The 72,089-nt window shown below is 42.9% G+C and overlaps 1 protein-coding gene across 1 annotated transcript; it reads left to right on the forward strand.

The window, feature by feature from the left end:
* The first annotated feature begins 9,620 nt into the window (after window positions 1-9,620).
* KL (klotho) lies at window positions 9,621-57,243 on the forward strand. The gene is made up of 5 exons (XM_047075598.1): window positions 9,621-10,445; window positions 46,817-47,327; window positions 48,071-48,339; window positions 53,819-54,920; window positions 55,473-57,243. The coding sequence occupies exons 1-5, from the start codon at window positions 9,621-9,623 to the stop codon at window positions 55,808-55,810; spliced, it is 3,045 nt and encodes a 1,014-aa protein (XP_046931554.1). The 3' UTR covers window positions 55,811-57,243.
* Window positions 57,244-72,089: the final 14,846 nt, after the last annotated feature.

Genomic DNA, 72,089 nt, shown 5'->3' on the forward strand with positions numbered 1-72,089 from the left:
ATGGTCATTTTCACCAGTTTAAAAAAATCATCCCCTCCATTTTAGCTTATGTTAAACTATTGTAAAATTATTATATCCATGGATCTATCTATCCATCCAGAGCTGTTTTATATATTCCAGTATGTTTTACTATTTTTTTAAGTGCTTATTTATTTTTTGAGAGAGAGACACAGAGCACAAGCAAGGGAGGGGCAGAGAGAAAGAGAAAGAGAGAGAGAGAGACAGAATCTGAAGCAGGCTCCGGGCTCTGAGCTGTCAGCACAGAGCCCAACGTGGGGCTCAAGCCCACAAACCATGGGATCATGACCTGAGCCAAAGACAGATGTTTAACTGACTGAGACACCTAGGTGCCCCTGTTTTACTATTTTTTTCACTATCCCAGTAATACATTGCTTCCCTTATAGTAGTGAAAATTCTTTCTTATTCCTCCTTTCACAATTTTTTACTGCTTTTGCACAATTTACATTTCTTCTCTGACACTAAATATTTTTTATGTTTATTATATATCTGATTTTTTTCTCCTGTCTGTTCTTTGTGTGCTTTGCCGATTTAAGCATGTTGAGTTTGAGATGGGAGCTTGAAATTTCCTGGTTGAAATGCAGGGCAGGCACTGTAGGTATAGAGTGGGAGCAGAGGCAGATCACGGCAGAGATTCCAATTTGTGAATCACCCTCACAACTGCAACCAAGGAATAGATGAGCTCTCAGAAGAAGGATGTTGGGAGAGAGATGGATGGAGGGCCAAGGACTAAGAGATGGGGATGGTAAATAAGAGGAGAGGTGACAAGTGAGGATCACAAAAGTCACACCATAGAAAAGAAATTATAAAGATCAAAATGCCCAGGCTACATAGAGGTTCTTGTTGAAAAAAAAGAAGACTTTCAGGTTCTCTGTTTAGAGGGAGATGGCCCAAATAGTGTGGGTTCAACATCAGCACTGTTGGCTGAGGATTGGTAGGCAACTCAGCTGTCACTCGGTCAAGGGCTCAGACCCTACATCCGAATCGTATTAGTTACACTAAAGAGTGATATATTTTCTGCCATTTTTCCATGCTGGTGATATATTCCAACTAATTAATTCACTTTCTGCTTCAACCAATTCCCCTGGTGACTCAGGACATCAATTCAAGCCTGTGGCCAGGGGCAGAGGGACAATCATTGAGTAGACCAAAGGATGCTAATTGGGCCCATCCAAGTCTGAACCATTGCCCTTGGTCCTAGCCAACAACAGAGACTGGCCATATGCAAAGAAACAGCAAATTCCATTTCGTAATGTATGAGAAGTACAGCTATACATCTCAGTGAGAAACAGGTCATAATATTGTGAATTTAAACACAGGCATTTAGACAACCTGAAGTACTATATCAAATATTTGAGATAAATGTGGTTTAGATAGTTACTTTAGAAATGCATGCTGTGGAGCCTTAATCTTGCTGGTCAGTGATATTTTAATCATCTTTTGTTGACTCTTCAGGAAGTTCACTATGGTGGCTTTGACTTTTTTTCATAGTCCTCCAGCTTGCTCCCTCTTGGCAGCTGCCCTAGCCTTCTCTTGTACTAGAAGACAGAAACCATTAGTGTTAAGTTTCATGGCATTCCCCTGCCCACTGCCATCAGCCTGTCACCTCAAAATATATGTGTACGCCTTTGTTTCTGCCTCCAACTCTGTCTGTAGCTGTACCTACCTTTCTTCTTTTCTTCTCTCAAGAAGATATAGTCCTTCCTCACTTTGGACCAAAATGTGTTGACTTGATATTTCCTTTAATTTGCATACAAATTTAAATGTCAGATAATGTTGAAAGGTTTTATTGTGAAATCACCAAACCTCCTGATTTTGCCCCTTTCAACTCTTCCAGTTGTTTTTTCTTGCTATTTCACCACACAGTTAAAAATGATGTGTATGTACCCCCTTTCTCTTGAGGCATTGATACAATTGCCCAATACAGTTATAATCATAATTCTCTATTACATTCATATAAAGTATAAATAAGTAAAAGTCATTCACAGTGGAGCCAAGTAGTGTACTATAACTTTTCCTTTATCATACGACTTTTAATTTTTTTTTTTCCTAAGGAAGGGATTACCTCATTTTCTTTCTTTCTTTGAGTGCGGTTCTGATGCTTGTTTTGTCTCCTTAGATTGTGTTTGGTTGTTTTTGCCTTCTAGCATGTAATTTTGTAATGTTTTGTTGAACACCGGACATGATCTATATGGTCAAAGGAACCGAGAGGTTTGATTGTGAGGTTTTACGTTACTCTGGCTAGGAGTCAGGCTGTGTTTTCCGTTTGCTGTAGCTGTGGTATCAGAAGCTAAAGTTTCTTCCAGTGTCGTTGTTATTTGTCTCTCTTATCATCTTTCATTTTTTTCTAGAAACTTCCTTTGTTTTAAATTTTTTTAATGTTTATTTATTTTTGAGAGAAAGAGAGACAGAATGTGAGCTGGGGAGGGTCAGAGAGAGAGGGAGACACAGAATCCGAAGCAGACCCCAGGCTCTGAGCTGTCAGCACAGAGCCCGACATGGGGCTCAAAATCGTGAACCGGGAGATCATGACCTGAGCTGAAGTTGGACGCTCAACCGACTGAGCCATCCAGGCGCCCATAGAAACTTCTTAGAGTCTGAGGCTCACAGTACTGTTGTTTATAATCCCCTGTTATTATACAGGAGTCCTTTGATGTGGCGGTAAGGTGTGGGGGGAAGGGGAATCATTCTGTAGTCCCATGACTGGGTCTCCATCTGTTTACTGAACCTGATTTGGATATATCTCTTGCTCCATGTCAAAAGCTAGTGGGAGCTGAAGTTGGGTATTTCCTGCCTCCTAGGATGGTTAGGCATTGGTAACCCCCGAGTTGGTTAGCTCTGGTAAAGCAGTTTGAGAGCAGGTCTTGTTAAGGAGAACTGAGAGGTATGAGCTGTTTCAGAATTGTTACTTTTCCCTCCTCCTGTCAGAAGCAGGAGAGGCCTTTTCTCCTGTCTTCACAGTGAGAATCTTGCAGGGCAGGTGGAGGTAAATTTCACAGAAGTGTGGGGGGCCCCTTCAGAGTTTTAAACTCCCAAGCTTGTTCACACTGAATCTTCAGCTATCAATTACAGCTTAAAGGTTGCTGCCTCAAAGAAGAATTGTTGATTTTCAATTTGTTCAAGGTTTTTCTTGTTGTGAGGATGGGAGTCCTGACTTCTAAGCTTTTTACATGTCAGCCTAGAAACCTGAAATCCTTCACTTTGAATTTCTTGCTAAGCTTTCATATTTACTCCGTAAACCCTATGAAATCTCTCTCAACAAAGTTTATAAGATATCTACCTTTGGTGCATGTGTTTGTTTCCTGGAGACATCCCCCTTGAAGCCCTCTGTTCTCCCGCTTCCGTCTGGAATGCTTGAGCTCTAAATTGGCTAAGTCCTGAAGCTTCCTTTTGCTACAGTCTTACAAATTCCCTTCATGTTTTATCTGCCTTCTTACCTCTGTTTCATGCAACTCATGTTTTCTCCTTTTTTGGCTTACTTCCTTGTGTTAGTGGAGGACATATTTTCATAGCTTGGGAAAAAAGATACATTGAAAGCATCTTTTAAAAGATCTTTAGGGGCGCCTGGGTGGTGCAATCGGTTAAGCACCCAGCTCTTGATCTCGGCTCAGGTCATGATTTCACAGTTTGTGAGTTCAAGTCCTGCTTTGGGCTCTGTGCTGATGGTGCAGAGCTTGCCTGGGATTCTGTCTCTCCTTCTCTCTGCCCCTCCCCTGCTTATCCTCCCTCCCTCCCCCTCTCTCTCTCTCAAAATAAATAAACTTAATTTTTTTTAATTAAAAAAAGATCTTTCTCCTATTTTCTAACGCTTTATTTTTCTTGCTAGTTTTAAAGGTATTTTCTTATTTTCCAATACCTTTACCAAATTTAAAATCTTATTTTTATTTGGCATATTTTTAACTTCCAAGAGTTCTGTTTTGGATCTCTATTGTTCCTATTTATTCTTATCCTGTTCTTGTACCATAGATGCAAAATCTTATCTTACTTGAAAATATTAAAGACGCTTTTGACTCTTGCATGAGGAGTTTTCCTTCATATATCTGGTGTTTCTTGGCTGTTCTTTTATACTCAAGAATGAGTCACTATAAAGCTGTCTGGAAGCTTTAGGTGCAGAGGCACGGCTTGTGGCAGAGAGAGCTTTACTGCCAGCTGCTCTGATGGAGTCCTGGAGCCAGCGTGGCGAAAAGGGTTGCGGGTCCCACTCTTGCTCTGCAGAATTTGATCTACTTTCCTAGCTGCCCCACCCGTGCTCTTCTCCAAATGTGCTGTCCCCAAAGCTGCTGCCTCCTTGGATCCATTTCTTCAGAGAGAATAAGTTCCCTGTAGGGCTAGAGAATGGGTGGTGCCAGACTGTGTTACGAGTGGAAAATTGGAATAATTGATCCCGTTTTCAGGCCTCCAGCTGCCTGTGCCTTTCATAGTATCTCAGACCTTGAGCCTTTCTGGAGCGATGCCAGGCGAATCATCTTGTTTCTCATACACATCCTCCTCAGCTAATTTCACAGACCAGTCCTTCATTTTCCTTTCCTTTCCATATACCTCGCTCAATTTCAGTGAAAGCAGATATGCCTTTTATCCTCTTCATATTGAGGGTAGTTTTCAGAGAAAGGGAGCAAGGTATTTTTTTTTAAATGTTTATTTTGAGAGAGAGAGAGAGAGAGAGAGCATGAGTGCAGGAGGGGCAGAGAGAGGAAGAGAGAATCCCAAGCTGGCTCCCCACTATCAGCACAGAGCCCGACATGGGGCTCCATCCCACGAACCGTGAGACCATGACCTGGGCCGAAGACAAGAGTTTGGAGCTTTACCAGCTGAGCCACCCAGGGACCCCAGGGAATAAAGACATCTTGACTCCAGCAGCTCAGTGCCCTCAGCCCCTGGTGCCATGCTTCTTGCTTCTAGACATAAGCCTTGTGTCAGAACATGTTTAATTGGGGTGTAAATTGGTTCCAGACTATGGAGGCAGCAGTGTCACTTAGAAGGACACGGTGGGGAGGGGGAGGAGGTGCAGGATTCAAGCCCTCAGCCTCCCTGCTCTGCTCAGAAGAGATGGAACCGTCCAAAAGTGCTCAGGTTCCACAGGCTACAGAAGCAGCCAGAGCCCAATCTAGTGTCTCCACGAGGTACCTCAGCTCTAGAGAGTTTGGCCGGGCTTCAGCTTCCCAGGAACCCAGTCGCTGGCGTCTTGAAGCCTTCATAGAGTTCTCTTTGTCACCTTGGTAGTAGCTTTCGGTCCACTGCCCTGGGGCGCTTGCATAGGCTGCCTTCTCCATCTCTTGAGCTTTCCAGCTGCATGCTCTCGTTTCTGTGGTCTTTTTACGGTCTCCCTGTTTATTTTGCTGGGACCTTAAAAGTCTAGCATCATCTACTTTAGATCACAGCTGGTGCTGCACAGTATTTTGCTTCATCGAAAAGATGAACTCCCGGACTCCCAATTCTCCTTCTCCTTGACCTTTCCTCCTCTATGCACAAACAGGTGCAGAGCTCCTCACCTTGAAAAAGTTTCTCTGTACTCTGTGAACCCCCCAAGTGACCATCTTCTTGCACTCCTTCCACTGGCCAACTCCTCAGACGAGGAGGTACAGACGGCCTTTATCTCCTCACCTCCCACACTCTCTGATGCTTCACACCGCAGTCCGGCTTGAGCCCTCTTTAGTTGTCTTTTCTCAACAAGTTTGATCATCTCTCCTTTTGGAAGTGCTCCTCTCCTTAGCTTGAAACGCACATTATCCTGGGACCTCTGGCACTCCCCTGTGGGTTTCGTTTTCTTTTCTTCTCCTTTCTTACGCCACCAGCTCTCCTCATAGATGGATACCCTTACCAACAGTCAGCCCTTGGCTTTTGGTTGTTTCTTTCGGAACACCCTTATCTTATCTGCCATCCCAGCATCAGAATGTCTGGTCCAAATCTCCAGGCCGTATCTGCCTTTTTAGTCTATTTCCCTGCACAAATAGGTGTTTTTACTACAAATACACTGTGAGGCTTCTTTTCTTCATGTTTTGCCTTTCTACTATCCTTGCCTCCAGATCTCCTTGTAAATTTTATTCTATAAACCCCAAATGTTGTCACATTTCTTATGAAGTTAAACAAAATTTTTTTTAATGTTTATTTTTGAGAGAGAGAGACAGACTGTGAGTGGGGGAGGGGCAGAGAGAGAGAGAGGGAGACACAGAATCCGAAGAAGGCTCCAGGCTCTGAGCTGTCAACACAGAGCCCGACGTGGGGCTCAAACTCACAAACTGTGAGATCGTGACCTAAGCTGAAGTCTGGCACTTAACTGACTGAGCCACCCAGGTGCCCCTCTTATGAAACTTTTCCATCCAATTCAAAATAGGATAATTTCTCTTTCCTCTGAATTCCTGGAATGGGTATCATGTGTGTCATTTGTGAACACTCAACAACATATTATCAATATTCTTTATCCTGTTTCTCCAATGCAGTATTGTCTTTGAAGGCAGGGTGAGGGATCAGCTACGATTTGAAGTCTTCAGCTCCTCACGGTTGCTTTGCCCATGGTTGCTACTCAGAGAGGTTGTTGGTGACAATATCCATTCCTCCCCATAGAGGCTGAATGTTGTGGCTGAGGAGCTGAGAGCTTGTGAGGCTGGGGTTGTGTTTGGGCCCATGGAGGTCAGTGGACTTCCTTCTGCTCTCTTGCCTGGCATGGGCTCACAGAGCACACAGAGAAGGACTTACAAGAAGGGACTGAAGGGTGAAGGAATGTGGATGATGGGTGGCTTGAGAACCACCTTGTGGTTGTTGAAAATCATCACCGTGACAGATCTCAGTAAGTAGATTTTAAAATTTCCCTTCCTTGGATGCATCAATAACTTCACCTTCATATTCAAAGCACAGCAAGTAATTAATCTCTTGTTTGCCGGAGAACAAAGCACTAAATGAAACCCACATTTTAGAATTCGAAGGTGGCTGTGAAAGACGAGAACCAAAATAAAACTGAACAAGTGAGGGGCAACGCGAGCAGTTACTCACGCTTCAGGAACCCGCCGGTCAATAACCACAAACAGAAACTTGATAAACAGCAAGTTCTGGAAATAAACCTTAATTATCATGAATGTTCATCGTCGAGTTAAATTAACTATCACCTGGGAATATCTCTGCAAATGCGGGAGCCTTTGATGTCCAACTTAGGAGAGATGAACTTCAAATGTGAGCATTAATCAACTTGGTCATTCTTTTTAACCACGGCTCCAAAAACAAAACAAAACAAAACAAAACAAAACAAAACAACAACAACAAAACTCTTTTTGTTAAACTGTTTTTTTTTTAAACTGTTGGTTAAATAAAAGTAGCAATAAATACAATCTTCCCTGAACAGACCATACATCAATAAGTGAACACTTAGCCTAAGCTACTTTTCCATGAGACCCATGATGCATTTCTAATTGAAACTTAACAAGCTACGATCCAGCAAATGCTCCAGTCGTCAGCTCTAGAAGGGAAATGTGGTCCTGCACGCAGACATAAATGCTTTTTGATTTAGCGGGGAGCGAGTGTGCCTGCGCAGTTGTGTGGTATAATTTTTTTAATTGCTTAAGTGTCACTGTTTGTTATTTCACATTTATTGAAAAATGTAAATGCCACATGTAAAAGAATAGCAGTATGTCTTGTTCCAGTCCGATGGCTTAATCTTACTAATCACGATAATATATGCTAGCTGGAGTTGGGAATATTTAATAAAATACTGGAATAAATTTATTGTGCTAACATGTAAAGGAAATTAATAAAAGCACCTGCATTTGCAATGTTCAAAACTTTACCAATTTTAAATTATTTTTTTTTCAACATTTATTTATTTTTGGGACAGAGAGAGACAGAGCATGAACGGGGGAGGGGCAGAGAGAGAGAGGGAGACACAGAGGGAAACAGGCTCCAGGCTCTGAGCCATCAGCCCAGAGCCCGACGCGGGGCTCGAACTCGCAGACCGCGAGATCGTGACCTGGCTGAAGTCGGACGCTTAACCGACTGCGCCACCCAGGCGCCCCAAAACTTTACCAATTTTAAATGTGTAAGAAACAGCACAGGGATGATCATCCCACAAGGACAGACGTACTCATACCTCGGCGGAGATCTTAGTCATTCAGCACAGGCACAGGTGTGCTGGGAGTGAGTCCCACGGTACTGGAGGGGGAGGGAGATATTTGCAGGATCTTACATTTGTCTGCGTTTTCTGTGATGGAGTCATCTGTGTGCACATTTTTACGTTTGCATTTCACAGGCCTCAAAGGTGGCAGAGTAGACACAGACATCTGCATTTTACATATGAGAATCTTAAGCCTTGGAGAAGAGATTGTTCCAAGATCACAGAGGTGGAGCCCAGGTCGCTCCACTCGCCACCAGATGGACATCAGTTATTCGTAGGTCATGTATACACATCTTCAAATGGACACTGTGTCCCCACAACCTGTCAAAAGGGCTCTCTCTCAACTGGGTTGAAGTCACCAATCTCCTTTGTTGTAGTGGGTGGGAGTGGTTGCTTGGGCTAAATCCCTCCTCCCCTTTCCCTTCTCCGTTCAGGAGGCATTGGTGGGACCCTGGGACCCTGGGCTCCACCAGAGCTGCGTGCAAAACTTTACACAGATAAGTGACTTGCTAAGTCAGAGCTGAAAGCTAAACCGTGATTATTCATAAAAGGATTTTTTTTTAAATAGGTAAATAACAGTTACTCAAAGTTGAAAACTTGGTACTTCGTTTTTTCTTAAAAAACAAAAATGTGTAATAAGAACAATCAAAACTGTCGTTGACAGGAACTCGCCACCTTTCCCTTCCTTTGAGCCGTGGGCAAGTAATTCTGCAACGTCTAACTCAACAACCGGCGCTGGTCTGAAATGGTTACAAGATAACCGTATGAGGGAGAGTAAAGCAAAGTGTCAATGCAACCCACGCGTCTCCTTTGTCTTCCTTGAAGGCTTTCTACACGGGTCCCTGGGGACCGACCCTCCGTCCCTGCGCGTCCCTGCTCTCCCTAAAGACTCTAAGAAAGTCCGCCACCAGTCGCTGTCTCAAGGCATCCCGAGTTCCCACCTGGCTTTCCCCACCTTACCCTCCCAATCGGTTTCAGGCAAACGGCTCTAACAATGTCGGCCTAAAGCTGTTCTCGGCCTTCGAGTGGAGGCCACGAGAAAGCAGGTGCTCCCCCACCGCCGGGCTCCGGGAGGGCAGGCAAAGAGCCCGCGCTGAGCTCGGGGAAAGTTGGTGGGCCGCCTTCCCTCCTCGACGAACACCCGCTCCGTGGCTTCTCCCAGGGGAAAGAGAAGGTGGCCGGGAGGCCGTTTGCGTCGCCAAACATCCCCCCCGCGCTCCTGGGAGCAGCGAAGGACAGGTGCCTTTTCTCCGACGTCCCCGAGAGGCGGCCGCTGCACCTCGCTCGCTGCCGCGCCCCCTCCGCGGCACGCGCTCGCCCTCTGCGCCCCGCGCCCTCCCCATTCCCGGGAGCGGGGAGGCTCCGGCTCGCAGGTAATTATTGCCAGCGGGGCCCGGCGGGGAAGCGGGGGTGGGCGCGCCGGCAGGGGCGGGCGGCGCGGCGGGGCGCGGGCATAAAGGGGCGCGGCGCGGTGCGGCGCCCCAGCGCCCGGCTCCCGCGAAGCATGCCCGCCCGCGCCCCGCCGCGCCGCCCGCGGCCGCCGCCGCCTCTGCCGCTTTCGCTGCTGCTGCTGCTGCTGCTGGGCCTGGGCGCCCGCCGCCTGCGCGCCGAGCCCGGCGACGGGGCGCAGACCTGGGCCCGCTTCGCGCAGCCTCCGGCCCCCGAGGCCGCCGGCCTCCTCCACGACACCTTCCCCGACGGCTTCCTCTGGGCCGTGGGCAGCGCCGCCTACCAGACGGAGGGCGGCTGGCGGCAGCACGGCAAGGGCGCGTCCATCTGGGACACGTTCACCCACCACCCCCCGGCGCCCCCCGGCGCCCCCCCGGTAGCCCGCCCGCCGTCGGGCGCCCCGTCGCCGTCCCCGCCCGCTACCGGGGACGTGGCCAGCGACGGCTACAACAACGTCTTCCGCGACACGGAGGGGCTGCGCGAGCTCGGGGTCACCCACTACCGCTTCTCCATCTCGTGGGCGCGGGTGCTCCCCAATGGCAGCGCGGGCGCCCCCAACCGCGAGGGGCTGCGCTACTACCGGCGCCTGCTGGAGCGGCTGCGGGAGCTGGGCGTGCAGCCCGTGGTCACCCTGTACCACTGGGACCTGCCCCAGCGCCTGCAGGACGCCTACGGCGGCTGGGCCAACCGCGCCCTGGCCGACCACTTCAGGGATTACGCCGAGCTCTGCTTCCGCCACTTCGGCGGCCAGGTCAAGTACTGGATCACCATCGACAACCCCTACGTGGTGGCCTGGCACGGCTATGCCACCGGGCGCCTGGCCCCTGGCGTCCGGGGCAGCGCGCGGCTCGGGTACCTGGTGGCGCACAACCTCCTCCTGGTGAGTTCGAGGGGCCGGGCAGAGGGCCACGCGGGGAGAGGGCCTCTGGAGATGCCAGGGGCAAGTGGGGGGCCGAGCCTTCAGCCTAGAGGAAGTTCCATTTGAACACATTCCTGAAGTCACCTAGGGTTGGCATCTTGCGGGGGGAGGGGGGGGCTGAGCAGCTGGGGCTTTCCTGGGAAGCCAGGCATTTGGGAACGGGGAGAGAGAAAGGAAAGTTCCTTTCTCTGGGTGTATGGGAATCCCTAGAGGTAAGGAGGGGACGATTTCCCAATAGTAGCTAAGGGGAGAGTGAGGAGGGTGGATGAAAGAAACAGGTTTGTTAGGAAGACGAGCAGGTGGCATTAGCCTCTGCTAGAGTTTGTGGAGATGTCATGGGTTCAGTGTTACTCCAGTAAGATCTGTGGGGTGTGTGTGTGTGTGTGTGTGTGACACAGAGAGAGACAGAGAGAGAGAGAGAGAGAGAGAGAGAGACCCATGTTCACAGTGCAGCAGATGCAAAGGTCTCAAAATGGCACCTCCTGGAGAACTGAGCTTAAACTGTCTTTGGAAGTTCTTTCTATGGCAGGCAGAACTGCGTCCATCAACCATACTAATCGTCAGGGCAGTGAAGACCCCTTGGACAATCTTAAACAGGGCTGTAGCCGTAAAAATACAGAAGCAACTACAGGCTGATCTAGATTGTGCCCTACAACAACAGTATTCCCAAGATCCTTTCTCCAGTTCAGAGGACTCCTTGGTGATGAGATGATCCTTAGCCTGACGCAATTGATTTTGACACCCTTGTGCAGAAGGCTTAGTACATCCTGACGGCAGGAGTTCTTGATATGCCACGATCAGGTTGTCTCTCAGTTCTTCTTCCTAGTTCTTCACTCAGTGCTCAAGATTAGGTGCCACTGATTTGAGGGTTCCTTTATGATAATGTCAGTCGTTGGCACATTTTGTACAGAGTTTTATACCACGAGAGAAAGAGGTTTTTTTTCTGTATATGTGCAAACATTTTAATAAAAGTGTTTACATGTCTGACTTCTCGTACTCTATTTTGGTGACTAGTGGGCTTACGGAAGACCTATTTTAAATTGAGAATTAAGCCACAGATTTTGAACAAATTCAAGATGAAAACCACTTCTACACACTTTTCATGGAAGCCACTGAGGCAGAACAGGACTGGGTTGTTGAGGTGACTAAGCACTCTGAGCTCCTGGTAATGTTGGAATAATGGCTAAATAAGACTGTATGTCAGCTCCTGTGTGCTACCACGGGGCATAGAAGAATGTTGGATTTGTTTGACAACAAAATTGTGATTTCAGATTGATACACATTCTTCTCGTTAAGATACTTTAGGGCAATAGTAAGAAACTTTATCAGTCTGTCAATTCTTTAAGGAACCAAAATATCTTAAACACCACCTGTTCATTGTTGGTGATAGAAAAGGTATGGGAAGAAATGGTCCCTCTTTTGAAGAGAGCATAAGCAAATTTTAGTTCATACCAGAAACAAACAAGAAATTTGTAGACCAGCTGGAGGGTCCGATAGACCATTCCTGCAAAATCACTACTTTAGATTTAAATCATACAAGTTCTATTTTTAGAGTGCATGTATAGGGGCGCCTGGGTGGCGCAGTCGGTTAAGCGTCCGACTTCAGCCAGGTCACGATCTCGCGGTCCGTGAGTTCGAGCCCCGCGTCGGGCTCTGGGCTGATGGCTCAGAGCCTGGAGCCTGTTTCCGATTCTGTGTCTCCCTCTCTCTCTGCCCCTCCCCCGTTCATGCTCTGTCTCTCTCTGTCCCAAAAATAAATAAATGTTGAAAAAAAAAATTTAGAGTGCATGTATTAAACTCTGTATGTATACAAAAAGTCATCAGTTTTTATTGCAGTGACTTACATGATCCTTTCACGTATAAAATCAGGACTGGGGACTGAAGGAGCTTTCTAGTAGACTGGTATTTGAAATGGTAAACATGCTTTTTTTTGATCCTTGTTCCCACTCTTGGCCCTCTGATTAACTTTTCAGTTATAGTTTTGTGTCTTTACACACAAAAAAACCTGACAAACACTAACCATCCTTCCCAGAAACACAGTGGACTTTGTATTCATAAGAAATTAGTTAACAGGTGGACGTTTGGTTTTGCTGAGGCTGCAAACAAAATGCTAGTAGCTGTAAAATATTAATTTTGCTTTCAAATTTCTTTGGTTTGGAATGTAGCCATTCTTACATACTATGAAGAGGTAACTTGTCGTTATCAAAAACAATAGCTTGATTTTTTCATATGAGATATTTTCATTGTGTTTTCAATGTTCTTTCTTGGTGGCTGTGTTAGGGACAGGAAGGTAGGGAAGTTTGGAACTTATTTGAAAAGGTAAGACATATTGTGCATATATGGGTAATAGAACATTTCAGCCAGGGCTTAGATATTGCTGTTAAGGCCACTAAGCCCCTAGCATATTCTTTTGCATTTGGGGATCTGATGCTGGTGAAGGAGCAAAGTGGCCAGCACCCCTTCCCTGCCCCATTGTGTGCTTCCACTAATTTGCAGACTAAAGAGACCCCCCCTCCCGGGGAGACTGGGGATTTGAACCAACCTTCTCTCCTAGCCGCCCACCCTCACCCCTGCGCTAACCCCGAGTTCAAGAATCGTTGTCTGATGGCCTGGAGGACAGGAGGCAGGTCAGACAAACAGCAGGTTGAATAATGGAGGATTCTGCTCAAAATGGAAGTCTCCATATTCTTTTGGGTTCCTGGTACTGAGATAAACCTTGAAAAAATGTGTGTGTGTGTGTGTGTGTGTGTGTGTGTGTGTGTGTGTGTTTAAAAGAGAGCCAGAGTCAGAGACTGGGAGAAACAGAACTAAAAGGTTTTCCCCAGAGAGCTCTAGGACCCCCGGGTTGTTTTGCTCATCTGAGTATAACCCAGAAAGAGGACACACCTTTTCTCTGTGACTTGTAGAGAGACTGCTATACCTTCACAGCTCCTGATGTCCCCTGAGAAACTAGCATTGAGGCCTGTAGTTGGGCTTCTGGCCCCAGCAGTGCCTCTGAGTTTTTATTCTGCCCATGGGTTTCTGAGAAGGCCAGGACCGAGCTGAAGGTACGCGTGGGCTTCCCATGTGGGAGTCTTGCAAATGTTTGTACAGGGAACCTGTGGAAAAAGACACTTTCTTTCACTTAGGACGTGGGACTAGGCGAGAATACTTGGGATGCTAATGGGTGGTACAGACGTGATTGGCATCGAGCAGGCTATGCATTAACATCAAAGCTCACATCTTAGCCGATCTGTCTGCAGCATTTGTCTAGACACTGTTCTCTTTCTTGACACACTTCCTCAACTTGACTCTCTTGCTTCCCTTCTCAGCTCACTGGAGATTTCCGTGTCCTCCTCACCTTGCCTCTAGATATTGGAGGGCCCAGGGCTCCATCATGGCACCTTTTCTCTAGATTCACTCCAGGTGAACTCTTTGAATGCTCTAGATCCTGATGACTCCAAGTTTGGGGTCTCCAGCCAGAACTTGTGCTCTGAGCTCCAGACGGTCCTGTGCTTCCCATACCCATTATGGCAACTCTGAACTTTCAGTTGGTCGGGCCCCAAGCCTTAACTCTTCCCTTTCTCTCACATCTTACTTGCAATCTATCAACAAATCCTACTGCCCTACCTACCTTCAAAACGTACCCAGAATCCAACCACTTCTCCTTCTATCTGGAGCTACAGATCCAAGTCCCTGTCAGATTCTGCCTGGATAATTGGAATAGACTCGTAGCCGATGCCCTTGCTTATGCCCTTGTGCCCTGTGGTGTTTCATGATGGACATTCTCAAGGATATCGTCCTGTGTGAGCAAGACAAAGTCCCTCATTTATTAAAATCCCACCTTTCCTTGAAGAACCAGTTCACATTTGAACTGGTCTTCCCTTCGGTTCCACACCCGAATGCCGTATCTTCCTTCCCTGGACCCCACTGTGCCTCATTTCTGATGCCTTCTACCACACGCCTCCTTCATGTGACCATTTCCTCCTTTCACTGCCCCACTGGCTGGGCAATTCCTTAAGTAAGGAAGTCATATTCACTTGATCTCTCCTAAAGTGCCATCTTGTCCTTGGTAGGTGCTCAGTGAGTGCTCCTGGCCATTTAATAGCCTGACTTTGCCTTTATAATCTGATGCTCCTAGGGTTTTCTTTCTTTGTCAGTCTTTCTAGCCACTCTCCAATGGGACAAGGAGTGCCAAATCCTAACTGCGTTAAAGATCAGCAAGCATAATGGGGCAGAACATGACATTTTCAGTAAAAATTTAAGGTTCATCAGATTTATGATTCCATTGTAAAGATTACCAAACAATTAAAAACTATAGTCCCTATGCAATATTATGAAGAAGTTTCCAGAATTGGAGGTGGGGGAAATCTCCTGGCTGGCTTTAGTAGTGTGTTGAAGTAGCTTTGTTATCTAGTTGAGTTTTCATTTCCCAAGTAATAGTGGAGGCAATTTATCTAGCAGATACATGCTCAAATTATATATGCCACGTACTTTTGGGAGGCACTTTACCAATTTTCCTCTCACTGAAATATATTTGGTGCATAGATGGAATAATCAACTGGGTTGAACGTTAAAGTATTTTATAGAATACTGCTGAATTCCTTAGTGTGTTTAATCATAAATAGTTAAAAATATCTCCCAAAGAGCTTGACTCACTCTTCTTTGAATAGCTGACTGAACACGGTGTTTTTTTTAAAGGTTACAGTCAAGTCCAAGAAGAATTTTAAGAATAGAAAAAGGACTATAATAATTTCAAATAATTTCAAAATGGTAGCAATGTTTAACAGTGTTAATAAAAAAAGAGGAAAAGTACAAACTACTCAACCTTCAAATAATGTCCACGTGTACTTCTTAAGTACAAAGTGAACGAATGTTCAACTGTGTACCTGGCTGTGGAGTTAGTCATGACTTTGGCATATAGAAGTCTTATGAGTTCTATTAAGTGTTCAGACAATATGGTTGCTCTAAGCCAGAATTTTATTATAATTAACTTGTACAAAATGTGCCTTTCTTTCCATGAATGTCATCTTTTCAAGGCACCAGGGAAAGTTTAGGTGTAGGAGGAGAATAGAATACATGCTTAATGGGAGGACAAGAAACAAAGAGTGGATGAGTAACAATACACAGTGTTAGTGAGTCCTCCGGGGTCCACACCTCCTCGGAAACTACTAAATTACACTTGTCACTCGTACTTACACAGAGAAGCATCGTCTACCTTTTGTATGCTCCGTCTTGGTACAAAGTCAGTCTGAAGGATCACTCTACTTCTTTGCCGCTCCATCTTGGGATAAACTGTTATTTAGCCTTCAGACTCCACACTGATGTTTCCGTTACGTGCTAACAACAGGAAGAGTGGATTGTTTTACTCATTTGTGACTCCTTGAGGTCCCAGACTGTAAGATCATATTTATTTTTCAATTTTTAGTGCTTACCTCACAGAAGAATACGATCGATATAATTTTTAATGAAGGAATAAATGCAGATGTAAAATCATCTCTACTTATTTCAGTATGTATGTCCTTTTTTTCTCTCTTCTCAATTGAATACTTAAAGTCTGTTTTCTCACACAGTGTCTGGGGAGGAGTTTAAAACCGTGAGGAAGAACAGGGAAAAAATTCCTGCCCAGATAGGTGTATGACCTTTGTGCATTTCCAGGGCAAGTAATACCCGCATTTCATCCAGTGACAAAGAAAGAGGGGAAGGGGAAGAATGTGGCTGTGTAAGTGCCCCACCTGGAGGCTGTACCGTCCTTTCTACTCACATCGCGTTGGCAGAATTCAGTCAAGTGGTGTAAGGAGCCTGGGACTTATTGTCCCGCTGCATAGCCAGGCGCTCAGCAGATAATTCTAGTTGCGTTGAAACCAGGTGGAACCAGATCTTTCAGGCAACCAGGGATCTCTGCCACACCGCCTATCTCCCAGGCATATTGTGAGAAGGAAAACAAAATCATAAATGTCAACATGTTTTGAAAAATGGAAAGAACTCTACAGAGGTGAGGTATGAATTTATTGTCAATCATAATAATAAAAAAAGCAAAACCACGAGCTATTTAGGAGAGAGGAATTAGACAAATACTTTAGAAATTGTTGCCCTACTTAACTTCTTCACATGCAACTTATAGCACTCAATGGAACAAAATTTTCACAGTTATTGCAATAGCGTTTGACCAAAGATTATTCAAATCATTTTTGGAATGATCTATTTTACCCAAAACACATTACCAACTACCTTTGTTTGGACCCAGTTTGGTGTTTGAAAGAAATATACTCAAGTTTACAACTGCTATAATTTGATATGTTGACCAAACTAAAGATAACTATTTCGTGAACTTTTGTGGTCTCAGTCTGAGTAGATTTTTTATTGATAACATTATTGTTTAAAGTATAGACGTCAGAACATCATCCATGAACCATTATCTTTGTGGTTTGATGAAATACTCAAACGAAAAGTTGTGACGTACGTTAAGTGAAATACAGTGGTTAAGCAAATACTATTTCCATGCCTGTAGTGCATCTTTATTTGATGGTTAGAAGGTTAGAAATATAGGGGCGCCCGGGTGGCTTTGGCTCAGGTCATGATCTCGCCATTCTCAAGTTCGAGCCCCGCGTCGGGCTCTGGGTTGACAGCTGGGAGCCTCAATCCTGTTTCCAATTCTGTGTCTCCTCTCTCTCTGCCCCTCCCCTGCTTGTGCTCTCTCTCTCTCTCTCTCTCTCAAACATAAATAAACATTAAAAAAATTAGAAAAAAGGAAAGAAATACAAGGGGCTGGGGAAATCCCAGGTCACATTTCTTCTCAGGACAAACCACTCCCAGTGACTCTCCTGGGGTCCTCTAGCTTCTGCTCGACTATTTGCAGGAAGAGGAACTCAGTTCCTCCCAAGTAATCCACTCATTCTCATCTTTTATATTGAGTGGGAAGCCTGTCTCTTCATTTTAGGACTTCAGTACAGGACTTACCCCTGGTTGGCTCTTGGCCTTTCCAAATCTCAAAGAATAAAACGAACTGCTTTTTGATGAGACAGCCTTTCAAATATCTGAAAAGGCCACTTTGTTCTTCCTAAGTATTTTCTCTTCATGCTGAAGTCTGCCTCAAGGAGAATTAGAGGAAGCCGGACATTTAGCCAAGGCCCCCCTCTTGGGAGCCTGCCATGTGGCAGGCAGGCATGTTGTTGAATTCTGAGAATGCAAATATGACCCTAGAGAGGCCTCTGTATCTTCTCACACTTGAGGATAAGGTCGAGTGGGAGGTGGAAAAGTTGACCTTCCTGTTTCTCCAGGGGTGGGAAGAGGGGCATGGTCTTCAAGGAGCAGAGCCCTCCAGGGTTGGTTCTCAGACCTGCGTGTGTCCCACCATCCTTAACAAGGGGCTGGAGATGGGTGTAGATGTAAGGGGCCGGAGGTTTCCAGACTCCGGATCCTGCAGAGAATAGGGACCTCTGGCTGTATTTACACGTTCTTTTTGTGAGGGACCAAGGGATGGCTCCAAAGCCACAGGGGAGGTGAGGGGTGGTAGGGAATGTATGTCATCTCCAGGCACCTGCAAATCTTTGGGGGGGGGGTGCTCCTCCTCCTTCTTGTCTGACACCCCCTTCTCCCTGGATTCCTCCTCATTTGGTCTTTTCCCTCCAGCCCCTTCCCCTATCAGTGACATTACTTCTCTCCTGGTGTTGGCTTCTCTTTACTCAATGTCAGGCCTTTCTGCTGGGGCTTGGCAGAGGCAGGGGGAGGGAAGGGTGGCAGGGTCTTTCGTTCTGGGATCAGGTACAGCTTCCCTGAAGTGATCTGAAGCCAAACGGAAGTCATAGCACAGATATTTTCAAAGTACACTCTTTGGGCTGCCTGAGAGATTCAGCTTCCTCTTGTTTACCTAACGTGGGCTGTGTTTACCCTGAACCGATCGCTTGGCCCTTTCCACCCTTCCTGGTCAGGGTTACATGTCACAGCCTCCCTGGACCCACAAAGGACAAAAACTTCTCTCTGAGTCTGCAGGTCTGTTCCAGATATACAAGAGACTGTGGCTGGGGGGAGTGATGGCGGTTTAAGGGTTTAAGGGAAAGGCTCTCACATTTCCACAAAAAGAAGGATAAGGTAAGACCCCTGCCCTCATGTCCCTTAGAGATTAGTAGGGGAGATAGGGTTGTCAAATAATTACATTGAAATGTGTAAGTGCCTTCATAGAAGTGAGTACCAGGGACGGCGCGGGTGCCAAGAAAGGAGGGATGGGTAAGAGTTTTGGGGGTAGTCGGGGAAAACTATGCTGGTGAGATCAGGGGCTGACAAGCACTTCTGCAGAGGGCCAGGTCTTAGGCTTTGTGGGTCATGCAGTGTCTGTCGCAAGCACTCGCTTGTGTCTGTGCAGTTAGAGGGTGGCAACGTGTAAATGAACGGGCACGGTTCGTTGACAAAAATAGCTGTGGGCTCTTATCGCTGGGGCTGGTGTGCAGGCACCCAGCATAAGAAGGGCTTGTGATGGTCCGGGAGAGCGGCATGCGGTTGGGGTAGGTGGCAATTCGCCCCACAGGATCGGTCGTTGGAAGGGCTGAAGCATCGGGGGAAAGGAGGGAAAGAAGCTGGAGAAGCAAACCTAGAATTTTTCAAGTCCTCTCTTAGAATTTGAGGTACAGAACCAATTGTAGCTGCCCCAGATGTTTAGGGCGCATTTCTTTTCCTGGACGCTGACTGAAGATAATGTCGTCCAAGACTGCATTAACCGTTTTGGCTGTCACCTCCCCGTGGACTGGCTTAGTTTGTAGTCAGTTAAAGCCTCTCGGGCTTTTTAGTGTTTCCCTGTGTAAGTTGCCGTTAAGCCAGACCTCTCCTGAAATCTTTTGTCGCTTATTTTTGAACTTTTAATCTTAGTAAATCTCATCTTCACTGGGCAACAGAGGCAGTTACCACCGATGGATAATTCAGTTAAAGGAATAGCGGGACGTGCATACAGTGGAATAGTATTTGGGTATTAAAAAGTTGATATATGGTGATTAAAAAGTTGCACATGGTATGTTGTTAAGAGAAAAATGCCAGTTGTATTATGCTTCTTACATAGCTCTGCTGATAACGACATGTGACTAAGTAGCGAGCACTTTACAGTTCTTGGGCTGTGCGGGGCTCTCTCTAGCCCCTTCCTGACATAACCAAAACTAGATTTGGCATTCCTGCTTGGTGCTTCCATAAAATCCTGTATTACTTCTCTAACCACACTTGACCCATTTTACTGAAGTGATTTGTTTGCTTGTCTTCCCTCGACAGACCTCAGCTTTGAGATGCCAGGAACCATGTTTATATTCCTGTTTTATACCCGGAGCCTCACAAGGGAGGCATGCAAGGGAGCATGCAGATGTTTGTTGCAGGAATGAGAGAACACACCCCCTCCAAGAACGGGGAAAGGACAAAAGTTAACAGTGGGTTATTTCTGGATGGTGGGATTACAGAAGACTTTAGAAAATTTTTATTTTTGAGAGAGGTAGAGCATGAGCGGGGAGGGGCAGAGAGAGAGGGAGACACAGAACCTGAGGCAGGCTCCAGCTGTCAGCACAGAGCCCCACGTGGGGTTCGAACCCACGAACTGAGAGATCATGACCTGAGCCCAAGTCGGATGCTTAACCACCTGAGCCACCCAGGCACCCCCAGATGATTTTTTTTTTTTTTGCTTTCTGGTTATCTGGATTTTCTAATTTTTCTGTAAGCAAAATGTATTACTTTTGTGATAGAGAAATAGTAAGTAGTATTTCTGGAAAAAGATGGCAGATTGAATTTACCCACTACAATTTTTTTCTCTTCCTTGAAACCCCATGAAACTGTAGTAAAGAAACTGCTAAAGAATGAAGGTGGGGGAGGAGTGAGGGCAGGAGAGAAGGAGGGAAGGGGGTGGAGACAAAGATCCACACAGTGGAGACAGCAGAGTAGCGGCAAAGCTTTGGAAGCTGAAAAGCAGATGTACGAGTGTTATTGACTGAGCAGGCCTAAGAAGGTAGACTGTTGGCAGGAGGAGAGGCCAAGAACAAATCCTAGGATTGCAGAATCTCCAGGAGGCTCCGAGAGTGGCAAGACCAAATATTCTGGATCTGGAGGAGAAGGGAGTTAAGTGCTCACATGAGGAGAACCGGCTGAAAGTTATTTAAGAAAGAACCAGATTCCTAGATCACCCCCTTCTCCTCACTGCTGGGCATCTGCCCCTTCTCCTCTCAGGAGAAAACTAGAGGTTAACTTTCTAGAGAGTAAAAAATGGGAAGTGTCTGGGCTTAGGGACATCAGGCACATTTGAGGGCATGAGTCCTATACTGAAAATAAGGAGTAAGTGAACATATGCAGCTGACAGCTGAGACACCCCCAGCCTCCCCCCCCCCGCCCCCCATCTTCCCTACCAGGGTCTCAGAAGGCTGACAGTGTGGCTTACTCTCCAGGTAGAGATTGGAAGAATCTTCTCCAGGGAATCTGATGAGTTCATGTGGAAAGACCTCAGATACTGATCCTAATGTTTTCCATAACAATTAAATGAGACAGATCCCTCTACAGTGAAACTCAAAGTCAGCAAACCCCACCTACACTGTAGCTCAGACCCTCCAGTCAGGTTTTTTGTTTGTCCTTCTTAAATATGAATAGGCAGTCAAAGATCAACAGACATCTGAGGAAAGCCTCTAACATGAAAGATTGAGACCCACACAAATAAAGAAACAACAACAGAACGATCAACTAATTTTGAAGGAAACTTGGAGAAACCAAGAATATGCAGGGAGAAAATGCTCAAACCCCCCTACCAAACTCTCAGTCAAAACATACAAACTTCCAGTTATCAAATAAGTCATGGAATGTAATATACAGCACGGTGACTATAGCTCATAACATTGTATTGTATATTTGAAAATTGCTAAGAGAACAGATCTTAAAAGTTCTTAACAGAAGAAAACTGCAACTCTGTGTGGTGACGGATGTTAATGAGACTTATTGTGGTGATCACTTATAGTATATACACATATTAAGTCACAGTGTTGTATACCTGAAACTAACATAATGTTATATGTCGGTTATAGCTCAATAAAGAAAAACAAATGTTAAAACCCCCAATGGGAGTCTGAGATAAGAGAAGATACTGAATACAGGATATAAGAAAAGGATAACAAGATGGGGGGGATACTTGAAAATGAAATACATTATAACAGAAATGAAAAATTTAATAGAAAAGTTGGAACATAAAGGTGAGGCATGAAACCTAATAATGTAGCAAGAAGACAGAGAGATGAATGGAAAAAAAGTCAAAGAGGTGGGAGATAAAGGTGTAACATTCAAATAATGAGAGTTCCAGAAGGAGAAAGCAGGGGTGCAGTAGGGTGTTAGGCTGTGGCCCTCAATGAACCATGCCGGCCAGTAGCCATGATCTGTGCCTCCCCCTTCCCGGACTGTGGGCTTGACAGCAGATGTGTTTTGTTCCATGGAACATAGTGAATGTGAAGCAACCAAAAGTTTAATTAAAGTGCATTCACATTGGAAGTCTTTCTGGATTGCTCCGTCATGAGAACCAGTGTCAGCACGTGGGCTGGTTTACTGAAAGCTGAAGACTGACTTTGGAAGATCAAAGATCACCCTGGATGTTCTCGCCACCGGTGAGATCCCAGCTGAGTGCAGCTATATGCGTGACCTCTGCTACATCACATGGAGCAGAGGAACTGTCCAGGTAAGCCCCGTTAACCCGCAGAGACCAGAGAAATCATAAATCCTTGTTATTTCAATCCCCTGACTGGGGTGGTTTGTTTTATAGCAATAGATAACTGATAGAAAGAGAAGGCAAATGATGAAGTAATTCCAAGATATTTCCTAGAACTGGAAGGTGTGAATTCCCATACTGAACGTGAGGTACTTGGGGAGTCATTATAGAACAAAGCTGCTGTGGTACAGCAGGGCCAATGGGTCCATGAGCAAGGGATCATGGCTTTTTATTTTGCCATGTTCTATTAAACATCTTCACAGCTCCCTGTGAAGCGTGGCAGTCTGCCCAGCCATGCCAATACCATGTTATGCCAGTTGTGGCCTCCTGGCTTCTGGCTTTAAGCACCACCCACTGCCTGGTCTCTGTTACTTCAGGGTGTCATGGCCTCCATGGATGAGAACAAGCCCAGCTCTGTGATGGCCTCTCCAACCATCAGCCTTGACCTGCAGAGAACTGCCACCACACCAGTGATGCTTGTGCGCCCTCACTGGCATATTCCCAATGGACTTGGTGCATGGTGTCTCTCCCTCTGGTGCTCAAATGAAACGCCAAACTCTAGTGGGTTGTTTGGCCTTACATAATATCCTCATTCCAGTACGCCTACGTCTCTCGGCTTCTTGTATTCCTTCCTTTCTCAGCTGTCAGGGAAACTCAAGCATTTCTGCCCACTCAGCGTTGGCCATCACTTTTTCTAGACTTCTCAGAGCCATTCGAGCAGCAAGTTTGCCCTGTGTCCCGAGGTCCTGGCCAGAGCATTAACACACATTTCTGGAGAGAGTGCTCCGTAGTCAACAAATTCTGTGTTGTCTTGTCTTACATTCCAGTTCTGGAATCCAGGGCCCTCCAAATTCAATCCTGGTAGTACTCCTTGGGTTCTTGCCACTACATTCTAAATCTTTTTTTTTTTTTTTTTTAAGTTTATTTATTTGACAGAGAAAGCACAAGTGGAGGAGTGGGCAGAGAGGGGGGCGGAGAGAGAGAACCCCAAGCAGGCTCTGCTCTGTCAGCACGGAGCCCTGACGCGGGGCTTGAACTCCTGAACCATGAGATCATGACCTGAGCCGAAGTCGGACGCTTAACCGACTGAGCCAGCTAGGTGCCCCACTACATTCTAAATCTTGAAGCTACTTTGGCATATAATGTCTTGCCTCCTCTGTAGGCCCAGCTGCCTCCAGGTTTTAAACCTGGGATTTAACCCTACTTAGTGGCCTGTCAACTTCTGAGGGAGGTACCTGCTGTCTTTTAAGAGTGAGGCCTCTTCAGCATAGGGAAGTGCTATCTCTAATTAGGCAAGGGCCAGCCACCTCTGTAATCCCCAAGGGTTCTAAGGGTTCTGAAGATCCCAGCAACAATGGCCCATGTTCCAGAGTCTTAGGTTTTCCCAACCAGGGCTCTGACCTTGGCATGACAGACCCACCTTAACTGAGCATTTAAACATCTCTGCAGCTCTGTATCTCTACCAGGTCCTAGGACTGAGGCTAAGCTGTGTGTATACTTCCACTTCAGGAGATAAGCTACTAGTGAAACCCTCTGGCTCTCATACTGAGTCTTTGCTTCTTAAAGGCCCTTGGTTTCTCATGATCTCTCTGCGGAGACTCAGTACAGTATGATAGGAAGCAGTCAGTTCGCCCCTCCTTGTGGGCATTGGAATGCCTGGATCATTGCACCTACGATGCATTCCCCTTCACCATGACATTTCCCCAGGTTCCACTGGTGAAATATTTGGCAATTGGAACACTGTCTTGTCCCAAGAAACTATCTGCCCCCTTAATATTACCCAGAATGGCACTTTCTTTCCCTTCTAGGAAGTGAAACCTGACTTGTGTTTGTTTAGGTCTTCTGAGATGCAAATGTCAGAACAGGATTAGATATGTAAAACATTTATTGAAGGAAACAACTGTGAAGGATAAAGAGGAAGGAGAACAGAAGGCAGAGCCTTTAGACCATGACTTGTCTGACATCTGTGAAAGAGAGTGGGCAAGAAGTAGGTTTAGGTGGGAAGAGTCTCAGATGGCAATACAGATCTAAGAAAGATACAGCCAGGCCAGTCAACATTGCCTATTAGAGGGGTCCCCATCCTGCAGGAATGGGTCTACATTAGTACCCCTGCTATGTTCAGTCATAAGGGAGTAGCCTGTGAGAAGCATGACCTCAGGGCCAATGAAGGAGTGGGTCCAAAGGGGTAGCAACTGGTGCTATGGGTCAGTTATGCTTCTCAGAACAGGAAACTGAGCAGTGCATTTTCATGGCTACTACAAACACCCCAAACACCAGTGAGGAATGCCACTCCCAAGAGGGGAATTTCCAACCAGAATTTTTCTAATATATATTTCCAACCAGATTTTGTTATTTATTTAAACTATCAATCATTTATGAAGGTAAAAGAATGAGATTTCAAACTACTCAAAGTCTCAAAAACTAAATCTTCCATGCACCCTCCATCAGGAGCATGATGGAGACAAGAAGGAAGAAGGAAGAAGACAGAACAGTAAATCTAATCCAGGAACGTGACGGTGAATTGTAGACCCAGGAAGTCAACTGTGCAGCAGAACTAAGAGCAACCAGTCCAGAAGGGGAGAAGATTCTAGAAGTGGGTCTCCAAGAAAAATATTGGAGGCTGATGTGAACTTGTAGAAATTTATGCTGACGGGCTGTTGGAAAGTGTGGGAAGAATTAGACACAAGCACAAAGAAAACCAAGGAAATGAAAAAGCAATGCAATTAGTAACTTTAAGGAAAACAAAAATAAGAAAGAAAACAGTCTTAATTACCATGTTATAAAGCCCATCTGTGAGTAATAGTCACATTAGCAGAGTAATGTCAGTTATGGAACATTAGTTTTTTAAACCAAACTCTGCTGTATAGCTAAGTCCTCACCTACCATAACAGGAAGTCAGTGGATACTGCCTAAAGTGTGGAAGTATGGAAGTGTGTAAATTTCAAAAGGTATAAGAGTCAAAGGTATTAACTTCTGCCAAGGGGACCTGGGGAGATTGTAGGGGGGTGGAGGGTAGGCAGAACTGCAATTATTGTTACAAGTTGCATAAAAATTAAAAAAAAAATTTATCATCACTTAAAAACATTTTTTTAAATGTTTGTTTTTGAGAGGCAGTCAGATTGTGAGCAGGAGAGGGACAGAGAGAGGGAGACACAGAATCTGAAATAGGCTCCAAGCTCTGAGCTGTCAGCACAGAGCCTGACACAAGGCTCGAGCCCACAAACCGTGAAATCATGACCTGAGCCGAAGTCGGTCGCTTAACCAACTGAGCCACCCAGGCGCCCCAAAATTTTTATCATCACTTTAAAACTTAATTTTGTGGGGTGCCTGGGTGGCTCACTCAGTTTAGGGTCCAACTCTTGAGTTTGGCTGAGGTCATGGTCTCATGGTTGTGAGATTGAGCCCCACATTGAGCCCCAGGTCAAGCCTTGCACTGGGCTCTGTGCTCAGACTCTTAAGTAGAGCCTGTTTAAGATTCTCTCTCTCTCTCTCCCCCCACCTGTCTTCCCCACTCTCTCTAAAAAATAAATTTTTAAAAACCTTAATTTTGTTAGTTATAGTGCTTATTTGTAACATTTTGGTCTGTAGAACACTTTTTGAATTGAGCTTTGCAGAATTTCCAAATTTCCAGATTAATGCTTTGTGAATTTTCATCCTTTTGATGATAAAAATGTTGAAAAGAAATAGGACTGTGAGTAAACTCTGTTTACTTGTTGTTAGTGACCTTGCCTCAGTGGGACAGCTCCTATTAATTAGTGTTGCAAACACCTGTCAGTGTTAAACAGTAAGCAACCAGTAAATTTTTGCTTCATCAATGAATACTCTTAAAATATAGCTTTCAAGCATCAATTATTCAAGAAGCAACAATACTATCATATAAATTCATTTCTGACTAGTTTTTAAGTACTTTTCTCTCAAATATGAATGGACAGCCAAGCATCAAAAAGTATTTGAAGAAAGTGCTCAACATGAAACAGAATAAAATAAATAAACAGAAAAGCAAACCAAGAGAAGCAAATTGTGCAGGAAATTAAATACACACAAACTGAAAAAAGAACAGAGAATATTAAATAAAATTCTTGGACCTCCACAACGTGATTGTTTAGTAAAAAGTTTGGAGAGTAAAGTAAAAGAAATGCCCCCAAAGTAGTGCAAAATGACAACGAAATGGAAATGTTAGAGACAAGGGGAAAAGATTGAAAAGATCAAGTACAAAAGTCCAACATCAGACTAACAGGAGTTTCAAAAAAGAGAATATGGAATAGAGGGCAGGAAATTACTAGAGAAATAACATAAGAAAATGCCCCAAAACTGAATGTGAGCCTTCTGCTTTAAACTGAGATCCTAGAACAATGAATGCACAGTTGTAGAGGGATTTCGAAAGCTTATCTTCAATGTAATCTGTTCTAAGACTCTAATGGAAGGTATGCACCAGCAAAATTACAGAGCAAATAAGAAGAAGAAACTGGATCCGGAAGAGTATGGCTCCAATTCATGAGAAACAGAGAAAAATCCTAGGACAAGCACAGCTCTAGGCAGCATCTAGTCCAGATAAAACCAGGAAGATGGAAAGGTCTAGCAGAGCAGGTGGAAATGTACTCAGTGGAACAGGTGGTATGGCAGTGAATAGGATGGAGAATCACGAAAGCATTTAAGCGCACGGAATATTTTGCAGGTTTAATAATGAGGTGATTGTTTTTTCAGGGGAAAATAAAAAACTGTCCAAAAAAGGCAGTGGGGGGCAGGGGGATATTGTTAGTGTCCTATTTGGCTTTGCAATGACCAATATTTATATAGAAACCTTGAACTGATTAATGATTTAAATAACAACAGACATTTGGGAGAATAAAGGAAGAAAGTTGGGGAATGTAAAAGTGCCATCTCTTCCTTATCATGATGCTGTATTAAATTTTGGAATAATCAGGTCATTTAGGACCATGATGGTAATTACTGGAGGAAACCAGCTAAAAGTTAAATGTGGCTGCCTGCAGGGAGCAGGAGAGAGAGTTTGAGGGGGTGTGGAAAACACTGTTTTTCATGGTTGGCCTTTGGTACTATTTGATTTCAGGCTACATGAATGGATTTATGTAATTAGAATAATTTTTAAAAACCTGTACCACTGAATAATGCTTTATAGAACTTGAAGTGCTTTTGTGTGTATTGGGGGGGCAGGTAAATTAGTTGAGAGGCTCAGAGTCTAGCTGACTTTCCCGTGGCTGCCAACTGGGATCAGAACCCAGCTTTCCTGAACCGGTTCCCAGCACGCATTCCATTAATGCAGGCTGCCTGAGCACAGTTTCATTTGGGGGTGTGCTAGTGAATGTCTAGACTGCGAGAAAGTTCCCTTCTTGTCCACATATTAGCACTCTGAAATGGAGGAGAATGTGAGCCCTAACTTGTCACCAGTGTTTTTTACCTTCATTAAATATCTAGAGACCCACCATTACTAATATTTAAAAAAACTCTAAACCATATACATCAGTTCCACTAATTGTTGCTACGTCATTCCCCAGGACTTACTGGATTCCACATGGTGGGTTGGGATTAGGGAAGTTTTCTCTGCAGTCATGTCACTTCGACCGGGCTGGGCTCTCTCGCATGATGGGCAGTTAGTGCACAGTTTGTGAGCCTCAAGTCAGTCACATTTCTTATGTGGAAGCTAGCTTCAGCTTAGCAAGCACCCCAAGAGAACCAACTAGAAGGAAGTGGTGTCATGTAGCTTCACTTCTGTCAGATCAGTCACAACCCCCGGAGTCAGGGGGAGGGGGAACACAGACCCCTCAGGGGGAGGAGTGGCAAGGTCACGGTGTACTGGATCGTGGGGGATGTTCTGTCTTTGAAAAATATGAGTTGCCACACATCACAGGCTTTCCAGCTCCCAGCGATCTGTCTGAAATGTCTTTTTCCATCTCCCCAGGACCTACACATCTTTCAATATATGGTTTGGAAATTACCTCCTACGTGAAGACCTCTCCACAGGAAGGAGTCTTCCTTTTCTCTGAAGCTCCATTGTATTTTTTTTTTTAAATCCTTCTTATGGCCCTTTCATTTTCTTTTTTTTTTTTTGAAGACCTTATTTATTTGAGAGAGAGTGCGCGAGAGAGCAAGCGCAAGTGGGGGCAGTACAGAGGGAGAGGGAGAAAGAGAATCTTAAGCAGACTCCATACCCAGTGTGGAGCCCCACCTGGGGCTCGATCCCACGACTGTGAGATCAAGACCTGAGCCGAAATCAAGAGTCGGATGTTTAACCTAACTGACTGAGCCACCCAGGCACCCGGGCCCTTTAATTTTCCATCTTATGTCACATTTTGTGTACATGGGCTTTGATCCCACACTATCTGCCCTGCACAAATTGCCTGTTGCTTAAATGTTTGCTTGGTGAAATAATGATTACACGATAACACATATAATAGTTGTGAAAAAAGTGTGTTTCAATTCAGAGGTCTTGTTTGATTTTCCTTTGCAATTCTAATTTCAGAAACATTGGAAGGAAGCAATCTCTCAGGAGTTACAGCAGAAACTGCCTAAGGCTGCCTCCCTGTGTTTATTGCTAATCTGTGAGAAACAAGGGGTGGGGGGGGTGGGGGTAAATACCATGCTATTTACAATTTGATTAAAAAGCTTCTTTTCGTTTCATGTTTAATCCCCTTTAAATTTTCCCTTTCGTCACAGAGGGGGGCTAGATCAGGCATTTCCCCATTCTGGAAACACTCTTGCAGGCACTAACACATTTGGCCTCAACTCTAACTCCTGCCCCTCACTCACTGCCCTCCAGTCCTGCCGAAGGTCTTGCTATTATGCCTTGGGAATGTTTCTCCCATCCCACCTGACCCCCAAATCCACAGAATCAGCTTCCTCACCTGTTTTAAGCCTATGCTCAGAAGCCACTTTCTCGAGTGAGGCACAGCCTGACCACCCCGTCCAAAACTGCTTCTCCCAGAGAGACCTGGCCTGTGAAGGAAGTAGAGAGACGTACTTCCTGGCTCAAGAAGTACATCCCGGGAGGCTTGTGTAGAGGGCCGTTCGCCAAATGTGTAGGTACTGCACATGAAATGTGTGAAGAAGAATTTGGGGGGCTGGCTTTCAGCTTCAGAATAGAAGACCCTATAAGAGCTATTAAAAAACAAAGCAAGCAAACCAACAAAATCCCTCTGGCATAATAGCGGCTATTAAAAATGCAGTCTTCCATTTCTTATGCAATCCTCAGAAGCTCCAGGTCTAATAGTTGCTCAAGTGTCATATACATACTAATTAATACCCCTTGAAGATTATTGGAAGGTCTCTAGATCATAAATGAATCCTACCAAAGCCCAAGGAGAGCAGTTTGGGGAGGGGCAGTGGCGGATAAAGAATACTTTTTGAGGGGTGCGCCTGTGGCTCAGCCGGTTAAACATCTGACTTTGGCTCAGGTCATGATCTCATGGTTCACAAGTTCGAGCCTCACATCCAGCTCTGTGCTGACAGCTCGGAGCCTGGAGCCTGCTTTGGATTCTGTGTCTCCCTCTCTCTCTGCCCCTCCCCCCCCACTACCTCTCAAAAATAAATAAAACACATTAAAAATTTTTTTAAAGAATAATCTTTGAGGATTATTCAAGACCACAGAAAAATTTTCCTAGATATGGGAATGGGGCCGAATGACTGGGTATCTTCCTGAGCTGAGGCCTGGAGCTGGCCTACCCGGGTCAATCCCATTCTCTGATCCTTATTTCCTGGTGTGCCTTTGCTTGATTTGTTATTCACTATGGATTAGGGGTACTTTAAGTTCTGTGAGGGTAGATGTTAATGAAGATGATTCTTACCCAATAAGAACACATATGGATTTTGCCCTATAGAGATGTCAAAGGAGACTAACACCGCAACATATTTAATGGGGGAAAAAATGAAAGATTGTTGCACGCACCACCAAGAAAATGCATCTCCTCTCCTTGGCGCCCAAACCACCCTTATTTTGTTCCGAATTTTCTGTACCACTTACCACCTTCTAACATTCTTTATAGTCATGTTTATTATGTTTGCCCTTTTTATCTCTTCTGCTAAAATAGAAGCTCCATAAGGGCAGAAATTTTTGCCCAATTTGTTTGCTGTTGCCTCCCCAAATGCTAGAACTGAGCCAGGCAGGTAAATAAATGCTTATTATATAATACATATTATATAATAAATAAATATACAGGCAGCTCAAAATTACTTGCAGAATGAGAACATCCCTTAACTTAGACCAGTGATTTTCAAGTGCTTGGAACTTGACCCATGGTAAAAAATTGACATATTCACAACTGAAACGGAACTTTCACGAAGCAGCACTTACCTACCCTTACTATACACGGCACACTCTGATAATTTCTAATGAGTCCTAGTCTAGGTTTTCCAAATTGCTGTAGCTCCTCATAACTGGATGTCACAACTGGACTCTGCCGTGAAAAAATGACAAGGTACTGTGGTAGAAATTGCTACCACATGAGGTAAATGGGAAAGAGGGCGGAAATGGAGGGGTAGTTACCTTCTACTGGCTACTCCACAAAACATATTTTATATTTCCATAACCTTACCCCGTCTGACAACACAGAAACCCTCGCACGCTTACATGTCACTTTTTCTTTGGGTGGAAAGTGTTCTCTACCTGCGAGGGGAATTGAGTTATTTTGAAAGCAAAGAGCCGTAAATGAGTCTGTGAACTGATAAATGATCTTAAAGTCTCAGAGAGAGTCACTCAGTTGGCATCTGCTGTTGATAATTCAGAGCAGGAGAATTAGGAGAAGAGGCAGAGGTAAAACATTTAGAAAGTAAAGCTGACTATTACGAGGAAAATACTTTTCTCGGTTTTGCGGAAATTGGAGAGCAGCTGTGTCATGAGGGTATTATAGATTTACGTTGGTGATTTTAGTAATGGATGTTTACTGAAAAGATTCTAGCTGATGGATGAACCACAGGATGCTTTTGCTGACTGTGTGATAAACATCCCTTATATGAGTTCTTTATCTTCTTGTCCCTTTTTCTCATCTAGCCTTATGTCTCCCTACCTGTTCCTTCACCATTCTCATTTTGTTGCTATTAGAAAAACAGAGATACAAAATCCAGGGATTGGAACTCCTCTATGTCTCCGATAACATGGTGATTAGTGGACTAGGTGGGTTTTGGTCACAAGCCAGATATTTTGTTAACAACCTGGCATCAGTGATTTGGAAGGATTTTTAAAATTTTTTTTTTTTTTCAACGTTTATTTATTTTTGGGACAGAGAGAGACAGAGCATGAACGGGGGAGGGGCAGAGAGAGAGGCAGACACAGAATCGGAAACAGGCTCCAGGCTCCGAGCCATCAGCCCAGAGCCTGACGCGGGGCTCGAACTCACGGACCGCGAGATCGTGACCTGGCTGAAGTCGGACGCTTAACCGACTGCGCCACCCAGGCGCCCCTGGAAGGATTTTTATAGCAGCATGATTTAGTATTAAGTAGAATGAATTAACTGATGTTGATTAGTTCTGTACAGATAAATGAGGCAAGAAACTTGATCTCTGATTTATTGATGTATTTACTCAAAATGAGTTATGAAATGCCTTTTACTTCATTTGAAGGAAGTTTATGCTTAAAAACGAATGAATAAGGCCTTTTATGTAACCTGCTTTGGAAAAATCCAGACAAAATGCTTATAGGTAACAAAACTCCAAAATCATGCCATGATTTAAAAAATCTACCTTGGCTTTTGTCTTGACTAGTTTAAAAGCATACCCTTACCTGAGTGAGGTCTTATAGAATCTCAAATTTGGTTATATGTGTATTTAGGGATTCTATATTTGCAAATGACCAACCCCAACTAAAACTAGATTAAGGAAGATTTTAATAGAAAGACACTGGGATAATTCACAGAATTGGAGAAAAGCTCCAGGGACTTTAGGAATTGGACTTTCAGGTAATTATTACCATGTTGGGGGGGTGCTGAGGGTGGCAATCTCTCTCTCCCTCCCTCTCTCTCTCTGTCTTGCACTTGGGTTTGCTTGGCTTCTTTACATCTCACTGCAGAGGGTCTCTTCTGATACCAACAACCCCAGATTTACTCCAGAAGGAGGGGAGAGCCTTGCCTCCACTACAGCAGAAAAATCTCAGGGAGAATCTCTCATTGGTCTGCCTTGGGTCATTCACCTTGAAGTTGAAACTGAATCCTCTCTTATGTCTATTTATTTCATATAAGTACAGATGAGTCCATAAACTAGGTAATACTACACCTGCTTTATCTGTAGCTAACTATAATTTATGAAAATTATGATGATCATTTGTTTTTTGATGATCATTTGATTATTTGCTAACAAATAATTTGTTCCATTTAATCCCTCAGTCCTGGATTATTTCAACTAATCCTTATTGTTTTCCCTTTAGATTGTTTCACCTAATCTAAGAACTATGTCTGGCACATAGCAGTTACTCAATAAATATTTGACTAAAAGGATAAATAAATAATCTCATATTGTTAGATATTCAGGCTGTTTCAATTCAACTCTTGTTGATGAGGAGTGTAGAGCCTTGCTGAAGAGCCACTAATTTATGAAGAACTATGAAGAAGCATGGTTCTACTCCAGCTACATATGTTCAGGGTGTGGTGGGAAAGGAACGTCTAAATGCATCCAGGACGCCAAACAAGTCTTCACAGAGGAGAGGAGAATTGAGCTGAATTTGGAAGGAGTGGACTTTTACAGAGAGTAACTCGGGAAAATGTCACTAAGAGTAAGCAGGGTTAATTATGAACTCTTCTTAGAAGAAACAAATTCAAAACAGGAGGCAGGGAGGGCCACAGATAACAGAGGAAAAGTAGAATGCCATTTCAGGATTGATAGGCTGTCATCCAAGGTAGAGCCCTGGGTGAGGGGTATCGAGAAATTGACTTGTCTGTAGTAAAAGAGCTGGTCGGGAAGGGATGAGATATGAAACTTGTATGGATATGAAACTGTACTAGTCCTACTTCTTAACTTGTGAGAGGCCATGAGGCTTGGTGCTCAAGCTAGAAATTCTACTTCCCCCGAAGTCCAAAGTGAAGGCAAGAAAGGCCAGCGGCTGCTTATTACCATACATGTATCTCACTGGGTGTCAGGGAAGGTGGAGCTGAGGCCCTGGGCACAGGTTGGGACTCGGAAGGTAGAGTCAGGTCCTGGGCAACATTTGAGGAACCACACACAGAGACTACCGGTCCTGGTGTTTTTGTGGCTAAACATTCTAGCGGGTTATGTTTGGAAATTATTTTTGTGCTCTCTTAAATTGTTGTTTGGTGGAGGCTGCTTGAAACTCCATCTGTAGTAACAACAGTTTATAATCCACAGAACTGTGCTCATAGAAACAAAAGGGTTAATTTGGTCTACAAACACGAACACTGGATAGCTGGCATACTTGTGTAACAGCACAGGGTGGCAGTGACTTTTAGGAAAAGTCCTTAGACATGTGATCGTGATATTGTTCTTGTAGTAAAAGGATGCCAAAAGGAGAAAATAGCAAATCTCTGGGGCTCTCCAAAATTTGTCTAGTCCTTTGACCTTTCTTAAAAGAATGTACCTCTAATTTAGAACTACACAACACTTCGAGGTCTCTTCTTGGGTGGAAAGTAGACAGAAATTAGCTGCTTGAATTATTTTTTGCTTATGGGCTGCATTTCAGTTCTTTAGCCACTGGTCTCAGTCAATTTAATTATGATTATTTGTAGGATTAAGTTAATCTGTTAAGAATTATTCCATTTCATTTTTTAAAAAATATATCTGAGGAATGATAGCCAAAAGTGACCCTGTCAGTGTTACCTCTGAAATGTATTTGAACGATTGTTAATACCATCCATGTCTTCTCCAACTTTCGACGCATACACCCAGCCATCAACCAGGCATCTTCACCCAAATATCAGACCCACGGTCCAAACAGAACTTGATCACTTTCCTTCCCAAGTCCCTTACTTGTTGCTTTCTCTGTTGTCCTTGATTCTTTCCCTGCCTCACAAGTCACGTGTAATTCATCGGCTAGTTCTACTGATTGATTCCACCTTCAGTGATGGCTGAAATCTGGCCACTTCTATCTACCTCCTTTGGTCCAAACCAACATCATCTTTTACTGGGACCACAGCAATAGCTGCCTAACTGCTTTCCTTGTTTCTATGTTGCCCTCCTGGAGTCTGTTTGCCACATAGCAGTCCGTGATCTCTTAAAAATCATAAATTAAATTCCATTACTACCACACTGAATCATAAACTTACCCGATGGGTCACAATCATAAGTTTTTTCATATATTGTCTTATTTCATCCCCATAAGGATATGAACGTAAGGTGCTATACTTGTTCTTATTTTACAGATGAGGAAACAGAGGCACAGAGAGTTAGATTATATGTCTAAGGTCACACAGCTAATAAGGGTACAGATTTAGAACAGTCTGACCTAGCCCATGTTCTTAATCACTAAGCTTAACTATCTAGTGAATTTCACCTAATTTAGAATGAAATTTACTCTATGACACAGCAATTTCACTGTACTAATAGGTATTTACCCAAAGGATACAAAAATATAGATTCAAAGGGGCACATGCATCCTGATGTTTATGGCAGCATGTTATCAACAATAGCCAAACAATGGAAACAGCCCAAATGTCCATCAACCGATGGATGGATAAAGAAGATGTGGTGTGAGTGTGTGTGTGTGTGTGTGTGTGTAATGGAATACAACTCAGTCATCAAAAAAAAAAAAAAAAGGAAATCTTGCCATTTGCAATGACATGGATGGAGCTCAAGCGTATTATGCTAAGTAAAAGAAGCCTGTCAGAGAAAGACAAATACCATGTGATTTCACTCATATGTGGAATTTAAGAAAAAAACCAGATGAACATAGGGGAAGGAAAAAAAAGAGAGGGAAGTCAACTATAAGAGACTCTTAACTACAGAGAACAAACTGAGGGTTTCTGGAGGGGAGGTGGGTGGGAGATGGGCTACATGGGCGATGGACATTTGTGATGAGCACTGGGTGTTTTATGTAAAGGATGAATCACTAAATTCTACACCTGAAACCAATTTTACCATATATGTTACCTAGCTAGAATTTAAATAAAAACTTGAAAAGAAAAAAAGAATGGAATAAAATCAAACTCTTCACTGCGCCCTATGAGGCTGAGCCAACCGCGTCCCAGCCTGACGCAGGTCTGGCTCCCCAAGAAGCAGATCTTGAGTCAAGAAGTGCTTGCAAGAGAAGTCAGTGAGGGCATGAGAGCAGAACAGGGAGAGGGAAAAGACAAGCTATGTTGCCATCTCAGCTTGATCCCTTGCGGGACCTCTGGACTGTAAGTTGTATCCCACAGTTGCCTTTCAGGTGGATTTTGAACTCCCACACCTGTCTGTCATTGCCAACAGCCCACTCGGCTTGGAGGTGGGAGGAGTGGGGGCTCAGTGTCTTGTCTGATCTTCTCTTTGAGGAGATTCTCCCTTTGCCTTCTGTACGGTTTACCTCCAACCTGCCACATGCCCACAGGACCCACAGACCTCTACACTGGTCCCATCCTCTACCCAGAATGCTTTTCCCCTCCAGGGCTCCTTTAGCAGCCTTCATTTGTCATGTTATTGATAGACCTCTCCTCAAACATTCCTGATCAAAGAAGGCTTTCATACTGTACTCCCCCATCCTGACCCCTGCCACCTCCGATTCTCTTACTCAGCTTTATTTCAAGGACCTCTCTTCCTCCCTAGAATGTAAGCTGCATGAGATCAGAACCTTATTTTGAATCCTATTGATTTCTAGAAACAAGTGCCTAGGACATTTGTTGAATGAATAAATGAGTGAGTGAATAAATGAGTATTGATCCCCTTAATTAAAAGCTAAGTAACTACAAATTAAAAAAACTTTTTTTTTTAATGTTTATTTTTGAGAGACAGAGCATGAGCAGGGGAGGGACAGAGAGAGAGAGGGACACACAGAATCTGAAACAGGCTCCAGGCTCGCTCTGAACTCTCAGCACAGAGCCTGACACAGGACTCGAACTCACAAGCCATGAGATCATGACCTGAGCTGAAATCGGACGCTTAACCAACTGAGCCACCCAGACACCCCAACTGCAAAATTTTTTTAAGCAACAAATTACTACTGTAGTTTCAGAAATAAATTAGTGTTTCAGAGAAAATCAGTTTTCTCTTGCCATGTAAATCTTAGATAATTCTATTTCTGTCCCCGAAATAGCTTCGCCTGTGACTGAGGTTTTCTTTCTTTCTCTATAGATCTTTAAAATTGACACACATATTTTAATGTATACTTTGATAAATTCTGGCAACTGCATACACTTGTGTAACCAACATTCCAATGAAGATCAGAACATTCCCATCACCCCAGAGTTTCCTTGTGACTTTTTTCTTCTTTCTTTTGTTAATGTTTATTTATTTTTGAGAGAGAGAGAGAGAGACAGATGGAGTGTGAGCAAGGGAGGGGCAGAGAGAGAGGGAGACACAAAGTCCAAAGCAGGCTCCAGGCTCTGAGCTGTTAGCACAGAGCCCGACGCAGGGCTTGAACCCACGAACTGTGAGATCATGACCTGAGCTGAAGTCAGACGCTTACCCTACTGAGCCACCCAGGAGCCCCCTTTGTGACTCTTTCTAATCAATTTTCACCCACCATAGGCAACCACTGTTCTGATTTCTATCACAGCAGGCTGATTTATGAATTCTATGTGAATGGAATCACGCAACCATAGGCTTGTATTCTTTGTGTCTTGGTTCTTTTGCTAAATATAATATTTTTGAGGCCAATCCCTATTGTTGCATTTAACAGCAGTTCATTCTTTTTATTGCTGAGTAGCATTGCATTGTAAAAACAGACAGGATTTATACATACTCCTGTTGATGGACATCTGTGTTATTTTCAGTTTTTTGCTATTGTGAATAATGCTATTGTAAGCATCCTTGAACCGTTCACTCTTGTTTTTATCTTGACATTGTGTCTTTTTGTGGACCTATTTTGTCATTTCTTTTGGGTAAATACCTAGATGTGGAATTTCTGGGTTATAGAGAAAGCCCATGTTTAACTTTATAAGAAACTGCCAAATTATTTTCCAGAGTGGTGGTACTAATTACACTCCAAGCAGCAATGTATGAAAGTTCCAGCTGCTTTTCATCCTTGTCAGAATTTGCTGTCAGTCTTCAGCTGTGGCATTCCTGTGCATATGATAGCTCACTGTGGTTTTAATATGCATTTCCCTGATAATGTTGGTGTTGAGTACCTTTCCATGTGCTGATTGATCATTGGTGTAGATGCTGTTGTGAAAATGTCTGCTCAGATCTGTTGTTCATGGTGGCGATATGGTTGATTTCTTTTTTTGTTATGAATTGATAGGATTCTTGTATTTATTTTGAATACAACTCTTTTGTCAGATGTGTATATATATATATATATATTTTTATACATATACATATTTCTCCTCAGTGCTTTGTCTTTTTTGTTAACTTTTTTGATGAGAAGATTTTAATTTTGATGTAGTCCACTTTATCTGTTTTTTCTTTTATGATTAGTGCTTTCTGAATTCTAAAAAATCCTTACTGTGAGATCCAGAGGCTATGTTTTATTCTGTGAGTTTATAGTTTTATATTTTACATTTGGGCCTGTGGTCTATCTCAGATGAATTTTTATGCAAGGTGTAAGGTTGGGTTTATTTTTCCCCATAATGGTTTCCCAATTGTTTCAAGAGAGTTTGTTGAAAAGACTTTTTTTTTTTTGCCATCTAAGGATTTGTTCAAAATCAATTTGCATTAGGTCTATTTTTGAATTCTTTATTCTTCTCCTTTGATCTATTTGTCTATTCTTATGCCAATATCACACCATATTAAATATTATAGCTTTATAGTAAGTCTTGAAATCAGGTCCTGTGAATGCTTCAACTTTGTTCTTCCTCTTGCAATTTATTTTAATTTATCTATGTCCTTTGAATAATCACATACATTTTAGAAACAACTCATTAATGTCTACAAAAAAATGTATTGGAATTTTGTATGGGATTGTGCAGAATCTAGAGATCAGTTTGGGGAGGATGGATAAGTTTCAGTGTTGAATCTTCCAGTGAGTAAACATGGTATCTGCCCCATCCAACCTTGTACCAGAGATCTGAGCCTAAACAATAAGGAAATCATACACTGAAAGGCAGAACTAAAAAAATACAATAAAATAAAAAAAAAGTGGTATCCTTCTCCTTTTTCTATATCTTCTTGAGCCGTTTTTAGTACTTTGTGTATTTCTAGGAATTTGTTCATTTCATCTAGGTTATCTCATTTGTTGGCATACAATTTTTACCATCTTCCCTTATAATCCTTTTATTATGGAAATAAATATACAGAAATGATCAGTAATAGTGTCCCCACTTTTGTTTCTGATTTTAGTAATTTGAGTCTTCTCTCTGTTTTTCTTAGTCAGTCTAGATAATTTATCAGATAATTGTCTAGACACTCTTCTCTGTCTTGTTTCTATCTCCTCTAATCTTCATTATTCCTTTTATTCTGCCAGCTGTGGGTTTAGTTTGCTCTTCTTTTTCTTTTTCCTTAAGGTGGAAGGTTAAGTTCTTGCTTTGAGGTCTTTCTTTTTTAGTATAATGATTTACAGGTATAAAGTTATCTCTGAGTACTGCTTTTGCTGTGTCTTCTAAGTCTTGGTGCATTGTGGTTTTGTTTTTATTCAGCTTTTGTTTTTATTCATAAGTGTTTCCTAATGTTCCTTGTGATTTCTTCTTTGACTGTTGATTTTTAGGAGTGTGTTCTTTAATTTCCACATATTTATGAATGTTATTGATTTCTTGTTTCACTTCACTGTGGTCAGAGAAGATACTTTGTATGATCTCAATCTTTTAAAATTTATTAAGGATTGCTTTGAGTCCTCACATATGGTCAATTCTTGGGAATGTCTCATGTGCACTTGAGAAAAATGTGTATCTGTTCTCGTTGGGTGGGGTGTTCTGTGTGTCTCTTAGCTCGGATTGACTTCTAGTAATGTCCGAGATCTCTGTTTACTTGTTGACCTTCCGTCTAGAGTTTCTGTCCACTATTGAAAGTGGAGTATTGAAGTCTGCAGCAGGTATTACCAAATGGTATATTTCTCTCTTCAATTCTATCAATTTTTGTTTCATTAGTTTTCTTTTCTTCTTCGTGTGCAAATGTTTGTAACTGTTACATATTCTTGAAGGATTGACCCTCTTACCCATATGTAATGTTCTTCTTTGTCTCTTGTAGCAATTTATTTATTTATTTATTTATTTATTTATTTATTTTAATTTTTTTAAATGTTTATTTATTTTTGAGAGAGACGGGGTGTGTGAGCGCGTGGGGGGGGGGTGTGCAGGTGCAGAGAGAAAGGGAAACAGAATCCGGAGCAGCCTCCAGGCTCCGAGCTGTCAGCACAGAGCTTGACGCGGGGCTCGAACCCACAAACTGCAAGATCATGACCTGAGCTGAAATCAGACGCTTAACCAGCTGAGCAACCCAGGCGCCCCAAGTCTCTTGTAACAATTTTTGACTTAAACTATATTTTGTCTCATATTAGTAATGCCATGCCATTTCTCTTTTGGTACATTAAAAAAAACTTTTTTTTTAATGTTTATTTATTTGAGAGAGGGACAGAGAGAGAGACAGAGTATGAACAGGGGAGGGGCAAAGAGAGGGAGACACAGAATCTGAAGCAGGCCGTGCTGTCAGCACAGAGCCCCACATGTGGCTTGAACTCATGAGCCGTGAGATCATGACCTGAGCCAACATTGGGTGTTCAACTAACTGAGCCACCCAGGCACCCCTCTTTTGGTACATTTTAAAAAATATTGTTGTGTTTGACCTCCAGTTACTTTTTGCATATCTATTCCAGGGATGTTTGGTTTCTAATTTTCGTTTCTTAAATTTTTTGGCAGATTTTTACATCACTGTTGTACTAACTTCACAAGTTGAATTGAGAACGACCTCTCTTCTATTTTCTAAATGAATTTTTGTGGAATTGGTATATTTTTTCCTTAAGTCTTTGATAGAACTCACTAGTGAAATTACCTGGGGTTAGAGTTTGTGTTTTTTTTTTAAGTTTATTTATTTATTTTGAGAGAGAGAAAGAGAGAGGGCACATGCACATGAGCTTGAGTGGGGAGGGGCAGAGAGAGAGTGAGAGAGAGAGAGAGAGAGAGAATCCTAAGCAGACTCTGTGCTGTCAGCAGCAGACACTATCTGTCTTTTATTTGGAGCGTTTAGTCTATTTTCATTTGAGTAATTATTGATACGATTGGGTTTGTGTTTACCATTTTGCTGTTTGCTTTCTATTTATTTCATTGGTTTTTGTTTGTATTTTTCTTTAAGCATTCTTCTAGGTGAATCAAATATTTTTTAGTATTTCATTTTTGTTATCCTACTGGCTTTTAAGGTAAACATTTAATATATTTTTGTGGTTTCTTTAAAGATTATTCATCCTGGGGCACCTGGGTGGCTTAGTCGGTTAAGCATCCAACTTTGGCTCAGGTCATGATCTCACAGTTCATGAGTTCGAGCCCTGCTCTGAGCTCTGTGCTGACACTCAGAGCCTGGAGTCTGCTTCAGATTCTGTGTCTCCTTCTCTCTCTGCTCGCACTCTGTCTCTCTCTCTCTCAAAAATAAAGAAACATGAAAAAATTTTAAAATAGAGATTATTCACCCTAATTATATAGCCTATGTAGAATTAATATTATTAATCCCCTTTGATAAAATTTTCACTTTATATATTTTACTTTTCAGTTCTAAAATTGTCATGCTTTCTTTGAGTTTCCGTTTCTCTGTTGTTATATGCTGTTATTCCACATCATTCACTTTTTATATCTATCTTTTTCTTGAAATCTTCGAACATACTTGTAATAGCTATCTTAAAATTCTTTTGGGTCATCTTGGCTTTGGTTTCTGTCCTTTTGATTTTTTTTTAATTAAGATTTTTATTTTCTTGCTTTTTCAATGTCTAGTAATTTTTTTTTATTATGCCTGGACAATATAAATAACACATGATAGGAAGTCTGGCTTATGCCACTTCCTTTAAAGGGTGTGACATTTTGCTCTGCCAGGCAATTACTTTACCAAGGATTCTCTTGAACCCACTAGGCTTGGATGTAGTCTTTGTTAGAGCTGGTGTGTCTTAGTTTTGTCCTTATTCCTCACGTATGACCTTTATGGATTTCGGTTGAATGTCTGAAGTATTCAGCCATGTTTCTCTATTGTGGCTCTCTAGGTACAGCCTTTTGTATTCAGCTCTCAGACCTGTGGCATCTGCTCTTTGAGAAGCCCTGCAGAATCTCGTCTTCTTCATAGCCAAGGACTGCCGGGAAATCCTCATGCAGAAATCTGGGCCCTCCCTCTGTGCCCTTCTCTTCGACATGTGGATCTTCAGCAGCCCGTATCACTGAGCTCTGCCTTCTCAGCTCAGCAGTGCTGCTGTGTGTTGCTTGGGCTTCATTTCCCTCATCCAAGTCTGGAAACCGAACCGTGGTAGAATGCTGGAGTGGACGTGGGGTTCATCTCCCATGTTTCCTGTCCCTCACTATTTTTTAAATACCCAGTTTGTGTGAAAGTTTTCATTGAGCTCTGTGAAGGGTACAAATAGGTAAATGACAAGGAGTCATTTAACCAGAGAGAAAATGTTTATATGTGTTTATGGAATTCAGAATATTTCAGTTGACTTCTAAAATGTGGTGATACTAGCTGATTGGCAGAAAGAAATATAAGATTAATTTTTTTCTTAGATTTTTCAGAACGTAGATTGCAAAATCAACAATGAGGCTAGGAAGGAAGTGGAGAGGACATTATACACCGTGTCATATGCCCCACATTAGATCATTAGCACATCTTGGGACTATGCAGTATTATTCTTAAGAGCCTACTATGCCAAATCCATTCTAATTTATTTTTGTGATGGTGTGCACCTGAAAGTTTTCTGTCTTTCAAGGTCTCAGAAATAAAATACAACCAGGGTATGTGATGAGAGTTTTCCTGTTCTGGCTCAGAAAAATGTTTGCTTGTGTCGACACTCTTTGGTCTGGTTTTCACTGCCAGCCTTCATTCCTCCATATCTGTTTGTTATACGTATTCTGCCCCAGACACTTTGCTAGAATCTGGGAATAGACACATAAAAGACCTAGTCAAAGACTTGGAAACACCTACAATCTAGACACTTGAATGAATGCAACCCAATATGGTGAAGGTCTTTTAATAGAGGGCGGCTGTGGAGACACATGGAGTGGACACTTCAGGGCAGAGAGAGGGAAGATGTCAGGGAAGACTTCCCAGAAGGGTGATGTCTGAGCTGAGTTTTGAAGCGGGGTGGAACTGGAGGGACTGGGGAAAGGAAAACTTGAGAGAGATGCACCCATGAAGGCATGGGAGCCTAGCGATTTCAGACCTTCGTGGAGGGTTCCATGCACCTGGGATTCAGGACTTGAGGCAGAGACCATAAGGCACAACAAAGAAAAATTAGGCAGGGGTTATTTAGATCACAGCTTTCAAATTACTATCATGGGCAGTTCAGCAGGGCCAGCCATCCAGCTCCTATGAGCTATTTTTCATTTTTAAATTTTAAGTAAAAAACAAAACAAAACTCTAAAGCAATACATGTGTATGGTAGGAAATGAAAAAATATAGATAAGCAAATTGAAGAGAATTATACCACCCACAATCCTGCTACAAAAGCTCTTTTAACAACTTATAAATCATTTCAGATTTGTATGTGTTTTCCTTTAATAAAAAATTCTGTTAAACTCTACTTACTACTTTGTAGCCCACTTTTCTGTTCAGTTAGTATTTTAGAAACAGTTTTAACATGTAAATGGACGTTCTTCCGCATTGTTTATAATGTCTGAATAGTAGTATATCTTTCGTCATACCATAATGTGTTAAAAAATGCACGTATGGGTGTGAATGTATTTGAATATTGGACATTTCAATTGTTTCAATATTTCACTATTGGAAATAGTTCATAGATAAACATTCTTACATACACCCTTAATTACTTCCCTGAGTCTATGTCAATAGCTTTATTAAATGTCAATCTTAAAATAACAAGTTTGTAAGATTAACGTACCTGGAATAATTAGAAAGCAATGCAAAACCAAACATAACCATGTGTCCCTCTTAATCGTCCTTAGTTGTTGCCACACCTTAAGTAGTGACCGTCCCACACCTTGCCTTATAGTAGTCGACTACTCAAATCTACCATCAGAAAATGGAATGAAGGTGAATGAAGCAGGGTTCAGTTCAGTTTAACAGGCAATGGAAGGGGATGAGGGAAGCCAGGGAGCTCAGTCTGGGGAGGAAGGCATCATTACCTGCAGTAGATGCAAGAGAGGTATGCCAGAGACTCAGAGAGCACCCAGAGGAGGGACATGCAGCCCAGTGTGGCAGGTTGGGTGGGGGTGAGGGTGGGGGGGCCTCCATGAGTGGGATGACCACCAAGTTGGGCTGTGGTGGACAGCAGTCAAATAACAGATCAAGTAGGGGTTTGGGGAGTAGAGTGAGTGGTTAAGACAAGTGACATCCAAGATGCTTTCTATATTTGTTTGCAATCTCCAGAAAAACAGTTCACCCTTCCTTCCCTTTTTGGTTCTCTTCAGCCCCTCAATGCATGGGTTGATGGCAGTCCACATTGGTGAGGGTGGTCTCCTTTACTCAGCCTTCCTATTCAAATGCTAATCTCTTCCAGAAATACCCTCATAGACACACCCAGAAATAATGTTGTTATGGTTTTGTTAAATTAACATTTGTTAAGTGGAGCATAGTGCTGTATGGTGAGCCCCAGTTCAACAACAGAGCACAAGAGAACTTGAAATAGAGAAGTCTGTTACTCACAGGTCCTGGAGGAAGTACTCGGCCTTAAGGGGCCACATGGGGAGGTCAAGGCAGAGTACAGACAAAGAGAGAGGCAGAACCCAAATACATGGCTTGATTAGGGTTCTTAGGCAAGGGCCAGATTGGTCAATTCAAACCAGAAAGAGGATTTTAGTAAGCTCCATGGTGGTCTATCTAAAGGGCCCATAAGGCATACAGGGGCTGGGAGCAAGGGGCGATTCTGGATCACAAGGGCGGTTAGGGAGGTCATGTCAGGACCTTAAATTTGACTGTGACCCTGCAGGCTGCTGTCTAGGGCATGCACTTGCAGGAGGGGCTGATGTCAGGTCAAGGTCCTTCAAGGCTGCATGGCCAAACAAAATGGCTGCTGAGGCAGCATTACCATGGCATAGTTTAGCTAAACCCTTGACAAGCATTTTACCAGCTATCTGGGGGGCCCTAAGTCCAGTCAAATTGACACATAAAATTAACCATCAACTTCCCAATGCTGCAAATATATACTTCTATAAAATAATAAACTACTTAGTAGACATTTTTACTTGCATCATATCACATGATCCCCATCGTGCCCTTGCAGGAGAATAGATGCTGTCCCCATTGATACTGAGAAGTACCTGAGGCTCACACTGGTAATGGAAGGGGGAGATGGGATCCCAACCTAAGCCCTAAGCCTCTTCTAATCCAAACCCCAGGTGGCATCAGTACCTCACTTGGGTGCTCTTGGGCTGAATTCCTTAGGAGGTGATATTCCCTGGACCTGCTATGCTTTCCTTTTTTTTTTTTTTTTTTTCTGTTCATCCTTTAAGGAGAGAAGGAGTAAGCATTCATGGAGACCTTATTGAATGCAGACTCTGTGTTAGGTGTTTTATGTAAATTATTTAATTGTCATAACATCTCTGTGAAAGACACAAGGAAGTTAGTCTCACCTGCCAGGTTAGGTAGTGTGATTAAAGGCACCCAAAAATGTGACAGGGCAGGAAGTTTATCTGACATTAGAGACCACGTGTACATTTCTGTGTGGCCCAGGGCATTGGTTTCCTAGCCAGACTTCCTCTGCACCATGTCAAAATATCCAAGGTTAGAGGAGTGGTCCGTTAGTGTAGGCTATTCTATGGTAGGACTCCTACTTCTGCTACCTGCAAAACTGACCCAGATTAGGAAGTTCTTGGGTTGCTCTCACTCTTGCCTGGCCTCTTATTTCTATCACAGCAGCTGGTCTGTCGAGGTGTGTCTGTTAGACTTAGAACACGAGTGCCTGTGGGCCTCAGTTGGGCCAAGTTAAGAAAGTGCCCTGATCTGACATTCTGAGGACTAGCCTGAGATGTTCCTTTTCTTTTCTATTTAACTGTTAAGCGACATGACGAGATGTCTTGACAATGGGGAAGAGAGATATCGGGTGGTGGAGGGGAGGAAGATAAAGGTGGGGGACACCACAAGACCAGCAGCGTAGCACGACTGAGCCCCCCCGCCGAACCACATGGGTGAATGCTACTATTCTTCTGATCAATCTTTTATTCTCCCTTTCCTTCGTAGCATATGGGTAGATGCTTCAGGTCATGAAAAAATATATTCAGTGGAATGAAACATAGTAGATATTTACTAAGAAACTAAAAATGAAAGTTAGACATAAACTATTTTATTCCACTGAAATATTTGGCTGAACTCATAAGAACAGTGATAAGATCATTCTTGGACACCTGCACTGAAATGAACCATGAGAAGAATATTTAGGGAAAATGAAGAGCATATTTGGCATACTGAAAGAGCTTCTTCAGGCCCAGGGAGCGGGATGAAATTGGCATGATCATTTTGGAGAATATGAGTCAAACAGAGAACTGGAATGAGGTTTTCAAGGAGGATATATTAGGGGAGTAAAAGGCCAATAAACAGCCCTTGTGTTTGTAGAAAAATATGGAGAGTAAATCAAGGAATTCAAAAGTGAAGAGAAAATTCAAATGAGGGAGGAAAAACCCCGTAATCCTCACTGGTATTCATAAATACAAAGAAAACAAGCGAAAATGAGATATCAGAAGTCAGCAAGATTTTATGGGAGTATAAAGTTAATCTTAAGCAAAGCCCATTTCATTGCTGTAGGAAACTCCCAGCTGAGTGCTGACTAACTATGGACAGCTGATCTCCTCAAAGCCAAGTTTGGGTGATTCTTGCTCTTGGCTCGTACCCTCACACTTCTGGGTCCTGTGCGAACCAACACTGTCTCAGAGTTCCAGAGGGTGGGCCGAGGCTAGATATTGGAGTTGGCCCTTTACTTTATTGTGCTGATTCTTCTTAGGGAAGAATAAAAATTAAGAATAAAGGGACATGTGTTAGAATTTTAGCTGTCAGAGATGAATACAAAATATCAAATTGACTCCAACAACTTGAGTCACCTCGAAAACTCCCAGTCTCTTAGGATAAAAAATATATAATCCTATTTAGAAATTCCTGGTGTGATCATAATGCAGGATTGGTTCTTTTCACGAAGCCTATTAATTAAAAGTTACATAATCCAAAGTCAATTAAGTAGTAAGATATTATAACAAATTCTTATTTCATTAACTTCTCAAAGTATGAATAATGACTTCAAGACAAGAAATTCGCATTTTCCACTGGCTACTGAAAAACAATAGAAATAATTCCAGTCGTGGTAGCAGCTCACTGTGGGCTGACCTACCCCTGAAATAACTTATTGTTTCCAGGTGACTTTTACATTGTGATTTTACATTGTGATTCATTAAGTTAGGCTTGATGTGAAACAGACACCAATAGAGTTGAGGATTCAGAAATGTATTACATATTTCTTCTCGCAATCAGAGATAAATTCACCGTGGCTTTTCTTTTATAGGCTCATGCCAAAATCTGGCATCTCTACAATACTTCTTTCCGTCCAAGTCAGGGAGGCCAGGTCTCCATCGCCCTAAGCTCCCACTGGATCAGTCCTCGAAGAATGACCGACCACAGCATCAAAGAATGTCAAAAGTCTCTTGACTTTGTACTAGGCTGGTTTGCCAAACCCATATTTATTGATGGCGACTATCCTGAGAGCATGAAGAATAATCTTTCACGTCTTCTGCCTGATTTTACTGAAGCTGAGAAAAAGTTCATTAAGGGAACAGCTGACTTTTTTGCTCTTTCTTTTGGACCAACCTTGAGTTTTCAACTATTGGACCCCCACATGAAGTTCCGCCAGTTAGAATCTCCCAGCCTGAGGCAACTCCTTTCTTGGATTGACCTTGAATATAACCACCCTCAAATATTTATTGTGGAAAATGGCTGGTTTGTCTCAGGGACCACCAAGAGAGACGACGCCAAATATATGTATTACCTCAAAAAATTCGTAATGGAAACATTAAAAGGTAGGATTGGGGATAAAATTCTAATTTCTCGTTGAAAGCAACAGGAAAATCTTTCAGATGATCTGTAATAAACTATGTGAATTTATAGATTTTAATTGTAATGAAGAAATTCATTTTGGCAATAGTAGAAATGCACTTATGTAACACCTTTCTCATTTGGGGACTTGAGGAACTTAAACTCATTTTTAAACTCATTTTGAAAATGAGAAACTGGGTTATAATGTGTGAAAACACTTGACTTTCAGAGTTAGTACTCTAGAATTTTAGATTATATTAAGGATTAAGTGAATCCCAGGACATCTAGACCTCTGTACGTGTTTTTGGGTTCTTATTATTTGCACTGAATAAAACAATTTTTAAAGAAAAAAGAATATCAACCCTTTCTGAAGAAAATATTAAGTAGTTTATTCTTTTAAAGATTGTGTTCACTTATTGTGGCAAGCACAATGCTAGGATAGAAAATGGAGCAAGACCATCATCTCAGGCCCAAAGAACACCTACTGGAAATAAAAATATTCCAAGTGAAAACATACTGGAGATAAGCATGTTGGTGAAGACATTTGTTTGTAGAATTACCCAAGTGTGACAGCCTTTTATTAGTAAGAAAGGTCATTGGTTTACCAAACAGTGACCATTATATGCAACTTATTTCCGTAAGTAGTAAACCCCTCAAATGCTCTTGACACATGAGGCCAGTGCCTGGCTAGGGGTCACATTGTTCTTGTCCTCTCTTCTCTTTGCAGCCATTAGGCTGGATGGGGTGGACGTCATTGGGTACACGGCCTGGTCCCTTATGGATGGCTTCGAATGGCACAGAGGTTACAGCATCAGGCGTGGACTCTTCTATGTTGACTTTCTAAGCCAGGATAAGAAACTGTGGCCGAAATCTTCAGCCTTGTTCTACCAAAAGCTGATAGAGAAAAATGGCTTCCCTCCTTTACCTGAAAATCAACCTCTAGAAGGGACATTTCCCTGTGACTTTGCTTGGGGAATTGTTGACAACTACATTCAAGTAAGTCAGCTGACAAAACCAATCAGCAGTCTCACCAAGCCCTATCGCTAGTAAGTAGTGCTTCCTTATTAGGTTGTCATGACACATTGTCCATTCTTTGGGCCAGACGTGATTCCTTAATGAGAACATTAAGGGCACAATTTGGAACATTGCACCCTTCTCTCCACAAATCTTCCTAGCTTCATCTTGCACTTTAAATCAGTCCCAAAGGAGGAACAGATTTAAAATATATGAATATTTAATATCTGAAAAGATAGTAAAAAGATAAAAATACTCCCTTTTAATACAGTGGTTTTGGATGCTTTTTAAAGCAGTTGAGTTCTTCCATAAACAAGATAGGACAAACAACTTCAAATTTTCTGAGATCTCAGTGGAGCTGCTGAGTCTGAGGCAGGAACATTAGGCAGAGCCCTGCCGGGGCTTAGCTGCACCCTGTTGCAGAAGCATCTCAAGCGGTGAAAACTCTTGCTCCAATGGTTCACTGCTTGAAGTTTCATTTCTAGAACTAGTTATCGAAAGGGTAAGGAATTTCTTCAAAATGGTCAACCAATATTTATTGAGCACTTACTATTTAGTTAATCCTCAGTATATTTTTAACTTCCCAATTTTAAAGGAATTTGTTTTCTGGAGCTTGATGGACTATTTTAGGAGGCACTTATTGGATGCTTAGCATGCACAAAGCCCTGTGTTCATTGCCGGGGATGCTCCGTTGAGGGGAGTGCACACTGACATGGGTAAGATTGACCCCTGATTTCAAAGAGGTCTACTGCTGGGCACCTGGGTGGCTCAGTTGGTTAAGCATCTGACTTCGCTTCAGGTCATGATCTCAGAGCTCGTGATTTAGAGTCCCGTGTAGGGTAAGCTTGAGCCCCGCTTCAGGTGAACACAAGCCCTGCTTCGGGTGAGCCCATCTCCTCCTCTCTCTCTGCACCTCATGGGATTCTCTCTCTCTCCCTCTCTCTCTGCCCTCGCTTATTTGCACCCTGTCTCAAAACCAAAAAAAAAACAAAAAAACAAACAAACAAAAAACCTCATAGAGGTCTACTGAGGGAAAATGATTGATGTACAAATAATATAATAGAGTGCATGGAGCATGGTGTTAAGTGAGCAGGTGCTGGTGGGGTGTTGTTGAAAAGTCTGAGTGTGAAAATAGAAATCAAGACAGAGACATGGGCGCCTGGGCCGCTCAGCTGGTTAAGCATCCGAATCTTGATTTTGGTTCAGGTCGTGATCACTCAGGTCATGATCTCACAGTTCGTGAGTTCAAGCCTGTGTTGGGCTCCATGCTGACAGCACGAGCCTGCTTGGAACTCTCTCTCTCTCTCTCTCTCTCTGACCTTCCACCACCTGCACACACACACACACTCCCTCTCTCTCAAAATAAATAAATATTAAAATAAGAGACAAAGACAAAGTGTGGTATCCATAGACAAGCAAAGGCATTTGGCACTTAGCATGCTGTCGGATGCTTCTAGCCAACTCACTGGTGCAGTAGGAGAGGAAAATCACTTTCCCTCTACCCTTCTGAGTTCTTTAATTATAGGGAAAATTAAAAACAGACTAAAAAGAGAAACACAAGCAGGAGTATATTAACATGTGTACCTGATATATACATGAGAGATACTCAGACAAAAATGTGTTAAGTCCTTGAAGTGACTTAGAATTCAGGTTTAAGTACCAGCTTAATAGAAAAAGCTGGAAGCAGAGGTAGGATATATGTCTCTTAGGGAAGAATAAGCGATTTTTAGGAAAGATGGATGGGCCCTTAGAAGGATAGATGGGAGCCACAAGAGTTTCTGACAAAGTCTGGGTCTTGTGGTGGCCTCTGGCCTCCTGTGACGTGTCTCGATCTTCCCTGGGTGATGAAACTGCTGGGAGGGATTGATGAGAACAGAGTTCCTTCTGGAGCATCTGTCTTTAGGCAGGTAAGGGGAGTTCAGAGAAAGCCTTTCCCTGCATGTTATTATTTGAGTGCCTACAGCTCAAAATAGTATACCAGAGGGGCATATTTTGGGGTGGCAGGCCCTGAACTACGGTCACATTTTGGGGTGGCATATTCTGTTACCCTTCAGTTCAAAACAAGTATTTGGAAGAATGGTTGGATCTGAGGGAGGGTCTTTTAGTTGAGCTGGGTTGCTGTTTTCTTGTAAACATCAAATGGCAGTCCTCTATAAGGAAATAAATAACACATTCCTTCATACATTTTTTGCTGGGTTGTATTATTCTTAGGTCTTTTGAAGACCTCCGTTTAAAAGACTTAGTTTTAAGGCACCTGGGTGGCTCAGTCAGTTAAGTTTCCAACTTCGGCTCAGGTCATGATCTCACGGGTTCAAGCCCCGTGTCAGTCTCTGTGCTGACAGCTCAGAGTCTGGAACCTGCTTCGGTTTCTGTGTCTCCCTCTCTCTCTCTGCCCCTCCCCTGATTGTGCATGCCCCCTCCCCCCAAAATAAACAAACATTTAAGAAAAAACTTAGTTTTAAGTCTCAGTCTTAAATCCCTTCTTACATTTAAAAGGCGACTGAGGGACATGTATTAGCCAGGATGTCTGAGCGTAGCTCTGCCCTGTTGGGTTTGGGGTTTTCCGCCCTCCTTCTCTCTCCTCCTTCAGCCTCTGCTCCTACCTCCTTTTCCTAATTTCTCTCCTGCAGGTGGGAACCACAGTGGGCTTCAAATAGGGTCTGGAGGTGCAGAAGTGGCTGGTGAGATGGGCTCCCCATCCTTCCTCCCTCCCCTGTATTTGTGCTCTGGACGGGTTGGTCCCTGGTCTTTGTTCTCTCTCATGACCTTGTGCCAGGCCCCGCTCCCTGCCAGGCTCTGTGCCCTTGGTCACTGAGGGCTCATGCTCCGCCCTGATGTCTAATAGCAGGGCAGGTAGTTCCCGCTTCAGTTTTCCGCCAGCATCTCTGTGCAGGCAGTGTGAACTTGGGAGGGACTGCACATTGGAGGGAACTCCTTCCCTCCTGCTCTGCCCCCCGCCCCAGGGAGGGTTTGCCTTGGGAACCGGTAAGTAGTGAGAAGGTTTTAAGAGGACCACCGATTTCCTCAAGAGAGCAGAGAAACTCTAGGCAGATGCAACAAGTATGGCAGTGAGGAGGAAGGCAGATGGGGAGACAATTGCTTTTTCTACCCCTCGGGGGCCATTGTTTTAAAATTTGATCTGATGCCAACGAGACATTAGGCCTGGACCCTTCCCCTGAGGCTGCATTGCCATTTTACCTCATCACTTCCGGGGTCGTGGTGGTGGTGGTGGTTGGGGGGGGGGGTCTCTGTTCCTCCACCCACTGGAGCTCCCCAGTCTCTCCCACACCGAACCAGCCAAACACAAAACAACTCACTCTCAGACCCTCGGTGGGGGAACTTCTCCAGAAGCTCTCTAGTGGGAAAAGGTTGCCACTGCTGTTTTGTTCTTTCTGCTTTTCACCTTGAGCTTGGCATTATTTTAGCAGGGCCCTTCCTGAGGGAACTTCCTAACCGACAAAGTAAAATTAGGGCAGTTCTGAGGAGTGTGTGCCTATGTTTTCATTTACAAGCTGTTCTCTGTACTTTTCGTACATTGAATTAAAGTCCTGAGAAGTAATTTTTAAACCATTGAAAGTTATCTTTTCCCTCCTGGCTGGTATTTCAGTGACTCCCAGGGTCACTGTCCCTGGACAACCACTAATGCTCATAGTAAATCTAGGTACAGAACCTGCCACATGCTGGGGACATAAAGCCTGTTTAACATTGGCCACTAATAGGAGAAGGTTTCTTCCACGATAAACGAAATATATACTTTATATCCATTTCTGAAAGGCTGCCCTTAATTTTTTCATTTTTTTATTAAGAAAAGTTGACAAATAGAGGTTAGACAGAATTGTGCCTAAGTACTTATTTCTAAGCGTCCTGTAGTTTCAAGAAACAGATCCCCGCCTCCCCCCTCCCCCCGGAAATTGTACCTTAGTCTCTCATATTTATTTGCAGATGGACTGAATAAAACCTGCTGTTTTGGAAAAATTGTGGTAGAAAATGTATAAATTTAGTCAACTCAGAGCTCTATAAAAATAAGCCAAAGAATTCCTTCAAGCTATGAACACTTTCACTTCAAAAGAGCATGCAAATATTTTCTCTTGCAAAGCTGAGGAAACAAGATTTGTGGGTGCATCACAGTGGAAAAATACTTCTCACAGCATTCCCACCGTACTAGGGGACACGCATGCGTGGGTGATCTACAAGAGACGCTTCTCCAGAGAAAGCAATTTCCCTCTGACACGCTGGGTTTTTATTACTTTTCCTTTATAAACACAGCACTGACCCCTCCAGAGGAACAGCAACTCAGGCCCGCAAAATGCAACAAAACTTCTGCTAGAGGTCCCTAAACGGAGTTAGACCCCAGCTTGCATACAGAGGGTCAAACCAAGGAGCCTGTTTGAACAGGATTGTTTCTGAGGAGAAAACTGGTTCCATCAAGTGGTTCCTTGGGATGAACTCTCAGTTTGCATTTTCCTCCATGGTTTACACGTGGAGGGAGGATTTTATGATTTCAGTTTTACAACGCGTCTGCTCTTCCTCAATACTTATTTCCATTTTGGAGGCTTATGGATCAGATGATTGACAACCATTATTGTCATGATCATCACAGAAAAATAATGTAGAAAAACTTAAAAACTATGTTAAAATAGCCCGATATGTGGAAATGACAACATCGTTCCTCATTACCACATTCTCTGTCACTTTTACCATCAGATTGAATTGGTTAAATCCGGTCTTTGACACTAAAGGCAATAAAAAGCAACAGTCACTGGTTTTTAGCATGGTCTCTACCTACAGCAAACTTCAGTTTGGAACATGATTTTAAGAAGTACAATTTAGTTTAATTTTTTAAATTTTTAAAAATATACTTTTTAACGTTTATTTTGAGAGAGAGAAAGGGGGGGATGGGCAGAGAGAGAGAAGAAGAGACAGGGGATCCTAAGCAGGCTCTGCGCTGTCAGCGCAGAGCCTCTCATGGGGCTCGAACTCAGGAAAGGTGAGATCATGACCTGACCCGAAACCAGGAGTCCCACACTTAACCGACTGAGCCACCCAGGTGCCCCCATGATTTAATATTTTACATACCATTTTGCATTTTCTGATTCTAACTCAGGTTTTAGGCTTTATCTTTTCATCCATTTTTTTTTTTAAATTTGGGAGTCTCATAATATTAGTAGTTTTTTTTTAATTAAAATGCAATCGTTCAAACATGCTTGCTTAACACAGAACAGAGGTGTGTGAGAAACGTTGTCATCTGAAATGATCAAGAGTTGGAGCTAGGGGTAAAACAAATATGCATCAAAGAGTGGAATGTTTTTTTTTTTTTTTTTTTTTCCCCAGGAACTTAACGACTTGGGAGGAATGGTTGAAATGGGTAGGGAGGCTCTATTTTTGCCCCTCTTGCTTGTTAGTTTCGCGGAAGGCGTTGCGTGGGATTTCGTGAAGCTAACGCTTACTCCTCTGCTGGCAGGTGGACACCACTCTGTCTCAGTTTACCGACCCGAACGTTTACCTGTGGGACGTCCACCACAGTAAGAGGCTAATTAAGGTGGACGGGGTTGTGACCAAGAAGCGGAAGTCCTACTGCGTGGACTTCGCTGCCATCCGGCCCCAGATAGCCTTACTCCAGGAGATGCACGTTTCCCATTTTCACTTCTCCCTGGACTGGGCCCTGATCCTGCCGCTGGGCAACCAGTCCCAGGTGAACCACACGGTCCTCGACTACTACCGCTGCGTGGTCAGCGAGCTCGTGCGCGCCAACATCACCCCGGTGGTGGCGCTCTGGCGACCCGCGGCCCCGCACCAAGGGCTGCCGCGGCCCCTGGCCAAGCACGGAGCCTGGGAGAACCCCCACACCGCCTCGGCTTTTGCAGAGTACGCCCGGCTGTGCTTCAAGGATCTCGGCCACCACGTCAAGTTCTGGATCACGATGGGCGAGCCGTACACACGGAACATGACCTACAGCGCGGGGCACAATCTTCTGAAGGCTCACGCGTTGGCCTGGCGCGTGTACGATGAAAACTTTCGGGGCTCTCAGAAGGGGAAAATATCCATAGCTCTGCAGGCCGACTGGATAGAGCCGGCCTGCCCTTTCTCCCAAAAGGACAAAGAAGTGGCAGAGAGAGTTTTGGAATTTGACATTGGCTGGCTGGCCGAGCCCATTTTCGGCTCTGGGGATTATCCGCGTGTGATGAGGGACTGGCTCACGCAGAGAAACAATTTCCTTCTACCTTATTTCACTGAAGATGAAAAAAAGCTAATCCGGGGTTCCTTCGACTTTCTGGCCGTAAGCCATTACACCACCATCCTCGTCGACTGGGAAAAAGAAGATCCAATGAAATACAACGATTACCTGGAGGTGCAGGAAATGACCGACATCACGTGGCTCAACTCCCCCAGTCAGGTGGCAGTAGTGCCCTGGGGCTTACGCAAAATTCTCAACTGGCTGAAGTTGAAGTACGGAGACCTCCCCATGTATATAATATCCAACGGCATAGACGATGATCCGCAGGCAGCGCAAGACAAGCTGAGGGTGTATTACATGCAAAATTATGTAAATGAAGCTCTGAAAGGTAAGGAGCCCCGGAAACAGCAGCCCCTCGAAGCGTATGTCACGCGAGGGCGTGGTACTCCATAGGCACCCTCAAACGAGTACACCCACTGTCGCCTGGGAAGCAAAGTGTTTGCTATCCATTCCTTGCCACACTGAAAAAGTCCAAGAGAGAGTTAGTATTTTCCCTTCAGGATAATGGAGTTTAGCTAAAAGTCAAAGACCCTAGCGAGGGGGGGGGGGGGGGGAGGGGGGAATGCCTAGCACCTGCTGGGGCCTATAAAAGCATGGACTTTCTTGTCCCCCATTTCAGACGGCTTCACAGCAGTCTTACCTCCTTCATTGTGCATGAAGATTTAACCCAAGTACATCATAGTAGGTTTAATTATGTAAAACCTTCTACGTTAACTGTAGCTCAATGTTTGTCCTCGCGTGAAGGAAGCCTGTTGTGATCAAACCTAATTTAGTTTTATTAAATAGTATTGAAATTTTCTCCGATGCACCAAGTCTGTGTAAAAGTGAAGTGCTGCGTGCAAAAAATTTTAATAACTATTCTGTCCTTTTGTTTTTCTAGCCTACGTATTGGATGGTGTCAATCTTTGTGGATACTTTGCTTATTCATTCAATGATCGCACAGCTCCAAAGTTTGGCTTCTATCATTATGCTGCAAATCAGTTTGAGCCCAAACCGTCCATGAAACATTATCGGAAAATGATTGACAGCAATGGCTTCTCGGGTCCTGAAACTCTGGGGAGATTTTGTCCAGAAGAATTCACCCTGTGCACCGAATGCGGCTTTTTTCACACCCGCAAATCTTTACTGGCTTTCATAGCTTTCCTACTTTTTGCTTGTATTATTTCTCTTTCTCTGATTTTTTACTACTCTAAGAAAGGCAAAAGAAGTTACAAGTAGTCCTGACCTTTTTCCTATTCATTTACTTTGAAATGATTATGCACACACATCAGCTGTTCACCATTTGCACTTCTCAGTGTCGTAAGACTGGATTTCACTTATCTGACTTCTAGAAAAAAAACGTGTGGCGTATGACAGAGGTATGGAAGTGAGCACAGGTGATTGTAAAATACTGAATAATGTGAATAGTGCCTGGATTTGTTCTTTCTTGGAGGATGATCAAAGACGGTTAGGGGCCATCATCTCTGCAACACATTCTGTAACAAATGTATGGGAAGTGGGACCCATTCTGGAACATTTTTATAGAAATTGAATAGCAAGATCAGTGCCTGTTCCTAAATTATCTTGAAGTAAAACAAATGTGGAAATAAAAAGTTAAGTCCCAAATAACCATCTCTAAACTTCCATGATATGCCTAATGGTCTCTGTTGGACCCAGTTTCCCTTGAAAAAGAAATGGTAGAATATTAGAGACATGACAGAGGGCCCTACGCTAGAACGTTCCTTTTAAAAGCAGTGTTTCTATCAAATGCTGCTAATATTAATTTACATATCTGGTTAATGATGTACTTAGCAGAGCAAATTGTAGAATTTTATTTTATGTGACTTTCAAGGCGCTTTTCAGGCCCTGGGGTCCTTGAGGGCTTTGTGTCACTGGGGCCTTGTCAAGGGTCTGTACATAGAGGGCTTTAAATGTTTGCAGAAAAATAAATATGAATCATGAGATGTTGGACTCTTCAGGAAGCATAAACCGATCGTGCAATGCATTATACTGCGTGGCGAGGAGGAAAGGAGGAAAAAGTGCATATTACGAGCAACAGTATGATTAATTTGATTAGAAACCCTTTGATTTTAGAGCACTCCTTTCAATGAATGATGTGACCTTTCCTGAGTGAATAAGAACGAAATAATCACTCATCCTATGAAGAGTGACTTCACTTGCTGTTCTTTAGAAAGTGCCCTGATTTGTTTGAATCGAGTTTTTAAAAATTCTTACTAGGTTCGCATTTGGTCTGATAACACTGGAAGATTTATTTCTGTGATCGCTGAGGTTTATTTTCTATTTTTGCTGCACCTTCTATGGAACTAGCTTTGAAGTAGTTTTGCTTTGAACTTTCACACTGAAACATGCTACTGATTTCTAGAAAGGGCTAATGAGGTCTTATCTTTTAATGCCCCTTAAACAAGTTTCGCTGATTTTCAGACAGGGGTCTTTCTATGACACTGGAGTTGTGGACGATCATAATGTTTGTTTTATAGATAAGCCAGTATCATATCAGGCAAGGTAAACCACTATCGTATCAGGCATAACTAATCTTGCCGACACAGGGTTATAGTGTATAATAAAATGTTGTACTGTATTATGTATCATCTTTAAAGGTGGTGTGATTTTTTTCCATGAAAGATAAGCTTTTGTTGGTATTCTTTTAAAAATTGGACTTATTATTAAAATTGGAAACTAGAGAACAATAGTTTCTCTTATGTATATATATTTTTCTGATTATAAGAGTAATATATATTCATTGTAAAAAATTTTTAAAAACACAGAAACTATACGTAAAGAGAAAAAATTACCTGTCATCGCACCCAGGTAGTCACTATTACCGTAGCCTGTGTATTTTATTTTACATAATTACAGTCAGATCATATTGTAAATAGTTCTGTATCTTTATTAATTTTTATTGTGTGTTTCCTTTGTCATTAGTCTTCAAAAACATGATTTCTAATAGTTGTAGAGTAATTCCACTATACAAATTTATCACAAGTTATTTAACCATTCCTATCAGTTGAACTAGTTTCTCATTGTAAATTCCTGTTAAATAATGTTTAAAAGTTTTCTTGCTACCATATTAATTTTCATTCCCTTGAGTGTAGACAGAAGCAATTCTGTCCCTTGATGAAGTATTGTAATAAATCTGCCTGCAACTTACTGCTTTCATAATCATTTGACTGGCTGCTGGATGAATTTCTTTAAAAAACAGTTTTTTGAGTTGACTGAATTACATAGGCTATGAGCAGTGAAGAAACGGGTGGACAGCCAGGGTGGAAGGTGGAAGGGGGTGGAGGCTGCCTCGTGTTCATCCCTGTGGTTCAGCGGAGACTTTCAGACACTGAGAAAGCAAAATAGAGGAAGAGCCGAAAGAGACCAAACAGACATGCCAAAGCCTCAAGGAGAACTGACATCTCAAAACCATCCATAGTGAGAGCAGCGTATTAACATTGAGTCCTCACTGACCTTAGGAGGAGGTCAGTGGCTCCCTACAGCGGGAAAGTAGCGAGGGTCCGCCCAGACCGGGGGAGGGGAGAGGGGTAGGGAGGAGGGGGCGGGGCCAGGGGCGGGACTTCCGGGCCAGGGGCGGGACTTCCTGTCCACCGCCCTCCTTCCGCATCAGTTCTAATATTTTACTCTCTAGTGCTGGGTACTTCACCACTTTGCATATTTTCTTGAAGGTAGAGACTCTTCCTCTGGAACTCCTACACCTCTCATTAGGTTGTGGGGCCAACTCTGCAAGGGCATTAGGTGGTACTGTGGTTTTCTGAGGCCTTTGGGCTAATTTCTGCCACACTTGTATTTGCTCTGCCTTCGCAGTTCCTTTCTCGGACCCGGTGTACCCCTTGCACTTATGCCCAGTTCCTTTTGCCTGGGTTTGCATAGACGGTTTTTCAGATTCAATACGGACACTTTTCATTGTATTTTCATCTTCCACAGACAAGAATTAGAATCTATTAATGCCTTGGAAGCTTTTCCTTTATACTGTTTATACCAAATGCAGTCCAACACAGAGATAATGCAAGCTGCATATTTTAAATTTTCTAGTAGTCACATTAAAAAATTAAAAATGTGGAAAAAATAAAGATTAATGGTATACATTATTTTTCCAACATCATCAAAATATTAACTTCAACAGGTAATCGATATAAAAATGATTAAGATTTTTACATACTTTTTTTTTTTTTTTACTAAGTCTTAGAAATCTGGTGTGTGCATGGCACATCCCGTGCTCAATTTGGATTAGCCAGACTGTAAGTGCTCAATAGCCACGTGTGGCCTAATGGCCACTCCACTGGACGGTGCAGGTCTGTAAAGAAAGCCTTGCTCTGCCAAGTCAATTACTAGCATAATTAAGATACCCCAAATATTTAACAAACTAGAAGAATAAACTCTTCAAGAGTCTTCCAGCTCTACAGTCCATGGAAATAAATTGGTAAGTAAGTTTACAATTAAGCTAAACTATCGATTAAGACAAATATTTTTAAACATCTTCAGGGAAGGGAGAATTCTGTAACTAGTTCTGAATCTTGCAGTATTTCAGGTGGTGGAATTCAACTGCTCTTGTTTCTACATAAATCTACAATTCCATTTTTTCTCTCATTCAAATTGCCTTTTTCCAACTGAATAGAGCAGTTATATTGTAGCATCTCCATTGAATATTTAATATTGAGCAATGCTGCTCAAAATTTCTGTCTGGGAAAGAGAATGTTAATTTTGATGACATGGACCAATCTTGACAGAGAGCCTTGGTTCTAGAGGGAAATCAGAGGCCATGTCTTCTTGTTTTGTTTTGATTTTTAGTATTTAGCCCGGAGCCTCCTATAAAATATTGTTCAGTAAATGTTGCTTAGTTGAATAAATGTATGAAGGAATGACGGAATACAGGAATTAACAGAATTAGCTCCCTGACATCACCTTTGTCCAGAGACACATTTAATAAAGACTGTCAAGAATCCAAAATTGCCATGTGTTAGATGCCACACAGCATCAGTTCTGTGTATCCAGAGGAAGGAACACAAGTTTCCATGTGATAACCTTTGATAGCCTTTCTAGGTAACAAGGCAGTAACACGGCTTTCCTAAGTCATCACCCCTAGACCAATCACAGAGTGAGAGGATTATAACTTGTTTTCTTTCTTATTCACATTGTCCCTTAGCCAATCAGTATTCTATTTGCAAGTACTGTTATAGGTTAAGTTCTTTATATGCAAATAAGTACCAGGGAACTCCTCTTCTAGCAGGAACTCCTTTATGTCATCTTGAAATACAATTTCTAAGAATATGTTGCTTTTTTCTCAGATCTGTTATATTTTTCCATTTGTATAACCATTAAGTATTGTTAGAGTTTTGTTTGTGGCAGTGCATTTCCTGGGACATTTTTGTTTCATACATTTGTGGTAAATACCCGTTGTTTGATATCAAGGAGAAAGAGGTCAAGAAAAACCACAAGGAACCTTGAGTAAATGGTGGAAATATTCTACTGCCTGTGATAGGATGCCTACAAATGAAATTTATTTTGTGATGTAATTGCTACATACCAGAAAAGGCTTGGTGACTGATATTCCAGCCTCAGTTTGAGAAATAGATTAGAGAAGAAAACAGATTAGAGAAGGACAAAATTTCAACCTACCTATTAATCGAGGCAGAAGGGCAGACAGAAAAGTGTCAGTAGACCTACTTCAAAATGTCACTGAGCCTCAATTTCTTCATCTTTGAAATGGGAATAATGTCTATAATAGCAAAGTGCTGAGCATACTAACTAATTCAATAAATAAAGCACCTCCACCAGACATGTTTTTCTGGATTGATTCCACTTATTTTTAATGTGCGTATGATTTTTTGTTAATCAGATATTCAGAGCTCAGTAAGACCCTAAGTAAGACCAGGGACTGTTACAGTTAATACAATTCACCCTGAAGTCCCTTCGTTATTTCATTTGTGACTTTGAATAGACATCGTCCTAGGATGCCCATGGGTGAAACCAGACTAAAAATACGAATCCCCACAGTTAATAATACCAGATTACTTTCTTGGCTGTGAATTTTACGAATGTTGAATTGATAGAATCCTGAACATAATTTGGCAGAAGATGCTTCTATATCAGTGTGCTCCGCCATCTGCTCTTTGGAAACAATCTAATGACACAGACGAAACACGGAAATTTGTATATTGTTATTGAATAATTGAAGACCCATTACCTAAATTTTTATGTGATTCAAAAATCCTTGGTAGAGTTTCTAATTTTGCTTATAATCTTTCCATATGCTTATTTTATGGTAAAAACGAATTAACTTTTAATGAGCTTATTTATTTTTTATAAATTATTTGCAATGGAAACATTGCTCCTTAATACATTACTAGAATATGCTGATTTCCTTTTTTCTGTTTAAAATCTCAATTGATTAGCTTATACATTTTGGGTTCCTTTCACTATTATAGTAGTTATTGTCTAATGATGACCTTAAGCGTAAACATTGCTTAAGACGTTTCAACCTGTTTTGATCTCCAGCTGCATGCGAATCAAAGCTTTGGCTAATTTAGTTCCAGGTTATCAGACTACAAGTTTTATAGTGTTTCAAGGCCGTGTCATTTAAGACATGAAGGTTTCGGGGCGCCTGGGTGGCGCAGTCGGTTAAGCGTCCGACTTCAGCCAGGTCACGATCTCACGGTCCGTGAGTTCGAGCCCCGCGTCAGGCTCTGGGCTGATGGCTCGGAGCCTGGAGCCTGTTTCCGATTCTGTGTCTCCCTCTCTCTCTGCCCCTCCCCCGTTCATGCTCTGTCTCTCTCTGTCCCAAAAATAAATAAACGTTGAAAAAAAAAAATTTAAAAAAAAGACATGAAGGTTTTATCACTCCCCAGCCCCCCCCCGCTTTGAATTATGGGTATTATGAGTCTCCAGTAAGTAGCCCAAAGACTTCAAAATGTAGCATTATCAATAGACAGGGGCAGGAGTGGTAAGAGTAAGCCACAGAGCAGCAAAACAGATACACTTTGAAAAAGATTGACGGGTCAGGTGAAAATATTCCATTAGTAAAAGATAACAGATGAGACATGAACATGATTTTATTTCAAACTGTACCATTCTAAAATATCCTGATTCTATCTGTGCCTTCTCCTGGACCTAATAACCCACCAAAACCAACACAGTGGGGATTACTCGTCCATCAGACTGACAATACCAGAGCTGCGAGATTCTGGCAGTATTCACCTTGAGAGGAAGGAAGGAGACGAAGCCAGAAAGCATGGGAAGGGCCTGCAGGACTGGGGAGAGCCCATGAAAGAAACATTGGAAACAATGACAGAATTTTTCCATTAGGGAACATTAGAGTGGGCTAAGGTTGGATATTTCCCTTCTACCAGGTCAGTTGGGCGTTGGTAATAACACGCAAGAAGGTTAGGCCCCGTTTAGCTAGTTTTTCATGAAGGTAGGACGTGTTAACAACAGAGTGCTCTCAGGCGCCTGTCCATAAAGCATGACACTCTTGTTCTCTGTGTTGTGAGTTTTGTTTTAATTTTTTAAGAATGTTTATTTATTTTTGAGAGAGACAGAGCGCAGTGGGGGAAGGGGCAGAGAGACAGAGGGAGACACAGAATCCAAGGCAGGCTCCAGGCTCTGAGCTGTCAGCACAGAGCCCAACGTGGGGCTCAAACCCACAAACTGTGAAATCAGGACCTGAGCCCAAGTCAGACGCTTAACCAGCTGAGCCACCCAGGCGCCCCCCGGGGTTGTGAGTTTGATAGTAGAATTTACATCAAACAAACAAATAAACAAAGTGCTCTGGTGTATTCCAAAATGGTTCCTTCTTCTCTCCCCTTATCAGAAACAATCTCCAACATACTATGAGAACTTGATAGAGCTCCTGGAGAAAATCTAACCAACTGTGCACCTCCCCCCACTGCCATGACTGGGTCTCCTTAGAGTTTTTTATTCTTCGAGATGTCCACACTGAGCCTTCGACAATTCATGAATTCCTTCCCCAGCACTGGTTCTTGAGGTGGTTCCCACCTGTGAGTCTCTGCTTGGGTACGCCATGACTCCCTATATTTGTCTGTCTCTCCATTTTGGGGGCAGCGATTTGCTGTGCGTCTTCTCCTCTCTGACAGATCCAAGAAGAGTTGCTGATTTTTCAGTCTGTTCAGCTTTTTGCTTGTTGTCAGGATGAAGAGGTGACTTCCCTCCCATCCCGTCTACAGAGATAGAGAAAAAAAGGAAAGGAAATGCTGCCATGTTTATAAAGCAGACTGGGGGCGGGGGTGGGGGAGGTTATCATCAACCTGATTGTGATGCAGTTGTAAAATACAGTCTCTGTCATCTCAGTGGTCTCTCCAGCCTTGGTCAGGAAGGCACAAATACATAAAGAACCCCAAGGATCATCACTGGTCATATTATGGACATGGGTGAACGGGTGGATCTGGAATTCTCCAACCTCATCCTAAAAGTCTGGATGACATCATCATCACCACTGTGACTTTGTCAGAGGGAGGTGAAGGCAGTACCTGTGTGATGCTTGCGTGAATGGCACGGCTATTTTTGAAAGCCTTTATGAATATTGTGCTAACACAGGAATTTATATTTTTATTCACAATATTTTAGACTACAAATGACAAGTGTTTTATTTCTGGCTACAGTTACACAAGAACAATCTTACAAAAAAGAAAACAATTTGGCAAACAGTGAGTGTTGCAGTGCACTCACCGTGGATGTTTCTTGTTGGGTATCTCTCTAGCCTTCAACCAGATATGTCTGAAGAAGAATATTCATTTTGTTTCCCTTCAAACTAGCTCTTCTTTCTGTTTCCTTCATTTCCCCCAGTCCTCCCTGGGGGGACATTTAGCATGAAATTCTATGGATTCTTTTCACTCTGATGTTTCTAGCATCCACCTGGCATTTGAATGTCTGCTGAAGTTGTCCTCTTTGAACTGCTTGCTTAGGCTTCTCCCAGACCCCCTCAATGGTTTTCTGGCTTGTGTCCATTCTGCCCGTCAAACGCCATTTTGATTCAGTTCATTTCCCTCTTCAAGTGCCTACAGAGGGTGTCCTTGTTCCTCACCATCACCTGGCATTTGCTCTAAATCTCCCTCTCCGTGTCCTCTGACCTGGTCATCCACAACCTGGCTGAACATTAGGATCAGCACCTACTACCGTCTACTACCAGGATTTGTTTGTCTAATCTCTGCCATCGGATTATAAAGTGCTCTGAGGCCGGTACCTTATTTGTCTTGTTATTCTCTGGAATGAATATTAATTAGTTAATAAATATTTCTTGTATGAATAAATGCTTGATGAAAAAGGGCTAGAAACTTATTACAGGTGGTTCTTTAAAAAGAGTTAACTGTTTGTTTGTTTGTTTGTTTTCCAGTTACCGAGGCTTAGTTGACCTTTATTACCTGGAGTTTTGCCAATCAGACTTCTCGAGTCAACAACATTTGTGATGATAATTGGTGTTCATAGTGATTGCCCTGGGGCTGGACAAAATCTTGAACTGCCTTCTCAGTCATTTAAGAGAAGATGATATTAAGATGTTTATTTCTAGTTAACAGGTTCATTACATGTATCATCATGGATTATCCATTTTAAAAGAATTAAAATACAATAAAAAATTATGATAATATCACACTGAACATTAATTTTCCTTTGACGATCAGTCCGTTCAACAAATAACTAGCACACACTTAATATGTGCAAGTTAATAGAGTTATTACCTAGAAATATTCTACTCCAGTCATATTTATGTGTATCTGAAATGCCTTGTGCATCGATTGTGCCAGTAATTGGCATACACTGTGATAGTTCATCAAGTTTTGCCAGTAGACGTTTAGCAAAATATGGCTCTTTAAAATAGTGTATTTTGTAGAGCAATTACTAAAAAGTTGCCTATGACGCAACGTTCTATAAATCAAATCCAGCTCTGTGATGTATCTTCAAGGTACCTTCGAGCAGGTTGGCTGCCTATCTAATCTCACTGGTAACTTCGGTCTCTGTGGCGGTGTCAGTAGCTGCTCTCCCCACGTCTGCATCGCCCAGGAGAGATGTAATACTAGGTAAGCAGATTCTAACTGGATGCTTTGAGCAGTGGTTCTCAAGCCTGGTGGCACACTGGGATCACCTAGGGAGTTGTAAAAACCAGTGATGCCTGGTTCCTTTGCAGGATGCTGACTTGGCTGGTGTGGAACGTGGCCCTGTGTGCCTCTTTCCTGGCTCTAGTGCACACTGGATGGGCTCGCAGCCTCCCCCAGGTGACCCTGGCCCTGCGGTCCAGGAGCACCTTCTCCTTCAGCTAGTAGCTCAGGTGAGGCCGTGGCTTTCTGCTGCTGCTACTCCTTGCGTTTCCTCTCTGTCCCTGCCGGCTTCTCGGCCCTTCCATCACATCTGTAACCAACTCTGTGGATTCCATTCTCCCTTTTGTAAAACCTCAAAGGCGTTCCTCTTTTCCTTGTTCTGGTTCTCAGAACTTGGAACGTGACTGAGACAGCTGGCAGTGAAGACAGTGAAAACCGCGAAGTAAGCGCAAGATGAGACACCCTTGGACAGCCAACCTGAGTCCTGCCTGGAGGGCAGAAGAAGCCCAGGCAGGAGGGCATGGGGGAGTGGGAAGGACACAAATTTGGTGGCCATTTCCAGACCATTCTTTCAGCAGCACACTTTGCAGATATTCTATAACACAAGTCTCATGGGAGAATTTCATGAAATGTTCTAATTTCATCATTTTCTGATGATTTAATTTCCTTGTCATAGGTCACACTTTTATTTTGTAAAGTCTATAGGGAAGAAATTAATTTTTTACGTGATGCCTATCTCCTGGTATGTAGGGTTGACTACTTATAATCTTTTAGTCCATATTAGTGTGGTGGAAGAAACGTAAATGTGAGTTTCTTTTTACGTTTGCAATTCCTTTTTACCAAACCCTGCTTTTGGCTTATGCTTCAAATTCCAACCATAAGGTAGGTTTGGAAAGTCTCATCCCAGTTAAAAAAAAATCAACCTCAACAACTGCCTGTTTTTTGTCTTGTGCAAGCAGGAGTGCTCTGTTCTGTATTACCTGTGTAGTCCTTTGGAGTTCTGTTGCCGGCTGCTGTGTAAACAGGAGGAAGCAATCCCAGTAATCAGAAGGAAGTTCAAGGCTGATCACATGCAGACCCATAGCCTTTTCTTCACACATGCATACACACACACACACACACACACACTCACACATAACTGCCACACCTCCAGCTAACCTTACAGCAGCCTTCGTCCAACTGTATTTTCTGAAATGGCCTTACTGAACGGGACTTTTTCTGCTCCTTTGTAGACTCCTTCAGAAAGCGGTTGTGAACAACTACATTTTACACAAAAAAATTGTCAGTCAAAGCCAGCGTTTTGGTTTTCTTAGGAACAGCACTGCTATAAGCAGAGAGATTGAACCCCGTTTACCCAGAAGTGAATATTAATAATAAACATTTGTTAAGCCCCATCTTAAAAGGTGTGATACTATCATCATTTTACAGATGAGACAATTGAGGCTTACAGAGGTTAATACCATGCTAAATTTGAGGCTTACAGAGCAGGGGAGTGGAGGTAAGAGTGGGATCCAAGCAGTCAGGACTGCTCCAGACCTTGTACTCGGAATTTATGTCCATCACGTTTTAAATGGCTGGATGAATGCAAAGCTTCTCTAAGCCTGAGCTAATCAGTCTTGGGAAAATTAGAGGCTCAGAAAGACCCAGCAACTAATATAAGTCATTAGTGACTATTTAAGGTTAGGTTCACATTGCTTTCCTAGGAAAGGTAGCCAACCGATTTACAAGGAGAAGAGAGACAATCGCTGGCTAAGAGAGCTGCACAAGGCCTCTAGAAGGAGAGACTGTAAATGGCAGATTTATAAGACAAATTACGAGATTGGCAATAAAAAGTGCATTAACCACTCCAGCCCAAACCACTAGTGGGTGGAAAACCAGGAATTATGGTTGCTATGGGGCAGAGCCCACGGTTACAAAGGGCCCAGGTTGAGGACTCTGTGCTTGGGTTTATGTTCTTCTGTGACTGTCTGGAAATTCTTCATCCACGTCTATCTCTGAATTTGTGTTTTGTGGTGATCCAATGCAATATGCACATGGGTGATGCACCGGGTAGCAGCCCGCGTGCGGATGGCAGTGGTCCAGCCCAGTCCACGGGCACACAGCAGTTGGCCCAGACCTTCCGTGCACGCCTCACGGCAGTTCAGCCTTCCCAGGGGTGTGGCCAGGACAGAATCTGGGTCCATCGGTGGTGGGAACGGTGGCGGCAGGAGTGGCAACCACCCATCTGCAAGTTCAAGGAAACGTCAGAGGAAACGTTGAAATAGCATCGTATAAATTCGCATGTAATGTTCCACTTACATGAAACCCATTTGTACAGAGAGATAAATCTTTTAGAAGAAGTTATTCTGTGATAATCCTCAGTTCCACACGTAATAAAATGTATATTTAGATATAATTTATCAGAAATTTATCTGCATATAATATCTCCAATAATCCCAACAATGTTGTCACAGCATGTAAAATAGCTCCAGTAACAGATGCATATGCAGAAAGAGTCTTCTCAAAATTAAAAATGATAGAAAATATTTTTGTAATCTTGCAAGAGGGACTAATATTGTTTTATATATTTTTAAAATTTTTTTAACGTTTATTTATTATTGAGAGAGAGACAGACAGAGCATGAGCATGGGAGGGGCAGAGAGAGGAGAAGACCCAGAATCTGAAGGAGGCTCCAGGCTCTGAGCTGTTAGCACAGAGCCTGATGCGGGGCTCAAACCCACAAACCCAGCGAGATCATGACCTGAGCTGAAGTGAGACGCTTAACCGACTGAGCCACCCAGGCGCCCTGGGACTAATATTGTTTTAAATCAATAGCTATTAAAAATAAAGTTGCGGGGCTCCTCAGGGGCTCAGTCGGTTGAGCATCCGACTTCTGTTCAGGTTATGATCTCCTGGTTCGTGGGTTCCAGCCCCGTGTCTGTGCTGACAGTTTGGAGCCTGGAGCCTGCTTTGTTCTGTCTCCCTCTCTCTCTGTTCCTCCCCTGCTCATGCTTTGTCTCTCTCCTTGAAAAATAAATAAACATTAAAAAAATAAAAAAAAAAGTCGCTAGAAGTATGGATTTTGATGTTCCAATAAATTAGCCAAAAAGTCAGAAAAATCATACCATCGATGGAGGTATCACTTTAACAAAGCATAATCATTATGACATGATATAAAATGATGACACCAAAATATCATTCTGCAAATTTGCAAGTTTGTGTTGTTACTCGTGCATCGCTATTACTCCTGTTATTCTTTTGTAGGTAACACAAAACTTTTGAAGGAGAACTTTTTATATTTTAGTACCTTCAGTAGCACTTTTCCCTGCTCTTTCAACGGGAGCTTTCATTTTCATTTTGCATGGAGTCCTTTACGTTAGGTATCTGGCCCTGCTCCCAGCAGAAGGAGATGATACTATAGAAGAGACAAAGGGGATGAGGTTCCTTACCAAGCGTCCGAGTTTCATTTTTATCCTGATGAAATATATAGCTCCAAGCAGAGGGAGTGGCCAGCTCAGGGCTGGGGTTGAGTGAGTGCTGAGTCAGGTGCTACCTTCTGGCGTCTGGCCAGGGCGAGTCTCGCTTTGGAGGCGGCGTGCTTTCTCTGGTTGCCAAAGTAGCACATTAGGTGCTGGACGGCATTCCAGGCAGAGACAATCCGAGAAGAAGGGATTGTTTCTTTCCTTAGGCACTCCTCTAGTACAAAGTACTGTACGTTTTATGTCTATTTTTATTCTCATCTTCTTTTCCTTCTCCCCAGAATTAGCGCTGCTTCCAAGGGGAGAGGGAGATGGCAGAGTGGTCTGGTGTCTGTTGTGCTGGGCTGGAGAGCTGGATGTGGGCCTGGCTTTGCCCCTTGTTGAGACCTTTAGAAGCTACTCAAGTCTTTACTTCTTCATTGGTGAAGGATGCAGTGACAGCTGATGCATATTAGTGACACTGCTTTGACTCGTTGCTTTTGTGTCATCAGAGCAAATGTCAACAGCGGGAGAAAGGCAAAAACACGGTAGGTTTATTACAACAGTGCTTGGTCATGTACGTGCCCCGAACGGGTCTTGGGGACCTGCAGGGTTCTGTGGACCACATTTTGAGAACCATTGTTCTGTGGCATCGTTTGAAGATGACAGAAGCCCCAGTGTTCAGAGGAGACCCAGGAGCCCGAGAGAGGAAAACCCAGCAGAACACACAGGACAAGCCCCTACATGAAAGATTAAAGTTTGAACCAAAACGCAGAAGTATGTCAACGTAGTCAATTATGCTTTGTAAAGACTTTCTGCATGCTTTTTGAACTAAAACTGCTAGCAAATGAATTGGAGGGCAGTGGTGTTAGTGAGACTATTAGTGACCTGGAAATTCACCTGGAAGTAAGATCTTAAAACACAGAGCAAATGAACGAGGACAAGATAATCAGGAGAAAAAAACTGGATTGTTGGCAGCTGTATCTGGAAGAATTAACATGTGAGTAAAAGAAGATTTAGAGAAGAGAAAAGGAGCAGATGGAGAAGAGGCAATAATTAAACTAATGGAAGAAGAAAATGTCCTTAAGATTAAGAAAGACCTGAATGTGCAAACTGAAACTATTCACAGAGTTCCAAGCAGAAGGAATGAGACAAAAATGTCCCCAAAGCTAGTCTGGAAAATTCTTAAACGCCAAGAATGGAGAGAAACCAGTACCAACTTCTAGACAGAAATAACTGCTTAAAGAATCAATGCCATTCGATGTTTCATATGCAACACCTTAATTTTTTTTTTTCTAATGTTCATTTACTTTTCAGAGAGAGAGAGAGACAGAGACAGAGTGTGAACAGGGGAGGGGCAGAGAGACAGGGAGACACAGAATCCGAAGCAGGCTCCAGGCTCTGAGCTGTCAGCACAGAGCCCAATATGGGGCTTGAACCCACGAACCACAAGATCATGACCTGAGCCGAAGTCGGACACTTAACCGACTGAGCCACCCAGGCGCCTCTCAAATGCAACACCTTAAGCATAAGATGGCGGGTATGTGGCCACTGAGAGAAATGAATTGCCACGAAGACCCTTTCTTCTCTGAGCGTGTCAGTCACCTTTCAGGATGGAGGTAAAAGCAAGTGTGCTGTGATCCAGACAGCGTATCAGTTGTGCACCTGGGACTCTGGAAGAAACTACTAGGGGAGGATAGAGCAGGCAGACCTCCACCCACTGCCTGTACCACCACCGAAGGAACCAGAGCACGGGGAGGAAGAGAAGCAGCGGTGAGCAATGTGTGCCCAGTGGAATCCAGATGGACAGCAAGAGACCAGGATTGAATACTAGCAACCCCAGATAAGAATTCTTAAAATAGAAAGGAACTATGCAAGGGTAATTCTAAGAATAATCTGGAACTAAAAGTGCTGAACTATTTAAGGGAAATCTAAGAGCTAGGGGTGAAGGAGGAGAAAAGCAATGAAGCAAAGCATTATGAAGATTTAATCTTGGTCTGGATGAGGGCAGAGTTGAGAATAGGAATGAAAATATTCTTTTTTTTTTTAATTTTTTTTTCAACGTTTATTTATTTTTGGGACAGAGAGAGACAGAGCATGAACGGGGGAGGGGCAGAGAGAGAGGGAGACACAGAATCGGAAACAGGCTCCAGGCTCTGAGCCATCAGCCCAGAGCCTGACGCGGGGCTCGAACTCCTGGACCGCGAGATCGTGACCTGGCTGAAGTCGGACGCTTAACCGACTGCGCCACCCAGGCGCCCCGGAATGAAAATATTCTTAGGAGACTGATCTCATTAGTACAGGCGGTCTTGGCGAAGGAATAAATTATATCTTTTGTGTTTTTTTAAAGAAAATTACAGAAATGTGTGTTTTGTTATGAGCCCCGAGAGAGAGGAAGCAAACATTTATGGAATAGAAACTTCCAGAACAACAGTATTCACAAAATGAAAAAGACAATGAAAGGAAATTTATGAAAACCAGCAAAAAATAGCAGAAGGAAAAGGAGACAGCAAAGTAAAGCAAGCCGAATACAAAGTAAGCGAAAAATGGAAGGGATAAAATAAAGCACAAAAAGCACCATGAGGTCAAAAAAGGAAAAAGAGAGAAGTCTGAGAAACGCTCACAGCAGGAGAAGCCTGAGGAACATGACAATTACATGAAATGTGGTATCCTGGACAGAGAACAGACATTTGATAAAAAAACTAAGAGAATCTGGTTTGGTTTTTAGCTTAGTGGGAGAGAAAGACATTACTGTACTATTTATGCAAACAACTATGTAATTACAAATAAGAAAAGTGCAAAGGACAAAAGGACTGTGAGACTGTTTTCCCAACTTAGTTGAGGGTATGAGGGAGGACTTCCTGGGGGAAGTGACCGAAGCTGAGACCTAAGTGTAGATAGGAGTTCCCTAGCCACTGGGGACAGGTGTGGTGAACACTACTGCAGAAAAGTTTGGAGGTGGGCAGAGGGAGAGAGGTGGAAAGTGGACCTATTTATCCTAAGCCTATAGCTAGTGTCTACTTTAAGGGGCAGTCACAATTTTCCTATTTATTAAATAGGAACCTATTTATTTACTGACTCCTGAAGAACATGCAGGGTTTGTTTTTTTTTTTTTTTAACATCCATGCATTACTTACAAAAATAGTTGGTCATGTACTTGACCACACAGAAAACCTTTATCTCAAAAAGGTGATTCAGAAACCTAAAAAACACTGATGATCTCCTAGGAAAACATAAATTATTAAAATGGAAGTAGAAGTACAAACCTTGAATTAGACCAGGCACCATAGAAGAGATGATAAAGGTGATTAAAAATGCATTACTGAAAAAAGTTAACAGGATTTGATGATTTCATAGCTGAACACTAAGCTTAACAGGCAAGCCATTCTGAACCATTTAAGACCCTAGAAGAAGACAATTCTCATTGTCTTTATGAAAGCAATCCTGTTACTACAACCTAATAAAAATACTGCAAAAAGGTTGATGTCATTCTAATTAGATGCAAAATATTTTAAATGTGATATTAGCTACAATAATCCACAAATATGTAAACAGACTAAGAAACTATGGCCAATAGAGTCAATTGCAGGAATGAAATGTAGATATCAGGAAATCAAGCAATGTAATTCATTAAATCAACACATTAAAGCCAAAAAATAAATGAACATCCCAAAAGATGCTGCAAAGCCATTTTGATAAACATTCGGGAGTTCTTTCCTTTTTTTATTTTTAAGTTTATTTATTTATTTTGAGAGAGACAGAGACAGCAGAGATGGGGAAGGGGCAGAGAGAGAGGGAGAGAGGAAGAATCCCAAGCAGGCTCCACGCTGTCAGCACAGAGCCTGACATAGGGCTCGGACCCAGGAAGCCGTGAGATCATGACCCGAGCCGAAACCAGGAGCTGCCATTTAACCAAATGAGCCATCCAGGAGCCTTAGGAGTTATTCTTAATAATAACTTTAAGAATATATGTACATGAGGAACCCTCGTAAATATGATATAGACTACAAA

Source organism: Lynx rufus, unplaced genomic scaffold (assembly GCF_022079265.1).
Source record: "Lynx rufus isolate CCGP_SWC_20201006 ecotype Redwood Valley unplaced genomic scaffold, mLynRuf1.p SCAF_1, whole genome shotgun sequence".
Lineage (NCBI taxonomy): Eukaryota > Metazoa > Chordata > Mammalia > Carnivora > Felidae > Lynx > Lynx rufus.

Bases quoted from the DNA above. Each gene is read 5' to 3' on its own strand.
- KL (XM_047075598.1), top strand. From the start codon at position 9,621: ATGCCCGCCCGCGCCCCGCCGCGCCGCCCGCGGCCGCCGCCGCCTCTG. The intron at 10,446-46,816 runs GTGAGTTCGAGG...TTTCTTTTATAG, and splicing joins TGGCGCACAACCTCCTCCTG to GCTCATGCCAAAATCTGGCA. The intron at 54,921-55,472 runs GTAAGGAGCCCC...TTGTTTTTCTAG, and splicing joins TGTAAATGAAGCTCTGAAAG to CCTACGTATTGGATGGTGTC.